Genomic DNA, 71,838 nt, shown 5'->3' on the forward strand with positions numbered 1-71,838 from the left:
TGGTTTCATGTATAATAGTTTATAAATTATTATTTTACTTATAAGTTTTTTATAAACTCATTATTCTGCATTAACATTAAATGTTACTGTAAATAATAGAGATTTAAAATGACAAAATACTAGTAAGATTAGTTTTCTACTATTTTTATTTATATTATCATTATTGAAGGTTTTAAAATTTTGGTTTCATGTATAATAGTTTATCAAAATATTATTTACTTATAAGTTTTTTTATAAACTCATTATTTTGTTGGATTATAAGAGTTTTATACTCTTATTAACGTGAAGCTCGCGTCTAGCATTTCACGCCTCAGTTTTCAGGGCCTAGTTGCCTTGGAGTGGCTAAAACTTTTTAAAAAAAAAATTAAAACCAAACTTTTATCTTGTTTGAACTTTTTATGAAAATAGAAGGATGTGTGTGACACCTCGAAATCATAGCATTTGAAAGTATAAAAATAAAGATTTGAGTTAAACAAGGTTTTATTTAATTAATTATGTTGGCTATTTATATTGGGCCAAGGCCCAAATAAGATTTAATGGTGAAAAGCCCATGATGTGAGATTATATAAAGAGCTTAGAGAGAGAACTCATATTCTTCTTATTTCATCCAAATCTAGAGAGAGAAAATAGAAAGAGAAAGAGAAAGAGAAAGAGAGAGTTTTAGAGAAAGAAAGTTGAAGAATCTACTTCGAGAAATATATGATTTGAATAAAGGTTGATAACAATTTCTTGAAGATTCAAGAAACATGTAAGAATCAAGCCTTGATTTGAGTATTTTAACTAAAAACTTAGATCTACTGGATTCTTACATCTTAGTCTAGCATGAGTTTCCTTCCTAAAAATCAGATTATTATCATTTGTTTATATAAACAATTTGCGTCATTCTTAGGAACAATGTTTGTTTTTTTTTTTTTTTTTTTTTTTTTTTGCTTTTGTCTTATAATGAGGTTTTTAAAGTTTTTATCTTTTTCGTCTTATAGTAAAGGTGGTTTACATCTTCGGTCACTTATGTTTCTACGTTTCACTTGGACTTTCAGGTTTTGCCTTTTGTTTTTTTGTCTTTAAGTTAAAGCTTTCTTGGTATAAGTTCGAGTTTATCTATGTTCTACGTCGCATGGTAGTATAAATTCGCGTTTTTGTTTTACAATTTTTTTTCCTGATTTTAGTCGTTTGCTTAATACTTACCACGGCTTTACGACCCTCGCACCCGCAACGCAGGAGTCACTAGTAAAAATTAAAATGCTAAACAATATTTGGCATAAACAAAGCTTACTAGAGCATATTTTGTAAACATTTTAATGCGCCCACAAGGAAAACCCCAAGAAAGTTGATTTATAAAAAGATAACTTTGTTCCGACCCACTTAATAACAAATTATAAGCTACCTTTTGGCCCCCAAATATTCGGCCCTCATAAGAAATGCCCGGGTGTGGACATCAGCAAGAGACACAGGGATATGTGGTACCCACCGCCAATTGTTGATGATCGGCTCCTACATGGTACATATCTATTTACTATTGACATAAAACCAATTTAGATGTACATATCGTCTCCTATCTTGGGAGAAGGGGTCATCGTCATTCTGCTCAGACGTTTGAGGATGAAACAAAGGCGTGTCAATACAAATCTGGAGGTATTACACTTCTGAGGGTTTTCATTGGGTTTTGAGAGTTCTTGAACGATTTTTTTCCTTTTCTTTTTCTGTTTTTACTAAATGCTTGGAACATTTTTATGATTCTTAAACATGAATGGGCTTTCACTGGTTTGAATTTTTTGAGAGATCTTGGAGTTTTTGTTTCTTTAGTCTCATTATTAAATGTTTTACTAAGTCTATGCAGTTTTGTGGGTTTTTAAAACACAAGTTTTTTTAATGTATTTAGGTTTTCAATATTGAATATGAATCATACTTGAAATGGCTGTTAAAGCGGACAATATCATGGCGCGGTTACGCTGGGCTGTTACAGATGGTATCAGAGTCAGGGTCGGACTGATGGTGCTCAAAGCCCGTATTTATTGCATCAACAGATTTTGACTTTTCAATCTTTCTTCCCTTATCACACAAGCACTAAGCAATTAAACTACCCATTTTCTTCAAAAAACATAGATCAACTGTGAACATCACCATCGTTTGTGCATAGAGGTGACTTTACTTTTTTGGGGGCTCAATACGAACTCACATGGCCATTTCCAAAGTCTTGATTATGAACAAAGATTGCAAGAGAATGGTGTTTGTATTCCTACAAGAAAAAAATGTTTGTATTACATGGAAATGCTTTCAAGTTTAAAGTGTGTGTTTAATGTTTTGCAAAGCTATGGTGGTTTGCAAATGAGGCTACCATCCTCTATTTATATTAGTTACAAGGTTTTAGACAAGTGTTAATCTAGAAACTTTTATCATAAAATTTCAAGGTTGATTTCTATAACATTCCATGAAATATCCCATTTTTGTTTTTAGTTTCTCGATCGTTTTGACTCTTAAAAGTCAAAAGTTGACTTCGACTTATAATACTCAAATCGACAACAACTGCCTAATTCTAAGAGAATCCGGTCCTCTCGAGACGGGGACTCTTCGAAACGGGGTGCCACCGCTGGCAGCAGACCCGACTCCTCAATGGAACCAACAGAAGCCCGATTAGCTCGTCATGTGTTGTCCAGTGGGGCCCGCATATCAACTACTCATAGAGTCCAACCACAACCTAGCTACGACACCAAACCATTGGGATTTTCACGTACTACGAAAGGTGGCCACGAAGACCAGCTTCACAGCTTCGAGTTCCTGTCGATTAGGAAGTGAACAAAATGACCATTTTATCCAAGTAATTTTAGCTCTTGCTAAAATGGAGAAACATGTTTTCTTATTGTATTTGGTTGTCGTTTCTGGCTGCCCGAACCCGAATTATAAGTTTCGTGTTACGCCAGTCATGACCCGTTGGGACATGACGAATAAGTTGTGAAACCCATTGTAAATTGCATTTTCGGTTTTGCGCTTTGTAGCAAAAGGTTTAAGATCATATCTGAAAAGATGGTTGATGATGGGGTAAAATACACAGATTTGTCCCATGTAAAGTGTATAATTATTGTATAGGTTTTATTTATTTTTATTTAGTTTTAGCATTATATTATATTATATTGTGTTTTGGCAGGTCCTGGTGCAAATGAAGCAAAAATGAGTAAAAAGGAAATAATCAGCCAGTTGAGCAGAGTGGAATGCCAGAGACCGAAGTAAATTTGCAGTTATTTTCTGTGAATAGGCCGAGCCCGCTATCTCTATATTATCTATTAAACGAAGCCAATATATATTAATATTAGTAGATGGGGCTGCCAAACAAAGTCTTAAGCCCATGTGATCGTGACTTTTGCCATAATAAAAGAAAGGCTACTATGTGAATGCTATTGGTGGACCACCATATGTGTTTGGGCTGCTGACATGTGAATGGGCTAGGAGGAATTGGGGAATTAGAAAATAAAATTAAGGCAGTTGAAGAGGGTTTCACGAAAAAAATGAGGAGGAGGCTGCCATAATAAAAAAAAGGGGGGACGCACGAGAGCATTAGGGACGAAAAATCAGTTAGACGCAAGACAGTGACATCAGACGCACAAGAAGATTATTTTTCAAGCTTTCGAGGTCAAGAATTATTAGAGGTCAAGGATTAAAACGGGTTCTAATTCTCCAGTGCTTCTTGTTTACTAGTTTTTCTTATTTTAATTCAATGAACTCGGTTATGAGACTTTGTTTATTGGTTTTTAAGACCATGATTCTTGGCTAAATTTCTTGAACTACCTAGGTTTATGATGAATATTTAATAAAGTTTGGATTTCTTTTCGTTTATTATTGTGTGTTTGGGTTTTTCTTAAAAAGTAAAGAACTTTGAATCTTTAACTTAGTGCATATGCATATCTAGTTTTGATTATTGATTGTTTATTCGTTTCACATGAACCTTGGTGAATGTCTTTCATAGGATAGGTTTGTGTTGATTGTTCGAGTCTTTGCGGGTTCGGGTAATCTTTGGGTGAATTGGCCAATAACCTTAGAAACGGTAAATAAAATATATTTAGAACTTGATATTCTGCTAATCTTGTCGCTGAGAGGCTCGAGGTTATTAATAGGTCTCGATTTGATATATAGCTAGGATTAGGTTTTGAGAGAAATCAGTCTTAGTTCCCTAATCTTATTCGTGTCTATTAAACTAAATTAAAATCCATAGTTGCCTTAGACTTTCGCGCTGAGAGGTAGATTGTCGGATTAAGGCACTTTTAAAGAAGTTAGAGGACTGAGAGGAAGTCTAACCAACCGGTAGTCATAACAGCCCTGTAGAGTCTCACAGGTTTCTTCCTGAGAAGGGTCGGGAGGTCTTAGTAGGGATTTCTTAGGGTTTAGCACACAAAGATCCCGGTTCCATACCACTTTAGTTTCGAATAGAAATCCATTCCTAGTTAAATAGGATTCTAACCTAGGTAGTTATTCGTCATCTCTGGTCTCAACCTTCGTTCCAAAGTCGCGTCTAGTTAGTTTAGTTATTATTTAATTTAATTGCAACTTTAGGATTGTTAGAAAACCCCCCGAAACAATAAAAACAGTTAAGTACAGTTAGGTCAGTTAAGTTAGTCAAGTCAAGTCAACGTAGTCAGTAGAGTCTCGTGGGTTCGATACTCGGACTTACTTAGGCTATACTACATTGACTGGTACACTTGCCGGTTGTGTGGTCTAGGGTTAGAGAGTCCCAGTTATAAATTTAAAACTTAAAGAGTCTAGTTTAGTGTTTAACTTAGTTAGTTTAATTAGACCACTTTTAGCACATCAAGTTTTTGGCGCCGTTGCCGGGGACTCTTGGTAATTGCGTTAATTTCTTTGACTGATCTTATCTGACATATCTGTGCTACTTGTATATTTTATATATTGAGTCGTAGGTGTCTAATTGTCCGTGTCTTTTCTTTTTCTTGAGTCTTAGTGTCAGTTATGTGTCAAAATTGTGGTATACCTCACATCTGTATATTTTGTCCATATTTCCCGAGGTACTCCATACGTTGTTATGCTAACCCCTATGTGCAGCCGCAGTCATATTTTTCACAGGGGTATTCCTCGTACCAGTATGAGGAACCGTATCACCAGCCCCAACAGCAAAATTCTGAAGTCTATGAGCAGGACCAGCTGGATAGGATAACGAGGTTGTTAGTTCAACTGGTAGCTACGAATGAGACTACTCAGAAAATGATTCAAGAACATGAAGTCCTGCTTCAAAATCACCAGTCTATACTCTCAGACATTCGATGCTCAATAGAAGAAGTGTCTAGGAAATTAGAAGAAGTAGAAGAAACGGAGAAGAAGGGCATCATTGATTTTGGCTGTGAAGAAGATGAGATTATGATGCAAATGGGTAATTGCGGGATATTGAGAGAGAGTGTGGAAGAAGTAGACGAGTGGCAAGTCTGCCAGGAATCATTGGTTAAGGGGGTAGATGTTGATGAGGAACTAGATTTAGGAGATTCCTTAGGTAGTCTGTTTGATAATGAGGTAGAGAAAAAAATGTTAAGTTGGGAAGATGAGTTTTTAGGGGAGTTAGAAGGTTTATCAGAATCTGAACAAGTAGGAGAATTTGATCCATTAGGTGATTTAGCAAATTTAGAAGCCCTACTAGAAGGTAAACCCGAGAAAATAAGTGAACCCACACCGCACGTAGAAATTAAGTGTGGGGATCTTCCCAAGGAAGTAGAGGGAATGGTGGAAGATGAAGAACACCATAGCTGGCCCGTGGTACTGATAACGAATGCGACTAAAAAATCGAAACCACGGGAGAAGGCAAAGAAAAGAAAAAGAAAAGATGGAAAACGGAAGAGGATTGAAGGCCGGTACAAGAAGGAGCCGTTGGCGCACGATCAATATTCGCTTTACATGGCGCGCATTTGGTTCCTTCCAGGTAAGTATAAATTTTGGTGGTCTGACCCGTTAAGAATTTTCAAAATATTTTATTATTCCACCAGTAAATTTTTAACTATTTTTGAGGATCGGGTGGAATTAAACGGGTTAGATAGGGTCCAGATCAAGGAGAAACCTCCTGATTAAGTTCAAGTGTGGGGAGGTTTCTTGTAGAGTTTGTAAAATTTATATATTTGGTGTATTTTCGGTAGTTAGTAGTTTTTGTATATTGAGTCTTATTTAGTAGTTTTTTAGTCGTTTTTTTTAGAGTCGGTATTGCTTTGGTTTTTGTTTGTTTTTGTTTATGCAGGTTTGAATTGTACCACCCGTACGCAATCTCCATTCGGGTGATTTTGGAGCTGCGTATCAAATTTCAGGCATTTACCAAGTATACCAGTCTGTGTCAAAAGCCGACCGCGAACGAAATGCTATACGATCGAGCTGGATTGGACAAGAGTTTTGGAGCTTATGCGAATTAAACCAGCTAAGTCCTTTCCAATTTTGCCCTTTGTTTTTTATTTCTTATTTATTTTTAGTCTATTGAGTCGGTTTCCATCCTACATTGAGGGCAATGTAGAGTTTAAGTGTGGGGATGGGGAACTATCGTTTAGTGTCTAGTTAGTAGAGTCTTGAGTCATAAAATATAAAAATACAAAAAAAATTAAAAAATTTCAAAAATCCAAAAAAAAAATTGAAAAAAATCAGAAAATGTCTTTTGAAATAAGAAGTTTGCAAAAATAAAAAGCGGAAAATGATAGAAAAGTCGGATTTTTGTTCGGGTTCAAATAATAATAATATGAGATTAATTAAGTCGAGCTTGTGTCTAGTTTGGGATATGTGAGTAGGCTCGATTCGGTTCTAGGTTCCTTTGATCTTAAAAAAATGTCGGTCTACTAGTGGGTTCTCATCTAGGGAAAGTGGGGGAAATTGAAACCGCCAATAATATTATAAGGGATGCCGTTATAAGTTAAGATCGTTAGAGTTTTTTGTCATATCTCGTTGAAAAAAAATGAAAAAAAATAAAAAAAAATAATAAACGAGCTAGAAACTAAATGAAAGTAGCCATTTCTATGTAGTCTGGGTTGGGGATAGCGACTCTACAGCCGGATTACCTCTAGGGTGTGTGAAATCGACCTTGCAAAGAAAATAAAAAGTACCGAAGCCTAAGTAATCCGAGTTGGGGATAGCGACTTTACAGCCGGAATGCCTCTAGGTTAGGGAAAGCAACGTCTACGCTCGAAAAAAAAAAAGATTTGATTTTAAACTCTCTTGATCTTGGTATAAAACGGTTAGGAAATAGCCCAGTGGTTGTTCCTTTTGTCCTATAAGCTTGAGGGGGGATTAGGTGGACTTGCGATTCTTAGCGTGAGACCCTAGGTGGATTGACCATAATTGAACTAAATAGCATGATAAGGGCTTGGAACCGGGTTTGGGTTTAAGAGGACACGAATACTTGCAATCGCGACTAATGCAAGTTTTTATTTTAACAAGTATAAATAAGTTTTTGACCCGAGTATTTATCCATCTCTGATTCCGTTTTGCATAATTCTTTTTCGGGGACGAAAAAATGTTAAGTGTGAGGATATTTGATGATGGGGTAAAATACACAGATTTGTTCCATGTAAAGTGTATAATTATTGTATAGGTTTTATTTATTTTTATTTAGTTTTAGCATTATATTATATTATATTGTGTTTTGGCAGGTCCTGGTGCAAATGAAGCAAAAATGAGTAAAAAGGAAATAATCAGCCAGTTGAGCAAAGTGGAATACCAGAGACCGAAGTAAATTTGCAGTTATTTTCTGTGAATAGGCCGAGCCCGCTATCTCTATATTATCTATTAAACGAAGCCAATATATATTAATATTAGTAGATGGGGCTGCCAAACAAAGTCTTAAGCCCATGTGATCGTGACTTTTGCCATAATAAAAGAAAGGCTACTATGTGAATGCTATTGGTGGACCACCATATGTGTTTGGGCTGCTGACATGTGAATGGGCTAGGAGGAATTGGGGAATTAGAAAATAAAATTAAGGCAGTTGAAGAGGGTTTCACGAAAAAATGAGGAGGCTGCCATAATAAAAAAAAAGGGGGACGCACGAGAGCATTAGGGACGAAAAATCAGTTAGACGCAAGACAGTGACATCAGACGCACAAGAAGATTATTTTTCAAGCTTTCGAGGTCAAGAATTATTAGAGGTCAAGGATTAAAACGGGTTCTAATTCTCCGGTGCTTCTTGTTTACTAGTTTTTCTTATTTTAATTCAATGAACTCGGTTATGAGACTTTGTTTATTGGTTTTTAAGACCATGATTCTTGGCTAAATTTCTTGAACTACCTAGGTTTATGATGAATATTTAATAAAGTTTGGATTTCTTTTCGTTTATTATTGTGTGTTTGGGTTTTTCTTAAAAAGTAAAGAACTTTGAATCTTTAACTTAGTGCATATGCATATCTAGTTTTGATTATTGATTGTTTATTCGTTTCACATGAACCTTGGTGAATGTCTTTCATAGGATAGGTTTGTGTTGATTGTTCGAGTCTTTGCGGGTTCGGGTAGTCTTTGGGTGAATTGGCCAATAACCTTAGAAACGGTAAATAAAATATATTTAGAACTTGATATTCTGCTAATCTTGTCGCTGAGAGGCTCGAGGTTATTAATAGGTCTCGATTTGATATATAGCTAGGATTAGGTTTTGAGAGAAATCAGTCTTAGTTCCCTAATCTTATTCGTGTCTATTAAACTAAATTAAAATCCATAGCTGCCTTAGACTTTCGCGCTGAGAGGTAGATTGTCGGATTAAGGCACTTTTAAAGAAGTTAGAGGACTGAGAGGAAGTCTAACCAACCGGTAGTCATAACAGCCCTGTAGAGTCTCACAGGTTTCTTCCTGAGAAGGGTCGGGAGGTCTTAGTAGGGATTTCTTAGGGTTTAGCACACAAAGATCCCGGTTCCATACCACTTTAGTTTCGAATAGAAATCCATTCCCAGTTAAATAGGATTCTAACCTAGGTAGTTATTCGTCATCTCTGGTCTCAACCTTCGTTCCAAAGTCGCGTCTAGTTAGTTTAGTTATTATTTAATTTAATTGCAATTTTAGGATTGTTAGAAAACCCCCCGAAACAATAAAAACAGTTAAGTACAGTTAGGTCAGTTAAGTTAGTCAAGTCTAGTCAACGTAGTCAGTAGAGTCTCGTGGGTTCGATACTCGGACTTACTTAGGCTATACTACATTGACTGGTACACTTGCCGGTTGTGTGGTCTAGGTTTAGAGAGTCATAGTTATAAATTTAAAACTTAAAGAGTCTAGTTTAGTGTTTAACTTAGTTAGTTTAGTTAGACCACTTTTAGCACATCAATGGTTTGTGTCCTTTATGTTGTGTTTTGTATTAACAAGAATCATATGAAAGAAATTTTTGTAATAACGTCGGGTTTTGATCTATTTATGGTTTCTCTAAACATGAGTTGGCTTTCATACGCGATCTCAAAAACTTCTGCTATTTATAAAAAGCATTGTTGTAAAAATTCTGACAATGTGTCGATTAATCCCCAATTAATTACTGGTTCCCACCTCATTGCCCGACTAGCGATTACTACAACATTGATAAAAAGTAGAAAATACAATATGAACACATTTAGGGCTGAGCAATTTACGGTTCTGAACCACCAGAACCGGGGAACCGAACCGGTATTTCGGGTCCGGTTCCGGTTCTGAAGTTTGGGAGAAAATGGTTCCTCGTTCGGTTCTGTTTATAACCGACGGTTCTGTTTAAAGGACCGCTAGAACCCGTTTGGGTTTAAACTTTAAATAATATGTTTAAAAACCCTATTAATTCATTTAAGCTTAAAATATTATATTTAAAAAAATGTATCTAGTATTAAAGAATTATGATGATTAGATAAAGTTTTTTAGTTAACTTTTGGTTTTCTAAATTGTATAATTTCGGTTTAAAACATTTTATTGTTGCTACTTTTACTCTGATTAATTTGAATTGTTGATGTTGCAACTCTTAGTTATATGTTTTAAACTGTTTATTGTTTTTATTTTGTTCTTAGTTTTAGGATTTAATTGACAACCGGTTCCGGCAAGAACCGTTTTAACCTGGTTCCAAACTGAACCGGAACCGTTAGAATACGGTTCGGTTCCGGTTCTTATATTTAGAATTAAACGGTTCTGTTTAGGTCCTGGTTCGGTTTGGTCCGGTTCAGAACCGTTACACAGCCCTAAACACATTGATAAAAAGTAGAAAATAAAATATGAACACATGATCTTAAAAACTTCTGCTATTTATAAAAAGTAGAAAATACGTAATACGAACGATCTAAGATTTAAAGTTTGTTTCTGGTAGTGTAGGTCCAGGCGTAGCATGGGCTACGGCTCAACTTTCTTCTGGTAGTGTAAATTTTTTATTTTTTTTTTCCGATTTTTATACTAAGGACACCCCTAAACAACTACGAGGACACCCCTAAACAACTATCTACGGTGAAGATAGGTGAAGATGAAATGAAATCAAAATTTTCCATTGACGGAAACGTTTCCGGTCGACATGCAAAAAATTGTTTAAGATGCAGAATATGAAGTATAATAAATAATAATAGTGAGGAGCATTGGGAACATACAACAAAGCAAAGTAACTTAAGTTATATTCAAGTCAATAGTCAAACTACTGCATTTAACCATTTACTCTATTTTTTTTAAAGGCCATTATTAATAAAACCACAAAATGTTGTAAGCAAATATTTACCAAGAAAAAAAACAAATTTACCAAGAAAAAAAACAATTTACTTTAATTAATATCTAACCATTTAGTATATTTAATTTGTTACTATATACATTATCTATTTGTCTTTTTTTTATTTCTTTGTTTATCCTTTTTATTAAGTATATTATGTATAGTGCATATGGATATGATTGGGTGATTCCGTTGGTGGCACGATGATACTCTAGTGGTCCATCAATGATCCATTTGCCGTTCAAAAAAAGTATTAGATTTACTTTTTTTATTTATTTTTGATTCTTTTTGTTGTTGAATATATTTTTATTACAAATTACATCTATAAAACTTCTTAATAACATTTAAAGTTTTATAAAAATAATTTATAACCTTCTAGTGTGTGTTTCATACACTCATTAGTAAAAAATGATAATCAACGTATATAGAAATAAAAATATATTCGGATCTAGGGTTGTTCACGAGCCAAGCCGAACCGAGCGGACCTTTGCTCATGCTTGGCTCGTTTACAAACCGAACCGAGCGGAGCGGCTCATTTAAAACCGAGCATCAAATCAAGTGAGCATTTTTCGAGCAGTAAAAATTCCGAGCAAAGTTCGAGCTATTTGGACAGTCGTGTCGCCCAATTTAAATTTGTTGAGAGAGATAGTGACAATGTTGGGTCTCAAGTTTTTATGTCTTTAAAAACATGCACATTTCATGGTATAATATTTTTCTTATGAATAATAATGTTATGGCTGACGAGGCGATGATCATATTGCACGAACAATTATGTTGAGAGCAGAAGACGATCGACTTAGGGTAACAACATGAAACATTGAGGCGATGAACAGACCGTCGTTTATCGGTCTAGAGTTTAACTTTTAGTTTTGATTTTAACTTTTTTTGGCGTGGTTAGGCTAGTACGTATAGATATAGTTGTAAATTTGTATATAGTTGACCAAAATCTAATAGATTGGTACATATAAAACTATAAATTTAATGTATATTTAAGTATATATGTATGTGTAAGTGTGTGTGTATATATATAGGTGTACGTGTGCATATATATATATAATTTATATTTGTGTATATACATGTTTATAGATGTATGTGTATATGTATATGTATATATACTAATTAAAATAATAATTCGAGCCGAACCGAGCCGACCGGACCTTTGCTCATGCTTGGCTCGTTTACAAACCGAACCGAGCAGAGCGGATCGTTTACAACCGAGCGTCAAATCGAACGAGTATTTTCCGAGCTATTTCCGAATGAGCGTCGAGCGAGCGACGAGCGGCGAGCGATTTGAACGGCCCTATTCGGATCTTACAAGTCAATAGTTTTTGTTCTCACATTTTTTTAGAGAGTAAGACTCTATTATAGAGTATGGATTATAAAGAATTAATTAACGATTTTGTTTTCAAAAATAGTTTCACTATAAATGTATCTATACCTAACAATACATAATTTCAACCCGTGTAATACACAGATGTGTAATTATATATAGGGTAAATTACACTTTTCGTCCTTTATGTTTGTATCGGATTGCAATGGATAACCTTTAACTTCAATAATTACAGTCACAATCCTTTATTTGGAAAACCTAGTACATCTTTCGTCCTTTAGCACTAACAAAGTTAAAATTTTCAGTTAAATTTACTCGCTTAAGGGTAGTTTAGTCTTTCTACTTAATTATTTATAGTATACATAAAATCAAACTAGTTGATGACCCCGCGCTTCGCGGCGGATCAAGCCTCTTTCATAAAAGGTTTATTGCATAATATAATTCATGACCTTGAACCGTTTAGAAAGTAAATCATGAGCTACAAAGAACAAAAGTTGACTAAATAAAGTCAAGTTGGAACTATCAACTATGCCATAGCATTAAAGTCTTCAAATGTCATCATAAACACATCGAGTTGATTTGTGGAAACACCATTACACACCATTGACTTCTTTTTTAACTTTTCTTTTGGCCTTGACTTCTAAAATTGGATGTAGATGTTCACCTGCATGGTAAGTAGAAGATCATGGGAGTGGATTTTGATATTCATCAACAAAACTTCTCATCATATGCTATATTGAATCTACAGAAATAACAATTGTGATCCCTAACCTGCCAGCCTGCAATTTATGAACTAAAAATATAACATAAGTTCATTAACATAAAAATTTGAATAAATTTCTATTTGCTACGTACGCTGGTAACACGAAGTAACACATTCACAATCACAGTCACTGATTCCTTCCTTTCAAAAATGGAATAAATTAACATAGATTTTATATAATAAATCACAAATTTAGAACATAAATTCAAACAAATATATGAATCTAAATGTACCTGCACTTGAATAAAATCAATTTTTTGCTTAGGCCGAACATACTGATATCCAGACAGAGCATGACAAACAACTTCTACGAAAATCATCGTTTTGAAGACAATTATCGTGCATTTTGTACAGATCAAAATGCTTCCCATCTATTTCCAGAACCACATGATTACCTCAATCCATCTTATTAGACTGATTATCAATATCGCAACTATTATATTTCAAAAGATCAACTTTCAACGAATCATTCCCCACTGAGTCACCCAAACTGTTATCTGACCCATTATTCTACATAGCTTCAAACATCCTTTTGACTTAATTGTGTCATCATAAAGGCACACTCGGGTATTCATCTAAATTACCACAAAAGAATCAAACAATACTTTAAACTTGTGACATCAACGGCAAGGTGCTCTGAAGAAAAGGACGCGTGTATCAAAACAACGATTCATCGACATCTTCCACGACTGCGCCCACAACAATTTCCCCACCTCCGTCATCTCGGTAACCCTAACAAATCGCTCATCATAGTTCATATTAAAAATACAAACAACACGTTTCATGCATCAGGTTCTATTCAACGAAATCGAAAAAAAAAAACGAAAAAACAACATAGATTCCCTACGTGGATGCTTCGACTATAAATTAGGGTTACGAATAAGATAATCATGGGAAATCATCGAAAAGAACATACAAACAAACCATCCTCACGATCGCCTTTGTCGTCTCCCTTCGCGACAGGTAACCCTAGCCGTCGCGCCTGAAGCTTCGTTTAGAACGTTGAAGCAAACTTCACACTTTGATCAATGTTCTTGATTTAGTGGATATGGATGATGTTCTTGATTTAGTGGATATGGATGATCCACGAGCCGGAGTAGTCACCGGAAGCTCTGCCAGTTTCTCTTTTTCTCTCCTCTTCCTAGCTACTTCCAGATCTGTTTCTCTATCTCGGTCCCCCCTTTATCTCACAACATACCATGTGAGTGAGTAAAAAAGCAAAAGTTAACACGTGTGCAGTGCCGAAAACATAATATCTCAAAACAACTGTGGTCATAGTGAAAACCCACAAAGTTCCCTGGCGCAATAGCATTTTATAATTTGATATATATAATAATATAAACTAGATGGAACTCCCCGCCGCGTTGCGGCCGGGGGCTTCCAAATTCAGGCGTAATGTATACAAACTCTAGAAAGAATCCCGGGGAAGGTTAATTAACACTAAACATTAGCCATGTAAAAACTTTGACAAGACAAATGCCATTGACCTTCTACATACTTTTATAAAGCTTGTTCGGATCATCATCCCTTGATAATAACAACCCTTCTTGAACTGAACATGTTCTTCTATCTACTTTGTACCCTCCAATGGTCCATCTTCAAACTGCACAAAACTTAGTTACAATAAGCACATATTGTTTTGGGTTTATATCTCTTCCATACAGGTAAAACCCTTGGTACTTTTGTTTGTCTTATTCAAACTTGGACATTTCAGAAATTTAGGTGATAAAACTTTAATATAAACCCATTTACTAAAACATAAATCAAAACATAGAAACTAAATGTACCTGTGTAGTAAGAGACTATAAGCTAATCGCTTCCTTGGTGACATGGAATCAAGTGGTGATCTTCTTACCAATAACTAAGCGGCTTGAGATTTGGGATGTGAAGAATGCACACCGAAACTATCAAAGAAAGAAATAAAGTTGGCTTATTTTCACTAAGTAGTTATGTTTCAAGAATAAAGAACATTAAAACAACCTGAAACAGTCTCCATTGCTACCGCTATGTTTTCTTCGGTTGAACTGTGAAGATTGCACATTGGTGTCGAAAACAAATGAATAACAATAGCAGAGAAGCATTCGAGAGTATGTGGGAATTGAAAGATATACTCAACGGACAATGGAAACAGTCAAGAGATATTAAAGTAAGCAATTCAACCTACAACAAAGTTGTAGGCTTCTTTTTGCGTCCTGATGTCAAATTCAATTTTACAGTAGATAAAACTATTAGACAATTGGCTATTGGGTTTTCTAAAGTAAGCTAGTGCATTGTTAAGGTAAGAATGAATAAATTGCTTCATATTTCATATGCTTTGAAGATCTTATAAGCATCCAAATACAACCCAAAGTGAAATCAATTTTTAAACCAATATGTAAGTTGATCAGCCTTTATGAAATATAAGTGGGGTGAAAGGCTAAAATTACACACTAAATGCATTCAATCACACAACCTTTAACAAATATAAGTGGGGTGAAAGGCTGAAAAACTACTTAATTACACACTAAATGCATTCAATCACACAACTTGAGCATTTTATTTTTAATACAAAAAAAACCAACAGAGAACATAAAAAAAATGATTAGCTTGGTAACACAGGCGGGTTAGGTCAGAATGGGTTTTTCCAAAAATGGGTACGGGTCGAAACGATCCGATTTGAAAATAGTCAATTTATGTAAACAACATGTCTAATATAGCAAACAAATTACTAAACCAGTGTATAACTGGCCCATCAATTTTTTAATGAATAGATATGAAACTTGTTAAGAGTTAAAAAATGGACCATCAATTCTTTTTATTTATTTTATGCTACTATTAAAGAATCTAAAGTTCAACCTTATGGAGTTGAGCAGGTAAGGATGTGATTTGAATTTCTCCGGTTGGTCGATAACCTCCTCTTGTTGTCTATAGATGAAATCAATCATCCTCCGTATCTACACATTTTGTCATAAATAAAAACTTAAAATCATGTACCTGATAACCATATTAGCTAAAGTAGAATTAACTTCTAAAACAGTTTATCAAAATATATTTTACTAATTTTATTAGAGCTTTGAATTAAATTTCAATATTGCAGTGGTCCAAATATGTGTAAGAATAGGAAGATCAACCTCGGATTTTTCAGTGAGCAATTGCCTCACCAGTTCTTTTTCTTTTCTGCAACAATCAATCTACACTGAAATCATCCGTCATAAATTAAACCTTTAATAATTAGTAACAATTTAATGCTTAATCCAAATTAAGAAGCACATTTAGACACAACACTCATATTCGGCCATCGGACTACTCATTCTTTCCACTTTAGCCATGCCATAACATGTAAATGTAATTGTTGTTTCTTCATTAATGATTTTGTCGTAAACTGAGTTTCCCCCTCAAAATTTCATGAAGATTATTTTAATATGAGTATACCAAAGCTTTTGAGCTAAGCTTAAGCATATCTTAGATTTGTGCCTGGTATTCATCCACGATCCGTGAAACATTGTTCAAATGGACCACTCGACTTGTTTATTATCAGCATCATCAATATCTATATCCAACTAATTTTGCCCTTCAACTTTACTCGATAAATGACTATTCTCCCCCAAATCAACAACTTTGTTAACAAATTATATTAAGTTCTTCCATGACTAACCATAAGAACATAAACAAATTAATTTAGGTAATTAGCACCTGTGGAAAACCCAAGAATCATAACAATTTGGTACCAAGTTGAACACTACCGATGACAAGCAAACAAAATTGCAAGAATCAAAATTGAAAATATTAAAAATTGGAGCCCTAATTGTTAAGGCCTGCCTGTTTAAATAAACCCTATCATACCAAAGATAAAGTAACTAGTTCTTACTTACAACATTGTCGATAACCTATACCTAGCGTCGCTGGACTGCCCGGAGACGACCCATGCGTCACCAATAGGTGGTTTCAACCTTGTCGGAGACCGATTTGCAACCTCCAGATCTCCGTGTTAAGGCTAATTGGAACTTGCTCAAACCTAAGATTCAAGCTTTACTAAAGAAAATTAGAAATCGATCCTTAATTCCATCCAAATCGAACAATCTCAAATTATAAAGAAGACATACCAGTAAGATTCTACAATGAAGATGATTCTGGGGTTGTAGGGGTGCGAGTCTATGAACACAGGGGAGAAGGATAATTCGCACATGCTTGGGTATAAATGGAGGGGTAGAAGGCGGCCAGGGGTAACTCGCCGGATATCTTAGTGACTGGCCGGAAGCGTGACAGGACATCCGTCTCTCTCTAACCCTCCGGTTCTCTCTATCTTAGGTTTTCTTTCTCTGTGAGTAAAAAGGGAATTGGTGAGAATACAGGTGTCAACTATAGGAATAGAAAAAAAAAATAAAGCACAACAAAGTCTTAAACCATTACATACAAGACAATATTGCATAAGCATTGATAGATGTGTGGACAGGTGTGTGAAGTAGAATCACACAATCCTTTTTATTTTGAAAAACCCCCAAAAGCTAGGGTACAACCAACCATTGTCCAAACTTGTTGCTTAATTATAGTTTTTAATAACTTTTTTCTCTTTCACACACTGTCTCACACACTTTGAACTCTCTCTCTCTCTCTAAACAAACGGCAGCCACCACCATCAAACCCACCACCACCCACCAACAACCACCATCACTAGATCTGTAGCCTGCCACCAACAACCCGCCACCACCTGCCACCCACCACCACCATAATGAACAAAGTACACGTATCTATGCACGATGTACAAGCACAGACATTTCTTGCTGAATGGTGAATCCCAATAACCCCCTCCATCAAATTGACAATTTCTGCTTTCTGTATGCATTCTTGAGTTTTGCTTCTGTGCATTCTTTTTTCAACCCCAAAATCTCATAAAAAATCCTTGTTTTTTTTACCCCAAAATCAAATAAACAAACCCAAATCTTGATGGAGTACTTCCAGATCTTACCGCTTACGAACCTCTCGAAACACCGCACCACCGACACCACGGCTATCGCCTCTTTTCTCTTCCTTCATCGGAGAAAACACTGACGACGCCGGAGACGATGACGGCGTAGTAGATTTCTCCGATAGCGTTGACTACTCACTAGTCCGTTTCGAAACCCTAGGTTTCATCCGATTCAGATATTTATTCACAACGTCCTTTGAAAACCGCTTCGAAGGCGTCTGATCCGTTTCCAGAAGCTTCTCCGTCATCAGTTTACACCTCAAGCTGTTATCTCTCTTCAACAATGTTCGAATAAACCTCATCTGGCGATGAAAACCTGAAACTCGCGTTCGATTCACGGCTACAAAAGCTAAAACCGTTGAAACTTGGAGATCCGACATAATTGTGCTCGTTCTCATCATCATCAGGATTAGTGAACTCTAGATCAAAGAAGGACTCTTCGTCGTCGATTGAGGAATCGAAGTCTCCGGAAGTTGTTATGTTAAACCTTATATTTTTCTCTATAATTTAGGTGTATGATGTTTGTTTTTTGCAAGAAGTGCTTCAGGACCTCTTATGTCTGCGCCGCGCAGACCACGCGTAGACGTTTAAGTCTGCAGTGTGTTTGTTTTCTCGAAGACCCTTCACTAAAAAAGGTCTGCAAGACCTCTGTATGGTGCAGACTTGAATCAATGTCTTCATACCTCTTCTTCCTTTTGTTCCCAGATATCAAAAACACACAAAACCCTAAACTCTTCTCCATCTTCTCCTTCTCCATCTCCTCCACCTCTCCACGCCGCCTCCCTCCTCCCTCGTCACTGAAACCCCCTCCTCACGCCGCCATCTCCATCTTCTCCAGCCCGCCGACACCTCCACCTCCTCCGCCATCTCACATCCGTCGCTTCACTTCCTCCGATCTGCTGTGATTATAATCATCGGGGCTAAATGGAGTCGTGGGATGTTGGTAATTGGCCTCCTTTCGACCCCCACAACTTCAGCCAACTTCGCCCCAACGATCCTTCTGCCCCTTCCGTAAGCTCATCACTATTTATTTAGGGTTTCCTTTCTACTTGTTAATTCAATGTAACCTGTGGGCGCTCAATTGTTCATTTCGAATGATTTTAGGGTTAAATAATGATCCATTGTACTGCAGAATTAGGATTATTTGAGTACTGAGATTAATCAGATTATAGAAATTACATTCCTTTTAGTTATGGTTGCTTTTATATTTGTTGGTATATATTTTTTTGATAATATTGAAAAAAGTTCAACTTCTTTCAAGATTGTATCAAAGATGAAAGTTTTTTTTATATTTCAGTAGCTTGCAGAAGTTAAAAAAACAAACAGTCTTTTTCTTGCAGACTGCAGAGGTTTGGTCCACCTCTTCAGCTGCAGATGTCTGCAGATGTGGTCCGCAGACTGCAGACATTTTTCCTCTAAAAAAACAAACAGCACCTAAGAGAAGTCACAGGGCTATGGAGGAGTTTAGAAAGAGAAAGAGAATGTCTAGAGAAACTTTAGGTTTATGTTTTGTATATATTGTTATTTTAATATAATATGTAAAATTACTAGCATACCCTTGTGTGTAAGACACTTGTCATACTTAACTGGAAATATTTAACTTGGTTAGTGTAAAAGGACGTAGAGTGTAATGGGTTTTACAAATAAAGGACTGTGAGTGTAATTATTAAAGTTAAAGGCTATCCATTGTAATTTGATATAAACTAGGATTGCGACCCGCCGCAATGCGGCGGGGATTCTTTAGTTATAACTAAGTCAATCTAGGACCCGCATGTTATGTTAAACCTGTCAAACGGGAAAAAATAGACGATGTAAAAACGTTCACCCACACACGCACGCTGGGTCGTGTTAACTTGCAAAATTTAGAACGAAACGTAAAAACGTTGAACCAAAGACGCACGTTGCGATGTGTTAAGTCACAAAATTTAGAACCAAGCATAAAGCGAAAAATTTGCGGAACATGAAAACTATAAAGGACCAAAGTTGAAAGTAAAAAAAGTTATGAGAATAGATTGCAAAAGATAAAAAGTTCTGGGTTAAAAATAAAAAAAAAACAAATAGTTTTGAGTTAAAAATAATTTATGAAATACTTTTGGGTGAAAAGTAAAAAAAAAATCTTTTTTTTTTTGGAAAACCCCCAAAGCCAACGTTACGACAACCATATGCATAACCATTTTTTCTTTGAAAACCCCACAAAGCACACCCCGCGTTGCGGCGGGGCGTAAAATGGTGTCAAATAGTACTAATGTCACACAACCGTAATCGACCACCAACACTGACTCGACCTATGATATGCGTGTTGCGACGAACCTGTCAGACATGGAAAAATATAGGTAAAAACGTTGAACCACACATGCACGTTGCGTCATATTAACTCGAAAAATTTAGAACTATACGTAAAACGAAAATTTGCGAAAGATGAAAACTATAAGTGACAAAAGTTGTGAAGTTAAATGCAAATAATGAAAAGTTTTGGGTTAAAGTTAAAAAAACAAATTATGTAAGGTTAAAATTGTAAAAAGTAAAAACCTTTGGGTTGAAAATAAAAAATCAACTTTTCTTTTTTGAAAAACACCCAAAGCATAATGTACAAGTTATAATGCATAAAAAAGTTGCAAAGTTATATATGGAATAATATAAAGGACGAAAAGTGTAATTTATCCTTATATATATTAAGACTCATTTTTACCGGCCGCCAAGGTCCCCTAAGGGCTCTTGAATTCTTAGGGGACAACCCTAGGTTAAAAAAAAAAAAACAAAACTAAGGTCCCACTTTTACTACCGGTACAGGTTTTTTAATTCTAAAGAACGACCACAGGTAAAAAAAAAATTAAGGATACCCCTCAATTTTTCTTCTTGTTCCGCCATTGTTGCATCATATAAACTTGTGCATACAACTTCATGCACACAATCTTATTCAATCAACACAATTTCACATGATTATCTACATGCAAACACACACTACTTAACCGTATCCCTACCAAACTACATAACTAATTGTATATCAAATCATAACAAAAAACGAATTATATTCATGTATATCATCTAGCACATGTGGACACATAACACTTGCCCACACCCTATCCTCAATCGAGTTACATTTAAGGCAACACAAATACCACTATCACTATAGTATCACATGCCATAAAGCACTATTTAACCGCTCATAACTAACGCAACTCTTGCACTTACCCCGTAAGATGTGATGGTTAATCATACTTTAAAATACCTTTTTAATTTATTTGTCTAAAACAACCCGAAAGGCTAAGAATTCAACTTTCGGGGTGTAGCCCATTAAATACACGTTAAATGTTATGTTGTTACCCATTCCAAACCATTTTACCACTTGTATATGCACCTTGGAAGGTTTGTAGCTGTCCACACACTTGTTTGGACCCGAATACTCTAAACCACCGATTATTGAAATGTCAATGTCGTCGATCATTTTTTATGATGTATTGTTAATACATTTACATAATAGTTAAAAAATATTTAATGTACATATGTGATGTTGATGCTATATATAAAGATTATAGTGAATTTCAAGGATTGTCCGTTATCTTTATACCCATTTTCAGGCGTTATCCTTTATGTTCAAAATTGATGAGTTTTGTCCTTTATGTTTTCATATCATACACGTTTTGTCCTTTAGGCCTAACCCAGTTAGTTTTTTCAGTTAAATTTGGTCATATGCTTTGAATTGACAAAAATGCCCTCATGTGCAAAGCATATGACCAAATTTAACTGAAAAAACTAACTGGCTTAGGCCTAAAGGACAAAACGTGTATGATATGAAAACATAAAGGACAAAACTCGTCAATTTTGAACATAAAGGACAACGCCTGAAAATGAGTATAAAGATAAAGGACAATCCTTGAAATTCACTCTAAAGATTATAATTACCAAATATATATAAATTGATTAAATAAATAGTAAATAACAAACGAGTCGAGCTTGAGTTTTGCTCCTAACACCCCTAGCCTAAAGTAAGGGGCGTAGCCAAGAATCATTTCCTACGGGTTCATAATTTTTTTTAGGGACGGCCAACCGATTTCTATCACGAAGTTCCGGTATTCTTTGTATCGTCCGGTTAAGTAGTTCGGGTTGGATCATATAATAAAAATAGCAAATATCAAATTAAAATGCAAATTAATACTTAACTAGGTTTAACCCCCCGCCGCGATGCGGCCGGGCTTACAAAGCAAGAACAATAGAAGAATGCTCGGCGTTCGATTTCACATAAGGTAGAAGCCAATTGTTTGTTACATTCCGCTTAGTACGATCAAGGTTGAATGATTCCGTCCTACGTGTGACTCAACTCTCGGGTCTTAGTTTTAAGGGCCCGCTTGAGGAGCGAGCAACCACACAGAAAAATGGTGCCATCACCACACATCATTCTATCTGAAAAACCCACAACTCGGGACCCGACTGCTTCACTTCAGCAAACAACCACAATATAAAAAACTGAAAATAATTCAAAAAATCCAACAAAATATCAACACAAACAGTGGAAAAATCAGGCACCAAACAATGACACCGCATAAATAGATAGCAAACAGAATTCACACATACGACCAACAACTGAATCAGCAATCGAAGACAATGGTGCAGACGAAATCAAACCAAATCGCAAGAACCTTGATAAAAAGAATCTTTAAAGACGAAACCACTACATCAAACCAAAAAAATTAGAGACTAACCCATATGCTATTGGTTGTGCAATCAAGGAAGAGAACCACCATCGATCATTAACCTAAAGCTTAGAAATCAACTTACGAATCTGATAGACGGTGGCAAGATCTGCATCATTATCGGCCTCATACCTTACCAACAACAACCTGAGATATTGAAGAAGAATGATTCAAAACTTGATTCATTTATCTTACAATATTTATTGTTTAAGCTCTAAATACCAACAGATCTCACAAATATATTATAAGCAAGTGCAAATTAATACGTAACGGGTATAAAGGAAAAACTGACACATGTAATGAAAAGAGATGAATTAGAGATTTTGAAAAAAAAAAAGGAAAAAGGAAACCACAATTTGACTTCACTCGGTTCAAAACAAATTATACGAAAACATATTATATATATGGTCTGGCTCGTTACCCAAAGAAGTTTACATTTAAACGTAGACTAACTCGAATTTATACCGAAACGTACTATGCACGTTAAAAATGATTTTTAACGAAAATGTATTATATTTGACCTAACTCGTTTCCTAAAAACGTTTACGTCGAAACGTGGAGCAAATTGAATTTATACTAAGGCGTCCGTAAAAATATGCTCGAAAAAAATAGTTTTGTAAGTAAATGAAGTATAGGGCTAAACTTGAAACAAACTATTAGTATAAAACTTAATAAAATTACCTAAAAGTGTGCCAAGTAGCACGAATGTTACACCACTGCCAGCGACCAGCAACATCGGAAAAGCTTGTAAAAACAAAATAAATAAAAAAGGAAAAAATAACACCGATCAAAAAGCAGACATAAATCATTGAACCGCACAACCTATTTTGGCGTGTCAATGCAAAGAAATTAGACCGAAGCGTAAGCGTAAAGTGTAGAAAAGAATAACAAAGTCGATTTAGAACCATCGGGTTACGATGAACCTGTCAAACAGGAAGAAAAAAAACGCGTTGCGACAGACCTGTAAAACAGGGAAAAATATACGAAAAAAACGTGGAATCTCACGCGCACATTACGGCATGTTAACTCACAAAATTTAGAACGAAACGTAAAACGAAAAAATTGTGAAGATTAAAAGTTTGGGGACCAAAGTTGAAAAAAAAAATTGATGGGTTAATTTTGAAAAGATGAAAAGTTTGGATTAAGAGTAAAAAAAATCTAAGGGGCTAATATGAAAAGGAAGAAAATCTTTGGGTTACCAATGAAAAATTAACTTTTTTTTTTTTGAAAAACTCCCTATGCATGTGGTATAACACCTTAATGCCAAAAGATGTTACTAATTTATAGTTGGTAAATACAAAATACGTTAATCGGTATTAAAAGTGAATAGTAGAAATTGAAGATCAAGTCCTTTAACTTTTCTGAAGGAAGGTTGTCCATATCAACAAATTCACGTGTCTGATAAACTGATAATTAAAGTCGATGAAGTTTTTTTTTTTTTTTTTTTTTTAATAATATCAATCTATATTCATGATTCAAATCCTAAAAATACACAAATTTCAAACATTTATTCTGTAAATAGAAGTCTATAACTATAAATAATATTTCAATTATAATAAAATAAGCCCAACTTTTATAGTTTATACACAACTAAACCTTCACATCATCGACCTTGTTGGACTTTGAGGTCTCCACCTCACCGGACGTCGTTGCCCACGCCAGAGCTTATCCTCACCGAAGCAGTTGCGTCGATTCTTCCCCTTTTCCCTTCAATAGTTTATTTGTGACTTCTTTTTGAATTTAATTTAAAAGGATTATGAGCTTATGTGGTGGGCTTAAGCCTTAATGAGTTATTTTTTAATTAAGTATAAGCTAAATTAGTTAGTGGGTTATATTTTTTTCCTTATTAGAACGTACGTCTAACAAGTTATTCTTTTTTAATTGAAATGTGGTTTAGGTTTGTTATCAAATTCTCGAAGGTTTGATGTCAAGTTTTCTGAGGGTTCGGTGTCAAGGTTTCTAAGGATTCGGTGTAAAGGTTTAAGTAAGTTTTATAATACGTATGTTACAACTATTTGCTAGCTATATATAAATTTGTGTATATAAAGATAGTAGCTTATAACCCCGTGTATTACACGTGTTAAATATCGAAAAAACTTATATTGAATAATATTTTAATTATAGGTGTTATAAACCCGTTTATTACACGGGTTAAATATCGGAAAAACTTATATTGAATAATATTTTAATTATAAGTGTTACAAACCCGTTTATCACACGGGTTAAATATCGAAAAAACTTATATTGAATGATATTTTAATTTATAGGTGTTACAAAACTGTATATTACATGCGTTAAATATTGAAAAAATATTGTAAATCATAAAGTTTATATAATCTGTATCACACAGTTAAAAATGTGTATTAATATTATAAAAAGTGTGAAAATACTATAATCCAATATAACAATATTCTAGTAGAAAAATCTAATTATTGTATTTTTGTATTTTACGATATATAACATAAAAACAATTAATGTATTTATCTAATAATACTAGATAAATAGTGAGTAAATAATATTAAATCAGGTTATTAACATATTTAAATTAAATTCATCATACTAATAAGGATTAGGATTAAAAAATATTTTAAAAATAAAAAAAATATATATAAATTATGAAGTTGAAGGAGAGAGTGTCATAGTGACATTATTTGGATTCTTTGATTATAAGTTAGATTAGATTAGATGATACTAGTCTAAGTACCCGTGTGTTACACGGGTGGCTAAACAGGAAAACTAAGTCCTTTAAAATTGTGAAGTAAAAATTATTAACAAAAATGTTAGAGAGTACACAAAATAATTGAAATACATGAATAGAACAAAAAAATCACAACTCATTGAAGATCTCTTTATAAATAACGTTAGTTGTTTTATTAGTAGGTTTACCGTCGTTGTCAAGTATTAGTAGATTTACTCCATCTCGTGTTTTAACCCTTGATAAAGAAATAAACAAATTTTTAACTGGCAATAATATCAAAACCATTTTCATATCGTTTTAAGAAAAGAATACCTTAAATCCCTCCGGTGTGTTTAGAATCCATTATATAATATACATAAGTGTGTGAAATTACATATTTTACATTAAATAAGGAAAAAAATTTAAAGTAAAATTATAACTCACAAACATATTTATATTCATAAATCTTAATGAACTTCTGATCTTCTACCTTCTTAATTGCATATTACATTAAAAAGAAATTGCGATATGCGTCAAAGACTTGACCCAAGCAATGTGCACCTAAGATGGCATCTTGATTTTCACCTTTACTGGACTTCTGGTCTTCTACCTTCTATAATATCTCATTTAGCATGATCCTATATGTAAAAAAATTGGTTATACATTTTTAATGGGTTATTGTTTGTTTGATGATGACCCTTTTGATGATTTCCTATTCAGAAGGTTGTAACGTTGGTGATCACCAACAAAACTGGTCGCAACCTCCACCACTCAACAACTGCTAGGTCTTCTGCCCATACATGAGTGCCTACGATGATATTAACTATAACAACCTGCATATTAATTTAACCAATCACATGTCAGATGTTTAGGGAGCATATAAAAACCTCTAGCTTTCATGTATTAGTTATCCAATTATCATAACAATATAACATGTAATTTATTTTAAGAGAATGAAATACATATGCTAAAATTAAATTAACATTCACTTGTTGCGTAATGTTCCAATATAAGCTAGGCAAATCCTTCTTTGGTTATATTTCATAAATATAACTTCCAGGACCAGATATGCTAGAACTGCAGTGATCCACATTGTATAAACGTGTAATTAAACGAAATCAATAATGTACTAAGTTATCGGGTTATGTGTTTATACCTTCAGATGGACCACTCTTGACTGTGATTGACCGTAGTCGAATGTTGTTGACAAAGTTTATCCATGATCCGACCCGAACCATCACTAAGCACCAAAACTTATAAATAAAACTATAAATCAACATATGTAAAAGAAACCATTTTGGTTAGTCTTTTCGTAACAATAATTAATAGACTGGTTGTGTTACAAACCACAAAGACAACGAAATAAAGGGTGTATTTAGCCTTGGGGTTTCACTTATTCCTGTAATAAATGAAGAGCATTCTGTTTCTTCAAACCAAAGCTATTAAAAATCCCTAAAAACCCTGCAATACATTAAAGATACACATAAGAATCATAAAATTTGACAAACAGATAGAAACATCCTAAATCAAAAGTACTGTCGTACCAGTATCGACATGCATTTTTATGGTTTTCAACTGATGGTCAGTTGCTATACTGAGTGTCGGCATCGTACCGATAAAGTAACGAACCGAACCGGTACTGACATAAAACACGCCTCGCAAAGCGCGGAGAAGATGAACATTAAAAGGAGCAAAGGTACCAACAATTTTCAAGGGTATATAGATTTTCATCTAATTTTCTAAGAAGGTGTGGCCATCTCCTTTGTTCCTTTCACCTACCAACCATGTGAAAAAACATCATACAGAGCATAAATTAATTAGAGTTTGTAAATTATAATTAAGTTAGAAGCTTCCCTAAGGGCTTCCTTCAAGTTAAAACCTTATGTTGGTTTCTATAAAGATTTGTCATGAAATCTAAGCATGTTTACACTTCAAATAAAAGTTTTTAATATTAAAGTTACCCATTTAACAGGTTAGAGCTCAAACATAACTGAAAGCAACCCGTTCATCTGTAAATGGGTCAAAGTTAACTGTCACAAGTTTGAAATACATACCGACTCCATGACATAGCAAGACGGGCAATGAAGCAACACGTCTAATAGCGTGATTAGCGTCAGGTGATCCTTCCATCGTGTTTCTTAAATTCCTACAAACAGGCAACTGAGGTTTGGACACGTTTGCCATTTTCGTCCAAAATGACCTTTTTGTACCATTTTGCCCCCCACGTTTGGCATTTTTTGCCGTTTTCATCCAAATGACTAACTTAGTTAAAAACACCGTTTAATGAGGGGTATGTTTGAAATTTTGCATTTATAAATGTAATCCAATATAGGTAGCACTTTCAACCCATTTACTCAGAAATGGGTTGTTTAAAATTATGTTTTATGTTTTCTCTCTTAGAAGCTAGAAAGGAAAAAAAAAGTCCAGAGTTTGCATAAAATTTAGTAAATTATTTTATTCAAAAAACTACATTATCATACAAATGAGAGGGTTTTTGTAATCATAGCTTATAATTTTAGACGCTACAAAGTTGTTTAGAAAAAACTAACAACCTCACATGTAAAAAAAAAGTTGACATTTAAACCCAACCAGTTCTCGCCCGATAACCAATTCGCCCCTGTAAATTCCACTGATATGAAAGTCTCGAAAAGTACCAGTTTGCTATATAGTTGCATAATGGTATATGCTTTTAAAGAGGAACATACATACCTCCACACCTCCATTAGAGTCTGCCTCGTTGTCATCCTCAATGCTGTATTAGGATCCTTCTGCAATAACATTAAAGCAAAGAAATAAATACGAGTAAAGAAACAAATCAATGATTGTTCACGATCTTCAAGAACACCTGAACCTCAATGCAAAACAAAAAAAAAATCGAACGTTGAGCGGAAACCGGTCGGAAACCTAGCAATCCACCTGAAAGCTTCTTAACGATGCCATTGTTTGACATTCAGTCGCGCTAACCACCGGATCTCTCCGATTATCATCCCTAGGTCTTAAAAGCATGGCCATTATGGGAGACGATTGAATGCTTACTTCTTAATAGGGGTGGGAATCCGGAAGGGTGAAGCCATGTCCAGGACTTATTACATTCTAAACCTGAAATTCAGTGGGTGAGATGGAAAAGCCCTTCATTTTACCTATTTACTTATGAATAATATGATTTGGGTTATGGCTTACTGTTAATGGGTCAAATAAAAAAATTTAAATGAAGTAATCCACATCCTCGTAATAGAAGTAGGACTATCTTGGAACTGATACTGAACATGCAGATGGATAAAATAAACTTCCATGTGGGCAGCTTATAACAGCAAAAACCCACCTGATCTGAGTAAGATCGCATACTGCAAATCCGATATTGGTCAACTTCTCGACATTAGTAGTTTAGTTCAGCAAAACCTAAACAAACACCAAGATTTCCCAATATCGAATGAAAGGGGTTGCACCAAAATCTACCAAAGAAGAATCAAACTGGGAACATAGAAACCAGAATCTTAAAAAATTTTAAAGTGAGAAACGAATGAATAACATACATGTTTAGATCGAACAAAGAACACTGTCAAATTTTAACCATAAAACATATTGTTTTCATTATCGAATAGAAGTTTCGACAACATTCAATTTCTTGGGTATGAAAGATTAAAAAAAAACTTTAATCAAACAAATTCATCAAGAACGTATTTCAATGACCAAAAACGCACACAAAAAAAACACTATAATCAAATATGGGATTACAGGTTAACATACCTTGATGTTAATCAAATAGTTAGACATTAAATCAAAAGACAATATCAGTTTCACAAACCCCATACCTTAGTGCATAAAAGTTTAGGCTCTTTAGACCAGAGCATAGAGCATTTAACGATTACATGCTCCAAGCCCCTATCCGTTATCTTGATGCACCTACATAATCGGAAAAGTAGATAACAGCCTGCATCGCCGATGATATTTTCAAGAAGTAAATAAAATATATATTGTCGTTCGGCTATCGAATTACAAAATTATATTCCTTGAAGCTAGTGATGCAAGCACGTGTAAAAGCCCTCGCTATGGTGGTACTGGTAATATCGCTAGGGCAAAAGTATCGAACCCACCTCGTATTGAAAACGAAAACCATAAAAACAAATACAGGTGTCACTACTCATGTTACTCAGACAGTATTACTCCGAACTGGCTTCTGGCATTCGATGGAAGATGCGTTTGCTATACCATTTGGAGTTTCAAAGCCATCTGATAATACACTGTTGCCTGTCAAAAACGAAGCTCAGATCTTGGATTGGTTCTTCAGTATTCATGTTCTTGATAAAGTCACAATTTAGAGCAAACACAAACCTTGAATGCCGAAACCTAGCTCAACCACCAACTACAACCGGGAAGTCGTCTCTATTGCCACCGATATGTTAAGAATTCCGCAAGAACCAGTTTACCAAACAGAAAGTAGTAACAGAACATGGCAAAAGCACAAAAAGCAAAACAAATTATAAAACATCCACAAACTATATAATTAAAATAAGTGCTTAACTAAGTTAATAGTTAGACATTAAATCAAAAGACAATATCAGTTTCACAAACCCCATACCTTAATGCATAAAAATTTAGGCTCTTTAGACCAGAGCATAGAGCATTTGACGATTACATGCTCCAAGCCCCTATCCGTTATCTTGATGCACCTACATAATCAAGCATTCAAAAATAAAATTAGAAACTTTAAATTAGATAAATTTTGAACATGTACACTACTGAATATGTTGAGATATTGGAATGTATAAGATAATAATACTTCAAAATAGCATATTGGAGCGATAGATTCCGAATGGCAGCCATCAATTCGTTCAGCTCTGCTTCCTCGGATTGACCCATTGGCTATATACTACACCCAAAATTAATAGTATTTGTGCCATCCACCACCTACTTCACACTATAGAACATAAAGGTACATGAAAAAAAGGATCAAGTAATGCATTCAATAATGGCAGTCGCCATTATCCATGTGACATTTAACCCTTCTTAGCCACCCCACACAAAAGTTAACATCATTTAACATTTTGGCAAAGCTTGTGCAATTAATCAAGACTAACAAAGACTTTTCCTTTGCAAGAGCAGAGCAAAATTTCTAAATTTCTAAGGTTTCGAAAGCTAATGGCAACTTGAACCACTGTAATGTAACTCAAATGCTCTTTAAAAACTCAACCAAAACATAACCAGAATACTTAAAAAATAACAAAAGGAATATTCTTCTCATACGAACATTACACAAATCACCATGGACTTTGTTCACATGAATCCACAATTGCATATGCCCGTCCACTATTAGATGCAATTAGATGCACCTAGCCCACCTAAACCACCGACTGGCGGTGACCCTAAACGAAAGTGGAATCCGCCGCGGGTGGAAGAACCTCATTCACGCTATTGCAAAACAACACAATTTAATCAAAATTCATATTGAAATTCAAGAAATCATAAAAATAAAAAGGTTTATATAATCGATTAAAAGAAACCCAATATTAGAACATAAATAAATGACAGGTCCATTGAAAGAAATCAAATACTCCATTGAAAGAAACCAAATACTGAATATATTGTAGTTGATATTAAGCTAAATTAGACTGTATGTAACACAATTAGTTTCAACTGCATGAAACCCTAATTGAACCAATAACTCTGCAAATTATGTTCATGTAAATGGAAACAAATGCAAAAAAGAGAGAATCAGATATAGGATGATGATAGATCGCATTAAGATACCTTAATTTAGTAGAATTTAATTCTAAAAAAAGAGTCACGATACGGTGGACATAAAGATCTGCGTTTCTTTGCTTAGAATTCGATGAAGAACTCTAGTTATGACTGACCGATTCCAAGAGGGTTTTAGCCATCTTCTCTAGCATCAAAGAAAACTACGATTTAGAAACAAAGAGAGATCTCCAATCTTCAACAAAGAACAATCAATTTTAGAAATCCAAACAGAACATGGAATTAAGATCGCATATTCAAAATAAATGATACAACGATTGTTACCTGGATGCCAAACAGCAGAATAGGAGAACAAATCGACACGAATTCAAGTAACGATCGTTGTTATGGAGGAACTGCTGGGAGGAAAAGAGCGGCGATTAATGAAAAACAAACTGGCAGAGGAAGAAACCTAGGGAGGAAAAGAGCGCCGATTGATGAATTAGGGTTTGTGAATCGTATTGTGGAAGGAAGAGGCGTGTGAGGAGTATATTGCCGCTCAAATCAATATTGAGAGGAGTATTAAATTGCCAGGTGGCAATTAGTGGATTAAAATTATGCCAAGTGGCACCAAAATGTATTGTTTTAATATACATAATAGATATGAGCTAACATCTAATTCAATAACTCATAAAACTAGCGTTTGGTTTTGATATCAAATGCTAACATCCCGAATCGTGATGGTGGTAACCGGTCGTGGAGTCATAAAAAATTGGGTTGACAAACGACATATTTCATTTTGTATATTTGAATCAAGTGGTGTTCAAAGTAGGTTTTAGACATATTTAGTGAAATCAAAATTCCTTCTTTTATTGGCCTAAGAGACATCTACGTGAATCATATATTTTGAGTACAGATTTGTTTGTCAAATTATGTTGATTAAGTTTGCAACTAACTCGAGTCGAGTGGAGCCGAGGAGAATAAAATAAGAAATAATAGATGTATAGGGTTCATCTTGATGCGTTTGACCTATCTCTTTTCACTTTTTCTCAACAGAGCCTTTTTTTTATACGACCAAATTTTTGTCACCAGTGGGATTTGAATCATCACCTTATGGAAAGACAAAGTCTTATCCAAGACCTTGATATCGGTACGCCAAAACCTTTGGTTCTCAATAGAGCTTCTAATGTATGTTTCTTTTAACTCTTGACTCGATCTATCTATAAGGGGGAACAGCGCGCTCGCGGGGAGGTGAGCGGGGAAGCCAAGTGCCGCACGATGAATGTGCCGCCTAAGGCTTTTGCCGCGCGGTGAAGGGGGGAGGGGAGGTTGAAATCGGTGAATGGTTGCCGCATGCGGGGAAGGGGAGGGAGAGGGTGTAAAGGTGGGCCCACTAGTACTCAACCAATCATGCTTTTTTCTTTCTTTTAAAAAAAATGGTTTAGAGGAAACCACCACTAACTCTTGATCTTCTAAAGTGGATTGATCTTCTAAAGTGGATCTCGACCTATACTATTAATACATAGAATGGGCATTTAAACCAAATCAATATCAAACCACACAAGAGCAAAGTTTAGGTAAGGGCATGCACGAGTTTTGGTTCCAAACATTTAAACCATAATTTTGCATCCCCCGTTTTTTGCGTATGCATACGAGCACTAAGAGCATAACACACGTAAGAACTCTACTAAAAGCATCTCCAACAATGAGGTGGGTTTAAAATCCATACCGATACCGTAACGAACTAAATTGATACTGACCAAAAAAACAACGGTACCGATATGTGTATTCATTTTTATGGGTTACAATCATTTCTATGGGTTACAATCTACTAGACCTGTAATGAACCTGGCTGATAACGGCTGAAAACCTGTAACAAAGCACGCAAGAATCCCACTAGATAACTTGATTTAAAAAAGGAGTTAAGTGCCATTTTAGTCCATGTGGTTTGGTTCATTTTGCCAGTTTAGTCAAAAGGTGGCCATATAAAATGACCGAATTGGCCTTTTCGTTAACAGAAAAAAATGGATGAAGTTAACCCAGTGGACTAAAATGGCAACGATGAAACCTTTTTGGACCAACAAATGAAAAATCAAACCTTTGAACTAAACTGGCAAAATAACCCAAACAACAGGGACTAAAATGACAATTAACTCTAAAAAATACAAAACAATTTTAGACAAGTATATAACTTTTTTGAAACGTAGACAAAAATATATAGAGTAAACTGCCATTTTAGTCCCTGTGGTTTGCTCACTTTTGCCACTTTAGTCCAAAACTCAAACCTTTTGCATCTGGGTCCATGTGGTTTCAGTTTTATTGCCATTTTGGTCCAAAAATGAAATCAGGTCATATTTATCTTATAAAATCCTGCAATTTTGTCCTTCTCCTCAGGGGCAAATCAGGTCGTATTTGTCTTATAAAATCTGGTATTTATTTATAAAAAAAATGATCATTTTGCCCCTGAGAAAAGGGGACAAAATAGCAGGATTTTATAAGACAGATATGACCTGATTTCATTTTTGGACCAAAATGGCAATAAAACTGAAACCACAGGGACCCAGATGCAAAAGATTTAAGTTTTGGATTAAAGTGGCAAAAGTGAGCAAACCATAGGGACCAAAATGACAGTTTACTCAAATATATAACTTGATTACTTAAGGCAAATACATTGAAAAAACTGGGTTAACAAATATAGACGGTCGGTCCAATGCAAGTTGGGCTGGGCCAGCGGGGATGGATGAAATATGGTAATAAGGTACCCACCCACCCACTCAGCCAAAGTTTGCTTGCCCTACCTCATCTTAGACGCCTTTCATCGTCCAATGTTATCCCTGAACGATCGATGGCACCCACCCGCAGCCAAAGTTTGCCCTACCTCAACGCAGGAACCGATGTTATTCCCTGAACGATCGAAATGTGTAGGATGCCGACAACGAGCTAATGGAGGTGGGCTGATAGCGTTAGAAATTAGCTCCATGATGTTTGGATCTGGAGGGATTACTGCTGTTCATAGGTATGTATCTCCTCATTCTTACATGTATTGTTGCATAATACACCTGTTCATTCTTAGTACATCAATATCATTAGCTGCTGCTTTTTTATGTACTATCAATTGCATACTTAGGCCATGTGTAGTCATAAAGCCCCCAAAGGGGCGTTATGCGCCATGTGGCATGCCACGTCACCCCGGGGCTTTATGGGGCTTGAGGCCGTAGTCATAAAGCCCTACCTCATCATAACCAAAGTGTAAAATGCAGGGACCAAAGTGTAAAATGCAGGGACCAAAGTGTTTTAATGCAGGGACCAAATTGTAAAATGCAGGGACCAAAGTGGAAAATGGAGAACAAATCCCTTCTTCCTCGCGCCGCGAAATTTTTCACGCCGGTTCTTTTTTTTTTGCTCATGGCGCTGGGGGGGGGGGCGGTGTAGGGGCTCCATACCGGCGCTATGTTGTTGGTCGCGCCCCATTACATGTGGGCTTATTATTAAATAATTTTACATATGAAAGTAGTTATTTTATTTATATGTTTATCAAAAGTTTGCTAGCCTGCCCAAGCCTTTAAGCTCGGCTTTAAAGTTTGAGTGCCCCACTCAGTGGCGGAGCTTACCATAAGTTCTGGGGAGGAGGGGGGCTTGGTTTTAAAAAGTGCCTTGCGCCTAAGCGCGAGGCGCAACAAGGCTCACACCCTAGGGTTTTATATTGTAAATGTACATGCGCCTCAGAGGGGCTGATGTGCTAAAAAGGCTGCGCCTCAGGGGTTTTTGATATTTGTTTTAACTAGTGTTTAACCCCCGCGATGCGGGGTGTAGGTCGTAAACCGTGCTATGAAGTAAGCAAACAGCGATCAAAACTGGAAAAATCATAAAACAAAAACTCGAATTTGTAGCACCATGTGACGTCAAACGTAGGTAAAAACAAACGCAAAATATTGTGAGCTAACGTAAAATGTAGACAAACTCATATATAGCGATGAAGTTGTAAACTAAGGCCAAACACTACATCAAAGCAATAAAAAAGATTAAAAAAAAACCACAGTCCACCAGTCAGAACCAAAGAGTGGCAATTTTGTAATTAAGTCCACAGTCCACCAGTCCTTGTTTTTTTTTTCATTTTTATAAGTTTTTCGGCTGGAAATTTTCTCGTGGAGCGCCTATGGTCAACCTCGGATGCCTCGCCCGAGGAGGACTAGGGACCCATGCAATGTGGGTGTGATCCTCTCGTCTGTTGGAGTCAATCGCCGTTCAAAAAAAAAAGTAAAAATGTAAACCAAGGCCACAAACTACATCAAAGTAATAAAAAAGGAATAAAAAAAAACATAGTCCACCATTCAGAACCAAAGAGTGCCAAACTGCCAATTTTGTAATTAAGTCTTAACTGAGGCCTAGTTTTTACACTGTAGCTAAGAGCTACCCAAATTGTAATATATAGTAAAGTAATGTTTTTGACTTTTTGTGTCAATTTCAAGCAATTTATTTCTTTTTACGTGTGTTTTTGATGAATTTAATTATTTTTAAAAGATAGATATTTTTTAATTCCGCCCCGGTTCGTCTCGAGGCTTAAACACCTCGAAAGTTGCTTCCGTTTTTTTAAACCTTGTTTATATTATTAGAATATGTCTTTTTTTTTAAATATACTATTTAGCTCATGTTGCTAATAACCGTGTTAATTCTTCGCAACTGAAGCGATAATGCAGTTATGTGGTCTCGGTCGGGTTTGGTTCATGACAAAGTCAAAGCAAAGCTTGGGGTGAGCAAGAGTCGGGGCGGTCCACGACCCGACACCCTTAATACAAACAATGTACAGACAGCTTTCCATGGGACTCATCCTCATATGGTCGGCTTCGGGTTTGACCCAACATTTGCCAAGCCTCCCTAGTCACACAACAGGTGGGTGAATATTCCTCCTATTTCAATGATTTGCAGTTGCATTAAATTTAAATAATCTGATTTTTAATGTTGTTCCCAGGTGAAAGTCATTCACTAATGTTGACTGAGGAAAGCACAGAAGTTATTAAGGTAATATAACAATCATCCTCATCTTCATAACGAACATGAAAACATGCATCATTTGTAATAACGAACATATTCTCATACAACTTAAAACAGAAATTCAATGGTATCTACCACCAATACCCTCCACTTTAAAAACTTTTAATTTTAACCCCTGTATTATTACTTTGTATTTACACTCTTGAAAATTACATCTTTATATTACTCTATTGGGGAAGGATTCACTAAAAAGTGAATTTTGCCTAAGTAGCCTAAGAAGGATTGTGATGATGACATGTGGCACTTCTAATGAGTAGGAATGAAGGGCATTTTGGTCCTTATAAATAGGAGTGAAAATGACCTGTGACACCCCTTTTGTTTTTTTAAAAATACAACAAAAAAAATATAGTACAAAAAAATCTAGCACAAAAAATCTAGTACAAAAAATATAGCACAAAAAATGTAGTACAAAAAAATCCAGCACGAAAAAATTGAGAAAAAAAAAATTAAGCCAAAAAAATGTAGCACAAAAAAATGTTGTACAACATAGAAATACAACACATTTTAGTGGGTTTTTTTAATCTTCATATTTTATATAGCAATATGGTACTCAAATTAAAGATAAAAAGACGCTCGATTTTACGGTGAAATTGTTATGAAAAAATAATGTCGTATAAAAAAGTTATGAACGTTTAAAAAATGGGGATGGAATATGCATGTGGAGAGAGAAAGTCCATAAATAGAATTTTCCCAAGATACCCTTGCACTCCTCCTTTCTTCTACACTTTCATCTTAACCATTGATTTGAAAAATGAATGGTTAAGATTCTTCTCATCCTACTTAGGCAAAATAAACTTTTTATTTGATCTTACCCCTTACTCTATTTACAATTTTTTAGGACAACTTGCCTTTTTAACCCACAAGTTTGAATTCCGTCACAACCCCCTCAACTTTTAAACTTTGCGTTTACCCATTGCACTTTACATTTTTACTTCTTCTACTATTATTTGAAAATTTCATACACTTAGGCTGGAGGGTGTGGTTGGAGCCCCCTAGGGGCTTTATCAGGCCACGTCAGCGCCACCTAGGATCCACCTCAGCCATGGAGCCCCCTTTAATTTGCATGGTGTGGATGGAGCCCCCTATTAAACAAAACTAAAAAAAAGGATTTCATTGGTTTAAATCAGGTGGGCCCCACCTGATAAAGACTTTCTCCCTCGTTACCATGATGGAGTCCCTCCTATAGCGCCCCCCTTTAAATCCGAGGGTGTCGAGGTATAGCGCCCCCACACCCTCCGGCCTTAACGTGGACTATTCCATTCGATGTTTGCAATGCAGACACTTCTAATTGCTAGTTAATATGATAGAAGAAGTTATTTTTAAGGTTGACTTTTGTGGATTAAAAACCTAGGAAGACTTTAAAGTGAGTTCAAATCTTTTTGGGATTAACGTATTATTTGGAAACAAATTTTTTACCTTATTATAATTATAATAATTATTATTATTATTATTATTATTATTATAATTATTATTGTTATTGTTATTGTTTAACTAACAATATTATGAAGTATTTAACATTTACGGAAGTTCATTTTAAACCTTTATATTATGAAGTATTTAACATTTACGAAGTTCATATTAAATTAAAGACAACATAGTACAATTAATATTTACAACATGTAATAATGAACGTTGGGTTTTAACTTAACATTTGAAAAATACATTTCTACGTAAAAAACACCTTTGTTACATGCATGTTATTGTTTAACTAAACCCAACTAAAAACTATTTACTATTAAAAAATGCCCTTTATCATTTTAATTACTTTTAGTATATTTTTTTTTATCATTTTAATTACTTTTAGTATATATCTTTATATTATGAAGTATTTAACATTTACGAAGTTCATTTTAAAGACAACATGGTACAATTAATATTTACAATATGTAATAATGAACGTTGGGTTTTAACTTAACATTTGAAAAATACATTTCTACGTAAAAAAGATAATTATTTTTAACTTAATAATATATTTGAAAGATTCTTGTAATAATGAGCGTTGGGTGTTTTAATACTTGCATGCTGTTCGAATTAAACCCTATTGTTACATGCATGTTATTTTTATAAATACTACTTTCAGTCACCTTTGTCTTCTAAAACAAACACCTTCTGTCAAATCTTTCAATAATCTTTCAAGAATCTTAGACATGGATGATAGGAGGCTGAATTCCCACATTTTTTCCTACTTGCAGAGAAGATCTTATTCGATGTCCGCTGACACATTTGGCATTGAAAGCAATGCAGTTAATGAAAGAGTTCCAGGTAAAGTTTAAGGGTTTTGCACTTTGAATCTTTTTCTTTTTCAAAGATTTACTCCTTTAGTCTTTGTAATTATGAAATTTTTTACATTATGGTTTTATAACAATAGGGTTTTATAGAATCTTGAAAATACTAATGTTGTTCTTGACATGAAACAGTAGGGTTTTATAGAATCTTGAAAATACTAATCTTGTTCTTGACATGAAACAGTAGGGTTTTATAGAATCTTGAAAATACTAATCTTGTTCTTGACATGAAACAGTAGGGTTTTGTAGAATCTTGAAAATACTAATCTTGTTCTTGACATGAAACAATAGGGTTGGCAGGTTGACCCGTTTAACTGATTTATGCTATACTATATTTTTTACGATATATTTTATGTCATAAATTAAATTGAGTGTGTATTTTATGCCAAAATTATAACTTAAAAAGAGAATTTTGACATAAAATTCTATATTTTAAATGCAATTGTATTACATACAGTTCTATTTTTTTAGCAACTTTTAATTTTAATATATTATTTGTGAAAAAATATTAAAAAATAAAAAATTTCGTGTTGACCTGCAAAAATTCGGTCATGTTCGGGTGTATATGTATGGTATGATTTTTGGGTTCGGGTTCGTCTAAAGTATTCAGGTTCGGATTGGGTTGGGTTGAACCCATCAACCTGTGTACATGACCCGTTTAGCACCGGTTTTATCTTATTATTGTTATTAAAAAAAGTGTTTACTTTTTGTTACAGATCATCCAGAGTTGCTAGAAGTCTGGTGGGCCGGGTGGGGTAACTACTGTTTACCAATCTTCTTGAGATGCTCGTGTTGGATGGCATCAGCAATCAGATTGATGGCCCAATCGAGCAGGGCGGTTTCCTTTGGCGACTGAAGACGGCAAAGGACAATGCGGCCATCCTCTGGTTGACACTGCATTACTTGCTAGGTGAAAGCGAATCCAAGATCCCACTTAGCAGTTGGCCGTTCTCTAAACCATGGCTATATTATCATCAACTTAATCATAAAATTAAAAAACTAAATGAAATATTAATACAACAATCATCATACACCTTGATAAGACCAGCCAAACAGTGTACATCAATACTATCTGGAACCACTCCACTGTTCAACTGGTTTCTCGGATGTTCTTCCTGGTTATTGTCTGCATTAATTGTAAAAAAACCTTCAGCCTGCACACAGTTAAAAGGTCAACAACCCATTCATCAATTATTGTTTTAACGCGAAAAAAAAGCAGAATGAAGAAAGATATATGACTTCAGCAAATACAACCCTACATACATGACATGGACGTAGTATGAGAAAATCTTCACCCCAAAAAAAGAGACTTCAGCAAACATGATATATAAATGTCTTTTGCTTTATCTGTTCTTAAGTGTTCTAAACTCATGAATGATTTTACTTTTAAAATCACAAACATGATATAAACCTTTAAACACTTATGTCTGTTTAATTAAAATAGATTAATTTATACTTGCAAAAAACAAAATTAGGTAACGATGGTAAATTAAAGACTTAAAAAAGTTAATTACACTTATGAAGTTACGACTTACTTCACCGGATATTTTCGGGATTTCACGAAGAATACAAAAAACAAACTCCTTTTAGTAAAAAAAGGTTATATAAACTGAATGTTGTATCAAGTAAAAAAAATAAGTTTAGTAAAAAAGAGGATTTTCTTAATTCAAATTCAAATATAAAGCCCATGTGATCCTAGTAAAAGCTCAATGATTTACCCAATAACCCATAACTCAAATCCCCAACAAATTACAAATTACGACAACTTCAAATACATGGGCTAAAATTGTTTAAAACCACTAAATCATATTGTTACTAATCAATCAATCACTTGGATTATATTGGATTTTGGTTGGATTGAAGATGAAAATTTGAAGTTAAATGATACGATGCTTGCTGTTGAACCAATCGAGTAGGTGGATCATAGTCTCTTATCATAAAAATGGTTGTTCCTTTTGTTAAACACAACTTTTATGAAGTTTATAAATCTCTCCCTACCCTGTTAGCTTAATTAAAATAAAAATATTATAATTTTTGATAGCTTACTTTAAGCTCACAGCTTGCAGGTTTAGTTAGTGAGATATAAGATGTCATTAAAGGGATTTGATTTATCATGTGAGAATAGCATGTATGAAGTATAAACTTAGGGAACATGACGTTTACCTGGTACAACGGTTCGCGTGCGTTTCAAACTTGGTAGTGATGTCGTCGCAGGTTGCCGAGAAGAAGGTTGGTTTCAGAGGTTAAAAACAATGGTGAGAGCGTAAGGCTGGTGAATGGTTTGGAACGAGTTGAAGCTGTACGTATATTTATAGAGACGATTAACAGGGGTCTTAAATCTTGATGTAGATCATGACTCAAATTCGAACCTGAACCGTAATTAAAACCAAAAGAAATGACGTTAACAATTGATAAATTAAAGACTTAAAAAAGTTAATTACACGTATGAAGTTACGACTTACTTCACCGGATATTTTCAGGATTTCACGAAGAATACAAGAAATAAAGCTCGATTTCCCGGACCCCACGCTGCCACAAACTCCTCGTGATATCCTCTTTGAAGCCATCACAAGATTTTGATCACTCTGTGCCTGCAGAAACAGTTTGTTATGAAAACTTTCTATTCAACATGATTGAATGAAGAGTATTATATATCTTGCCATCACATTACAAACAGTCGGTTTTATAAGTATTTCGAATTCAGTGCGTTTAAGACTGACTTGAATGACCAGTCAATCTGTTAACTCAACATGTCAACATATTGATCATGCCTATACAGAATGCTTGAATGCAAATTATTGCTCATAGTAAGCCAATCATGCTAAACATCCATCTCTAGTGGCCCCAACTAATAGCATTAATGGTGATTTCACACAACTTTTAGAGGCATATGGATTAAAATTAGCAATTCCCAGCAACCACAGATCAAATAAAAAAGCTAAATTACAAAAAAAAAAAAAAAAGAATGTCACCTATAATTTCACATGTTGATTTAGGTGAAACAACTCCGGTGTTGGGACGGACACAATACTTCTTCGGATTCGTAGTCTTAACCTCAATAATAATATGCATTATAAAAATAAAAATAAAAAACTGATCATATATCCATCACACTAAAGATTCAAAACCTAAAATCCAAATCCACAATCAGTTCGTAACCTAATTATACATTATTAAAGAAAAAACTGCAAAATTGTACCTTAACCTAAATAATAATTTGCACTAAAAACTGCAAAATTGTACCTTAACCTAAACGAATGTTTCATATAAATTCAAACAAAACCCAACAAAACGACCATAAAATCTTGAAATTAAACCTCAAAAATCATGCTAAATAAAAAACTAAAGAAGCTTTACCTATGGTATCTTGACTAAAAATCGAGAATCATGAACTTTTTGGACGGCGACGGAGTAGATTATAAGATCTTGCGAAGATGATTAGGCATGAATAAATGATGGATGGATCAGGAACGTATGAAGGCGTAAAAGTGAATAGGGTTTGGAAAGAACTGTGGAAAATCTCAAAGGTTATGAAAGACACGTGTCAGATGTAAACTTTATAAACAATGAAAGAAGAAAAAGCCACTTGTCAAAATAATGGGTGGTTTTATGTATAGATGACACATAAGTCAAAACTACTTTATTATATTAGAATAGATAGATAGATTGTCCTCCCAACAATATTGGCACCAGTGGCGGACCCAGAAATTTTTTTTTTCATGGTTGGCGAAATTTTTTTGGAGTTGTTTGTCTATCGTCGTCGACTTGGTTCGAGTCGGATCAGGTCATATAAAAAAAGATAATCAAAATAATTTTTATATGATCAACGAAAGTACGCCAAACGCAAATGCATAATGAAAAAAAAATCCTAAAGTTCTTCTCTATAGGTATTCATTGTTTTAAAATCTTGCCATAGACAATGTTTTTAACACTGGACCGGACATTAAACCAAACACGTTATTGGTCCATTAGTCGGACAGTTTGGCCAGTTGTTTCGGATCAAAAAATATAAAAGGAAGCATATAACAAAATTACATCGAACTACAAGTGTACATAAGCTTTTTTAGTCGAAGTATATTATAAAGATATTTGATTATATAAAGAACTAGGTTAGTTCCCCGTGTTTTACACGGGTTGAACAATCTAAACTATATAATAAATATTTCTTGTAAATGCAAACCAAAGATGGAGACGTTTATATACCAAATTGACATAAATGAGTTAATATAAAATGATGTATGTTACTATTATAAAATTCATCAAAGAAACATGTAATCTTTGAAAATGATACAAAAATAAATATATTATATTATATAATACTTATTATTATATTTACGTATTACATTATATTTAATGAGAAATAAAAAGTTACAATCATAATTCGCACATTACCGAAAATAATTTGAATCCAAAAAATATTTACATAATTGTTAGATTTTTAGCTTGATTTTAGCGATGTATTGCAACATTTTGTTATATATATATATTTAAAGTTTGATAATAAATTATGAAAATAATATGTTGAGTAAAGTATATGGATATCCCTGTGATTTATCAAAATTTTGAATTTAATCTCTAGTTTTTCAAAAATAAACGAACACTATAGGTGGTTAGTAATAACAATCAAGTTATATATTTAGTTATAATAATATGACAAACAAATTAAGGACCTAAGTACGAACAATCAAGTTATATATTTAATTTAATAATAATAATATGACAAAACAAATATTGAACCTAACCATGTATAAATTTCTTAAGATAAACTAATAGACAATAAGAGTTAATTACATAGTCAGTCCCTTTGGTTTGCACAAATTAACATACTTAGGTAGTAATAGTTTAAAATCACATTCTAGGGTATTAACTTTTCATTTTGTAACGTTTGGAGGTATTAACGTCATTTTGTAACTTTTCATTTGTGCAAACCATAGGGACTAACTATGTTAATACCCTAGAAGTTAATACCTCCAAGCGTTTACAAAATGAAAAGTTAATACCCTAGAAGGTGATTTTAAACTATTAGTACCTAAGTATGTTATTTTGTGCAAACCACAGGGACTAAGTATGTAATTAACTCTAGACAATAATTAAAATCCTCATAATAAATAAATAAGATATTTGAGTGCCCTTTTTATCAAACGAATTTTAAAATTTATGGTTAGATAATTTATTAAAAAAATATGTTTCGTTAATAAATAATTATGAATTTTTTTCTAAAAGAGATTAAATTAAAATTAAACTAAATAATAATTATCTATAAGAGATTAAACTAAATAATAATTATCTATAAGAGATTAAACTAAATAATATTTAATAGGAGGGTTATCTATAATTAATTAGAAAAGATTAATTAAACTAAATAATAATTATCCATAAGATACATGGCCTAATATGATGACAAGTGTCCCAAACTTGGTTTCTTTTATTATATAGTATATATCCCCATAATAAATAAATAAGATATTTGAGTGCCCTTTTCATCAAACGAATTTTAAAATTTATGGTTAGATAATTTATTAAAAAAATATGTTTCGTTAATAAATAATTATGAATTTTTTTCTAAAAGAGATTAAATTAAAATTAAACTAAATAATAATTATCTATAAGAGATTAAACTGAATAATAATTATCTATAAGAGATTAAACTAAATAATATTTAATAGGAGGGTTATCTATAATTAATTAGAAAAGATTAATTAAACTAAATAATAATTATCAATAAGATACATGGCCTAATATGATGACAAGTGTCCCAAACTTGGTTTCTTTTATTATATAGTATAGATTATAAAAAAATAGTATAGATTAACCCATCACCAACAAAAAAATAATAACTCAATAAAACGTTTATATTTACTTGGGCTTTTGTACGCAGTCTTTACACATAGCCCTAGCCCAAGTTACAGTACCTAATTACTTATATTACGGCCGACCATCTAGTCTCATTTCCTTCTTCACATAAAACTACCGGACAACTTTGCACTCTGCATTTGGAGCACTCCCATCCAAGTTTTTTTTTTTTTTTTTTTGGGTAAACACTCCCATCAAGTTTGACCGGAATAAAACTTCCAATCAAGTTGTTTCTGTCTTTTCTTCTCATTTCACTCTCCAGTTTTTAGTTCAAGGGGTGTGGTTCCAAAATTTCATGGGGTGCGTTCAGAAATTTCAATAACCTATTATACTAAAAAAGAAAATTTTAAGGGGGGGCGCACACCCTCATTAAGCAGTAGGTCCGCCCCTGATAGGCACATGTATCAATTTAGGCCCCTTTAAAACTCTTTTTGTTGTCTACAACCTCCACCTTTGAAAAACGCTACACTTTATAACTTTTTGTTAGTTGACTGTCACGTTGTTATATAACACTTTACACATACTGCATATTATATAACCCAAAATTGTAACTTATATATAACACTTCGGTTTAATCTTGATACATCTTCTCCATCTATAATCAACATCTTAAAAACCTCAAGGGGTGAGAGTGTGCAAAATGTCAGTTGGAGAGATAAGTTGGATCCCACTACCGTCAATAGGTCATTTGGTTCCACCATAAATTTTTACATTTTTAGCACTTTACGTTGGTGGGAAATCTCGAGGCTTGAATGGACATGGAGTGGTAATTTGAAGCTTGCTGGATCAAATACATGCTTAAGTAACAAAACAAATGGACTGATTTTGTTAGCCACAGGTGGTTGGGCCGTTTTCTTAATTGGAACAAAGCTCAAAGATCATTTGAGTAATTGAGTCGAGTGCACAAAAAACCTGAGAAAAAAATCCGAAACCTGTTATTTTTGTACCTGGGCTTTCTATACCCATAACCGAAACCGATTCAACCCGTAGGGTATAGATAGAACAAACATTTTGAGATCAATACCCACTCTGCCCAATTTGTACCCGAAAATACCCGAAGCCGATCATTTCCTATACCCAAACCCGGTTATACCCTATACCTGATATCATTTTTTAATACCCGACATAATACCCGAATTTTTAAAGTATGCTTTATGTTTATTTTGCAACTTTCATGTTTAAGTTTTAAAAAATGCATATTATAAAGCAAATAATATTTGTTTGTGTGTGACGAGGTATGGTACTGGACCCGACCCGAACGGTCGGACTTTTATGTTATTTATCACTTTTATATTAATTATATATTATTATTATTGTGTACTAACCCGCGAAGCCCAGCGCATTGTAGTTTATACTACACTAGGCTGTGGGCTCGTAGAGACAACCCCTAACTGGGCCTGGCCCATTGAGGTTAGGGTTTTCCCATATCTCCTATATAAGGAGGTCTTCACCTCCTCGTTAAGGTAGGAGATATAGGAAAACCCTAACCTCAATGGGTCAGGCCCAGTTAGGGGTTGTCTCTACGAGCCCACAGCCTAGTGTAGTATAAACTACAATGTGCTGGGCTTCGCGGGTTAGTACACAATAATAATAATATATAATTAATATAAAAGTGATAAATAGCATAAAAGTCCGACCGTTCGGGTCGGGTCCAGTACCATACCTCGTCAGTGTGAATTTATGTTATTATTACAAACCTACTTTAATTTTTAAGCGAATTCATTTTTGTGTAAAATAATAAAAAAATACTTATATTTTTTAAACTTGGTATTAATACCCAAACCCATATCCGGTGAACCCAAGCATGGATATGATAAGAGGTGAGCCAGCTTATGAGAACATCAAACGGATAATATTAGAGTTAATTACTGTTTTCGTCCCTGTGGTTTGTCAAAAATCATTATTTCAGCCCATTAATTTAAAAATTGTGATTTCACTTTCGTAACCATTTCAGTCATTGTGGTTTCACTTTTGTAACCATTTCAATCCATTTATTCTGTTAGTACAGGGACTGAAATGGTTACAAGGTGGATTGAAATGGTTACGAAAGTGAAACCATAGAGATTGAAATCGCAAATTTTAAACTAATAGACAGAAATAGTGATTTTTGACAAAACACAGGGACGAAAACAGTAATTAACTCATAATATTATTATGGAATGAAGCCCATGGACCATAGTACAAGTGGAAATCTACAACGAAGAATAATGGGCTGAATTGGAATGAAATAATCAAAATTTCATGTGTTTGAACGAGAGGATTGATAAACTAACAAAAATTGAGTAGGACGTTGTAAATTGTCGATGCTACCGCATCGTGTTGGTTTCTTGCTAGTCTTCACATGTACTACATTACAAGTTTAGGGTAAAGTTCTTGTACAAATAATCTTAACATACTAAACATACAAATTGAAGGAAAACTCAAAAAAGACAAGGTGGCATTTTTGTAATTATTAATAACTATCAAAGTTACTCTACAAATATACCTAAAAAAACCTAACCACTCCCCCCACCCCCAAAAAAAACCTAAACCCCTCACCCCCCCCCACCCCCCAAAAACCTAAAAAAAACCTACCCCCCCACCCCCTAAAAACCTAAAAAAACCTAACCCCCCCCCCACCCCCACCCCCAAAAACCTAAAAAAAACCTAACCCCCCCCCACCCCCAAAAACCTAAAAAAACCTAACCCCCCCCCCCCCCCAAAAAAAAACCTAAAATGCTAAAAACTAAACCCCCAAAAAACCTAAAAAAATTAAAAAAAAACACACAAATTATTTTATTTTATTTTTTAACATTTTTTATTAAAAAATCGCTACTTTTAGTAGCAGCAAAAAAAATAAAATATATATATATATATATATATTTTTAGCTAACGAAATGTAGCGATTTTTTTAATAAAAAATGTTAAAAAAAATTTGTGTTTTTTAGGTATTTTTGGTTGTAACTTTGATAGTTGGTGGTAATTACAAAAATGCCACCTTGTCTTTTTGGGTTTTCCTTCAATTTGTATGTTTAGTATGTTAAGATTATTTGTATTTGATTTTTTGCCTACAAGTTTATATCCAAACTTGTTGACTTGACATAAATCGTAATAATATGGCTAGATCATGACGTATTTGAAACACTGACATGTCATTATTAAATAATAACTTTTACCAACGAAACATAATTTTAAAATTGAATGAGGCGTTACAATAGTGATCCCAAAATAAACTCAAAATCGTTTCAAAAATTAATGAGGTCTTACGATCTTATTAGCTAACAAACTTATGTGTGTTTCTACAAACTCAGCACCTTCAATTTACGCATGCTTTCCTCCTATCTTATATTATGCATAGTTTTAATAAAGATTTGGTACATGACGACCATCTACTTTTCAACTACGCGTCGGGAATTCGGTCGATATCGGTTTGGTTCGTTACGGTACCAACACTTGTATAGAAATTGAAAGATAAAATAACAAAAATAAAATTGTGATATTTCCAAAAGGATAACAACACGTGATTTACCGGCACTTGGCATAGAGTCAAAGGACCTAAGGTGTAATAGATTTTGCAAATAAAGGACTGTAACTGTAATTATTAAGGTTAAAAATCATCCATTGCAAACCGCTACAAACATAAATGACGAAAAATGTAATTTACCCTCTTATTTAAAACAATATACACACACACAACTCCCTCACCACCACCACCGTCACCACAAACCCCTCTCAGCTGTCAAAATTCACTCTCTCTCACTCAAAACTCACTCTCCCCCTTCTTTCTCTCTCTATAAGCTGGTGCTACCACCGCCATAACACTATCACTATGATCGCATCATCACCGCCATAGCAACACCACCACCGACATTACACTTCCGCCATCGCAACACCTAGAAATGGGTCACCGAAATCATATTTGTAAAATCCCTTTCAAAGCATCCTTTTTTTTATCTCACCACTGCAACATCGACCTACGTGGATCCAGATCTAAAAAAAAGAAGCTTTGGAGGTTTTTTTTTTTTATTTTAGATTTGAAATTTTGGTGCTGGTATTGGGTTTAGTGAAATATGAAGATGGAGTTTGCTGGATTTTGTATTTTGGTCCGATTTATTTAAACACAAATCGACATGGAGATGAAGTTGGTTGGATTTTGTAGTTTTGGTGATGGAGTTATTGAAATCTTACCCATTTGAAATCTTTTAGTGGTTTTTGTAGTTTTGGTCAGTGACGAAGCTTGAGATTTCCGACCGAGGGGTCGAAAACGTATATACCAAAATATTTCTATAAAACCAGGGGGTCAAAAACGTATATACCCAAAAAATTCTATACAAAAACTATATACTCTCCACTACTGAACAAAAAGTTCGGGGGGTCGGCCGCCCCCTCCCACCCCTATTATCCTACGCCATGGTTTTGGTGTTGGGTTTAGAAGATTTTGTAGTTTCGGTGTCAGCTTGTGCTGGTGGTGGTGGTGATGGTAGGATGGTGGTGGTGGCTGGTAGGGGTAGGTGGTGCAAGGGTGGTGGCTGGATATGTATTAATAAATGTTTTTAAATAAATATGTTAAAAGATTAATTTAACCTCATGTGAGGTCTAGTTAGTTAGATTTAATTGTAAAAATAAACATGGTTTAGAGTAAAGAACGGACCGTGCAAAGGTTTCAAACATAAAGTACGTTAACTGTAATTTCATCTTACGTTTTTATGTTTTCCTTGTTCTCGTTGCTAAATTTGCCCATCTTTCATTTTTTAGTGTTTTCCTGGTGTCGTATTGGTACCTGTGACGAATCAAATTTATACTGATCAAAAGCCTTTCGTAAATATGTTTATTTTTTTCTCAACTCTACAGTTTGTAATATGATAAAAAGACTTTAACCTTTAGATAGTGTTTGGTATGGTGTCGTATTGGTACCTGTGACGAATCAAATTCATTCCATCAACCCCCTTGTTTTTTTTCATTCCATACCCTATCTCACTCTTCCTCACCAATAGCGCCCACCACCACCACCCACCGCCGACCACTCATCGCCATCCTCTGCTATCGACCACCACCGCCGCAACCGACACCACTCACTATCGCTACCCATCGCCGATTTTATTCCTTCTTTTTTTTTCTGCATACCAAACAATATAAGGTAATGATACATTCCATTCTTACATGGTAACCAAACAAGACTATAGAATGATAATAAACCATTTCATTTCTTTATCCATTCCATTACCTCGTCTATTATATTACCCCGTATCAAACATACCCTTGAAAATGTTTGGTGTTTTGAATAATGCCTCTTTTAATTACTTAAAAAAACATTGCATTGCCCCAACGTTTAGCGGAAAAATTCTTAGAGTATTCACAATGAAAACCTTAAAAATATGTGAGGGAGTTTAGTTATATTATAAGGAAACACGAACTATTATTTCTGTTAACGAGAAGAACAATTCGTTCATTTTATATGGCTGAATTTCCCTTCTAGCTAATTGAATTAGATATAAAATGACCGAATTGCCCTTCTCGTTAACAGAAAAAAAATGAATAAAGTTAACACAGTGAACTAAAATGACAACGATGAAACTTTTGGACCCACAAACAAAAAATGAAATATTTAGACCAAACTGTTAAAATGGAACAAACAAAAGGAATAAAATCACATTTAACTCTTCTTTATATTATAAAGATTAAAATATATTTATTGAGACGAATACTAACATATATCAAATTAGTGCAGCGAAAGTAAATCTATAAATCACATTTACTTACAGGATACCTAGAAAAAGGCGTGAACTTCATTACCATCTGCCGTCGTCATCATCATCCGGTGAGCTATTTTTTGTAACCATTTTAATTTGATTTCTTAAATGTTCGTTTTCACTGTTTAAGTATTATCAATAGCCCTAGTTTGCATACTCTTCGATCGATGTGTTAGAAATCCGATGGGTTTGTTTGGAAAGAAACCCCTGAAAAAAAACATCTTTTTCATCTGATTTGGTTATATTCAAGTTTTTCTTAAGCAATCGATGTGTTAGAATTTCTAACTTCTCAAAAATAATTTTTTCACACACAAAAACAACTTAAATAAGTTAAACCAAACGCTATAAAAACAACTTATATTAACTTTTATAATAAGTTGCTTCAAAATAAGCTAACCCAAACACACTGGGTCATAACATAACTATTCATGACCCGTTGTTCTCGACTAGCCTCAAGTGCAAGGAAACCAAAAGTATCAAATGCAAATGAATTCAATGCAAATGAATTCAAGATACGTTTTTGGTTTTAGTGATGTTATTTATTTAGGTTTAAATTGCAGCAGAATCACATATATAATGTCGTCGTATGATCTATGCGAAGAGCTGATTGTTGAAATCTTGTCAAGGCTACCAACGAAATCCCTCCTCCGATTTAGATCTGTTTCCAAATCATTATGTGCTTGTATTGGGAGCCCCGATTTCATCCGACTCCACGCTCTTCGATCTCCGAACAAAGTCATGATTATACACCAAGTTTATTTCTATGGAGCAACAATCTTTACAGATATGTATACATTACACTCTGGAGGTCAATTGTCAAATGATCCCTATGTCGGCGTAACAGCAGTCGAATATCCTTTTACAAGTAACCGCATTGTCGGTTCATGTAATGGGGTTCTCTGTCTTCATGAATATGGAAAGGGTATCATTCTATGGAACCCTTCAATTAGGCGCAAAGTAACCGTACATGACCGCCCTTTGTTGAGCGATTGGGGAGGCCAACTGCATCCGTTCGGGTTTGCTTTCGACCCAATCATTAAAGATTACAAGATTGTGATGACAACCAAATGCGATACTAAAAAAGGACTTGTACTAAGGACATTTGTTTACCGCACGAAGAAGGACGCTTGGCATCAGATTGCTTCCCCTACTCGGGATCTCTTATCTTGTCGAGAGTCATATCAGTGTCTTTTCAATGGAACATTGCATTGGGTAATAAAACGGTTTTTAACGGGTTCACATGATGATTGCCATTCTCCTTATATATTGGCATTCAATCCGAGCTCAGAGATTTTCTCTACGATTGAGCTGCCAGAACCAAGTTGGGAAACCGAGGAGGTGACGATCATCAATGGTTCTCTAGCTGTGATTTCTTCAAAACACGATGATAGTTGGATTTGGGTGAGGAATAACACTACTGCTTCTTGGTCCGTTGCTTTTAAACTGAAGGCACATGAATTTGAAGGAACACACAGAGTTTTTCAGCTTACCGCCAATAGTGATTTACTATTCAACCCCTGCGGGATCATAGTTTATAATCCAGAGACTAGGGAACGGTTGAGCCTTGTGCGCTTGAGTGCTTCTTCACTTGTGGGCGTGACCGGTTCTACACGCGGTCTTCTCATATATCCTTGCATTGAAAGCCTCGGATTGTTAGATATGGGGACTTCATGTGATCAAGGGAGGAGGAACAAAAAGAGAAGCAGAGCATATTGGCTTTTATGACAGTATTTAATTGATTATTATTGAGCATTCCACTTTGAATTGTTAACTATGGTTAAAATGTTTGAATCTGAGATGGTTATAGACTCACTCAAGTACTAACCAACTGATAAGTTATATGCTATAAAGTTTATTTATCATGCTCTAGGTTTACACATGGTTGGGGTCTGGATCATCTTATTGTTGTTGATTTCATGTGAACATAGCGAGTGGTGATGTCTCCCACAATTTATACTTGCACATTTAAGTGACTAGTTAACTATTTTGAGTTTATTTTGCCGTATCTACCCTCCCCGGACCCTACTCTACGATTGCGTTGTTAGTTGATACGTTTGTTTGTTTACTGTAAAGCTTCATTTGATTTATGAAATTATGTTTATTTATAATTTCTCTTATAGCGACAACACACTAGCCCTTCAGAGTCGCCATGGTCAGTGGCGAAGGATAATGGGTGCCCGGGGGTGCACCCGCCCAACCCAATGTTTCGGTTAGAAGTGTATATGGTCCGATTTTTCGTTCGAAAAATTCTAAAATTATATAGGATCGCCCCCCGATTATTTTTTCTTAAATAATTGGTAGTTTGGTAAATATATTTTAACTCTTATTTTATTTGTTTAACCCTAGATTACCGACCACACAATAAAATTAATATCTCACAAATAGCTTGATGATTTACATAGAAAAAGACATTGCTGATAAGTTTGATTCGAAAGACATAATTGATGAATTCAAAAATCTTAAAGGTCGTCGGGCTGAGTTGTAATTCTTCGTCCAGGTTCCATTTATCTCGTATCATTATATATATATAGGTCTTTTGTTTGTTATACAATATTTAGTTTTTTCTATGTGCAAGAACAGCTCATTTGAATAAATGATTTTTTTTAGTTTTATTTGAAACTATTATTATTTGACCTGACCTGAATCGAATAGCCGACTCGACCCGAAACATAACGATAGGAAATTTTTTTTTTTGGGTCGCATCACTTTACGCCCCCTCGAAACTTTTGGTCAAGCTCCGCCACTGGCCATGGTCTAGTAATAGTGAGTAAATTAATTTTTGAATCCTTGTGTTTTAGTGATTTTAACCATTTGAGTCTAAAATTAAAATGTTTAACGCTCTGAGTCCCTGGACGGCTTTTTCTATAACCTTTTGAGTCCTATTGAGTGAATCTTTTAACTTTTTGAGTCCAAATTTTTTAACGAAATTGGACTCAAAATGTTATAAAATGAACAAATTGGACTCTAGAACATTATAATATTAGCGGTTAGGGACACAAGGCGTTAAACTTGTTGATTTTGGACTTAAGTGGTTAAAACCATTAAAACACAAAGATTCAATAGGTAATTTACTCTTGAAGTTATTATCATATCAACAGGTTTGCATATGCTCAAGCAACAAAGTAAATATGAAGATGCACGATAAACAAACACAACTTATGCCAACTGCTCTTAGACCTTAGTCTAGTCATGATAAACTAAATCGAAGTTTGTACCAGATACACAAACCAGAAAATGCGAAACAGAATGAAAAAATGTTATTGCATGGAATCTTGGTTCAAATCACAAATATTTCATAAGTGAATTTCAACCTAAGCATGATGTTCAAATCACAAAAATGTTATTCCGGCCAAAAACGTTTTTTTTCCGGCGACCGAAGACTAACGGGGTTAGGGTTCCGTTAGTTAGGGTCAGTTAGAGGCTAATATGTTAATAGTTGGGACTGCCAGTGGTTATTTTTGAAGTAGAGACTGTTGACGTCTAACGACGAATAGTTAGGATTATTAACATCCAATAGAACGTATGGAAAATCGCATATTAAAATGGCAGCCAGGAGTGTAAATAGTGAGGTGTGAGGGAGCATTCTCAAAGTATTTGTGTTTTTAAACCCACCATGCACTTGTTGTTTATTAAGGAACATTGTAATCTATTATTATGTTTGTCAAAAGTTTTTATTAAGAAATTTCTTTTCTAATACTACAAAAATATTTTTTTATGGTTTGGTTCGGTTTTTTATGGTTATTGAAAATGGTTATTCGAAAACCGAACTAAAAGTGTCAATTATTAAAAATCCAAAAAACCGAACCATCGATTTTTGTTTCAGTTCTTGTTTCGATTTTTCCGGTTCAGTTTCCTATTCAATCACTTTGATCGGTACAAATTCTTCCTTTCTTACTGCTCCTGTTAGTTCTTGTTCTAAGTTATGAAATTGGTACCAACGAAATTGACCCTGTTTGCGAAGTGAATGATCCAATTACGCAGGGCTGCTTTGTATGCCCTTCAATCAAACCACTGTAATATAATCAAGTTAGGAACCATCGGGGATACTTACACTGCCAACATTCTATTAACAGGTTATGTAAAAAACCCACAACTACAACTTGCCCACAAGTTGTTCGATGAAATGCCTCAGAGAGACGCTGTTTCATGGAACTCGTTAATCTCGGGATACGTCAACCACGGGGTTCTTGAGAGCACATGGGCAGTTATAACGCGTATGAAACATTGTGGGTTTTGGTTTGATGAGTACACATTTGGTAGCATACTCAAGGGTGTTGGTTCTAATGAGTGTCTCTTTGCCGGGCAGCAATTGCACGCGTGCATCGTTAAAACAGGGTATGAACAGAATGTGTACTCGGGGAGTGCTCTTTTGGACATGTATGCGAAATGTGGTAGAGTGAACGATGCACGCAAGTGTTTTGATTGCATGCCTGAGCGTAATACTGTGTCGTGGAATGCTTTGATTTCGGGATATGTTGAAACGGGTGACCGTTTTAACTGTTTCTCGTTATTCGAATCTATGCATAGGGAAGGCGTGAGGCTTGACGATGGCACGTTTTCTCCCCTTTTGACGTTATTCGATAGCCCTGATTTATATAAACAAACAGTGCAAGTCCACTGTGCGATTATAAAACACGGCATGTTATCTGATTGCTCTGTACTTAACGCCACAATCAGTGCTTACTCGGGATGTGGGTCAGTCGAAGATGCAAAGAAAGTCTTCGACAGCGCAAGTGATGAGCGGGATATTGTCAGTTGGAACGCCATGCTGGCGGCTTATCTGGAACATGATAAACGGGTCCTTGCGTTTAACCTTTTCTCTATGATGCAAATTTTGGGATTCGAACCGGATATTTATACGTACACTAGCATGATAAGTTCTTGCTTTGAAGAAGAAATTACAAACCAAGGACAACCTTTACACGCATTGGTAATCAAAAGAGGCGTTGAGCATTTGATACCGGTTTCTAATTCATTGATGGCTATGTATAGTGGATCAAATGGCGTTTATATGGATAACGCGATAAGAATATTTAACGAAATGGAGGTTAAAGACCATGTTTCTTGGAACTCAATGTTAACAGGACTCTCGCAACACGGGTTTAGTGAGAACGCGTTGAAGCTTTTTCAAATAATGCAATCTGGGAATGTGGGGATGGATTATTACGCGTTTTCTACGGTCCTTAGATCTTGTGCTGATGTGGCAGCCTTACAGTTAGGTCAACAGATTCACACTTTGGCGTTAAAATCGGGTTATGAATCTAATGAATTTGTAACCAGTAATTTAATAGTTATGTACTCTAAGTGTGGGACTATTGAGGATGCTAGAAGATCGTTCGAGACTTCATATAAGCAGAACGCGGTTACTTGGAACTCAATGATGTTTGCATACGCTCAACACGGTCAAGGGCATGTTGCGTTGGATCTTTTCTCTCGGATGAAAATAAGTAAAGTGAAAATGGATCATATAACTTTTGTTGCGGTTCTAACAGCATGCAGTCACAACGGTTTAGTCGAAAAAGGATACGCCTTTTTAAAAACTATGGAATCTGGTTACGGAATTTCACCGCGAATGGAGCATTACGCTTGTGTGATCGACTTATATGGACGGGCGGGTCGTCTCAAAGAGGCAGAAAACATTGTTAAAGAAATGCCGTTTCAACCTGATGCAATGGTTTGGAAAACGTTATTAGGGGCGTGTAGATTATGTGGTGATGTTGTGTTAGCTACACGCGTGGGGAAGTTGTTATTGGAATCGCAGCCTTACGATGATTGTACTTACGTTCTTTTGTGTGAGTTATATGGTCATCTTAAGTGGTGGGATGAAATTGCGGTTTTAAAGAGAACAATGAAAGAAAAGGGGGTCAAAAAGATGCCCGGTTGGAGCTGGATAGAGGTTGGGAACCAGATGCATGCATTTCATGCTGCTAGCCGTTCACATACTCGAAACGAGGATATACGTCAAATGCTGAGAACACTAACAAACGATATTGCGTATTTAGATAATTATTTATGAATAACTGGAACATTGGATCAAAAATATCAAATCTTGATCACTACAAGACCTTTCAAGATCTTAAGTCTGATCGCAATTAGCAATCTTTTTTCCTTTAACTTTGACTTTGACTTGTACTTTGACTTTCGAAACACGGGGTGTTACATAACATAATAGATTGGGGTCTGGACGCCTTTTCATTTCAATCCAGTTGCAGCATCGATGCATATCTTGAGGCGTTTCATCCACGTAAGACTAGGATTGTCCAAATGTTTATCGAGACTTCCATTACAGGCATGCTCGCGTGCATGCAGATCCACATGTGAATATTATGCATTAATATGTGAATTCAAACGTAAACATGGATAGTCAGAATGGAAATATGGATTTATTTAGGATCCAAAACAGATCAGAAACCCATGGTCATTCACTCATTCACCTATCAGCCTTCTACAGAAGCTAAATAGGCGGTAAACATCCGCATTAGGGAATTTTCATATCGTTTAGTTTTTGTTCTAACACATGAAGAGTTTTACTTATTAGGATTTTTTTCTTAGTTTTATTCTTCGGGTGATCTAAAACTGCACCCATGGTTTTAAAAAACGCTTGAGGTGTGCCTTGAGGCGAAACGACCAAACAACGAGTATGAGGCACGCCTCATGCGGTTTTTATTGTATATGTGCCTTAGACGGGCTGAGGCGCTAAGAAAGGCTGCGCCTCCGGGGATTTCGTTAGTTGTTTATGACTTTTTGTGTCAATTTCAAGCATTTCATGTTTTTTATGTGTTTTTTGATGATTTTGACGAATCTGATGATGAAATTAGTTAGTATTATTATTTTTATAATATACTTAATTTTATATTTATTTATTAATAGCGCCTTGGCCTTACGCGTTGTTTTGCCTCGAGGATTACGCCTCGTGAGGCGAAGGTAAAACGCCTCGAAACTCGTTTCCGTTCTTTTAAACCTGGAATGCACCCTATAGAGATACATTTGCAGTCACAAACACCCTGGTAACAATTTGTTTCTTTTTAAGGCTGTGATTATTGTCGCTTAAGATGGTGCTGGAAACCCGAACACAATATTCAACTATGATGTTTTTAACAATGTACCGAGTGTCGTCATAATGGCTTTGGTATTGAACCGTGGTCAAGGTATGTCGAGCACTTGCTTTTCGAAGTGCTAATCCTATTCCCTACAAACTTTTGATTTTTCTGAACTTTTTAAATCATTTTCTGCAATTCTTACTGAAATAAACCTTAACTTTTTGTTGATAAGAGTGACTACTTATTTATTCTGCAGCTGTTCTAAGCATGGTACTGAAATGGAAAGCAACCGGTTAGTTATTTATTAGGTACAGATATATTGAAAAAGTATAAACAAGTAAACAAAACAAAAGAATAAACAAAAAAATTAATATTAATAATACTATATAAAAAATTCAATAAAAGGAAATGCTAATCATAAATCAAATATAGTAATATACACGAGTGTGTGTAGAGAAAAGACAATGAAACACATGGTGATAAACGAAGTTCGCGACTAAGACAAGAAATGAGTTGGTAGTTACTTTAAAGTGCCCTCAACCACCTGTCTTCACAGCATGCTATCTCAATCAACCATCAGGAACACGACAGGCCATATAGTCTCGAGTTCTAGCGACCAAGTAACACCCCCAGCTACTTCATTCATTGGTCAACAGCCACCAAAATTGAAAACGTGAACCAATCAGGTAATGATACATTGACCAGTCACGTAATGACACCTGGACCAATCAGGTGAAAACATTGTCCACTCGAAATGGTAATTGTTATATAATAAATAAATGTAAAATTGATTAGTACGAAATACCAATGGGGTGGTGGTCCATTGACAAAGACAAAATCTTTACATACCTTGGGAGAGGAAGGTCTTGGGTTCAACATTCTAGTTATGTTGAAATTCATTTATGGTCATTCGCAAGGCCGGCCCTGGGGGTGGGCGGGGAGTACCACCGGCCAGGGCTCAATATTTCGGAGGGCACGCTATTTTTAGAAAAAAAAAACCCGATATGTATACGAAAAAAATTTCTTTTTTAATAGGGTACTCAATTTCGTTAAGGCCTAAGGGCACGTTTTTTGGAGCTCGAACAGGGTACACGAATTCTCAGGGCCGGCCCTGGTCATTCGTGAGTTGAACTTTGCTTTTTAATGATTAGACTAAGACGCTAGAGCAGCTGGCATGTGTTATATTTGTTGATACCCCCCCCCCCTCGATGCTTACCATACGAGGACTCAAGAAGCCACAAAAGGATTTTGGGGACTCGAACTGGCTGTGGCCAAATTGATCAGGGACTCAAATTGCATTTAACTCAAAGATTTGAGGGTTTTTCAAGTTCTTATACGGAAGTAAAAAGAGTACTATTGCACTTTTGTGCAGACTTTTCTACATTGTACGATGTGTATTGTACATCGTACAATGACAAAATAATAATAGAGATTTAAAATGACAAAATAATAGTAAGATTAGTTTTCTATTATTTTTATTTATATTATATCATTGTTGAAGGTTTTAAAATTTTGGTTTCATGTATAATAGTTTATAAATTATTATTTTACTTATAAGTTTTTTATAAACTCATTATTCTGCATTAACATTAAATGTTACTGTAAATAATAGAGATTTAAAATGACAAAATACTAGTAAGATTAGTTTTCTACTATTTTTATTTATATTATCATTATTGAAGGTTTTAAAATTTTGGTTTCATGTTTTATAAACTCATTATTTTGTTGGATTATAAGAGTTTTATACTCTTATTAATGTGAAGCTCGCGTCTAGCATTTCACGCCTCAGTTTTCAGGGCCTAGTTGCCTCGGAGTGTCTAAAACTTTTTTAAAAAAATTTAAAACCAAATTTTTATCTTGTTTGATTTTTTTATGGAAATAGAAGGATGTGTGTGATATCTCGAAATCATAGCATTTGAAAGTATAAAAATAAAGATTTGAGTTAAACAAGGTTTTATTTAATTAACTATGTTGGCTATTTATATTGGGCCAAGGCCCAAATAAGATTTAATGGTGAAAAGCCCATGATGTGAGATTATATAAAGAGCTTAGAAACCCAAATTCTTATATTCTTCTTATTTCATCCAAATCTAGAGAAAAATATTGTTAGAAAAAAAAAAAGCAAACCTTTCACCTTTAGTCCGATAGTTAGTTTAAACTTTAAACCCAAACCATTGGGCCAAAAACAAATAATTAGAAATAACAGTATAATAACAAACCATTGGGCCAATAGTTAAAACAAGCCCAAACCTTTCTGTATCAGAGTAAATTACGATTTTAGCCCTATGAATATATCACTTTTATCATTTTAGCTCAAAAAAAAGTTTTTAACATCTGAACTTCCAACGTCTTTTTTTTTCTAACCCTTTTGGCCTCTAATGTCTTTTTTTAACCCTTTTGGCCCCTAACATTTAATGGATGAGATTAACGTTAGGGTCCAAAAAGTTAGAAAAAAATACGTCAAGGGCTCAAATATTAAAATATTTTTTTTTGAACAAAAAGGGTAATAGGCCAAAATCGCAATTTACTCTGTATATAATTCCTAATAATCGTAAACCCTAACTTCCATCATCTTCATCGTTACCGCCACATTCTTCATCGGCGATCTCCAAAATGGTAAAATTCAACCCTAATTACACTCTCTATACGCGTATATTTGTGTTATTTTATTTGTGTTCTTAAAGTTTTTTCGTATGACTTGAATTTTAGCCGTTCAAGAGGTACGTTGAGATCGGAAGAATCGCACTGGTCAACTACGGCAAGGATTATGGAAAACTTGTGGTCATTGTCGATGTTATTGATCAAAATAGGGTATGATTGTTCTTCTATAAGCTCAATTTTACACTTGTTTAATAATTGGGTGTATTTTTAGGTTCTATGTTAGTGATTGACCACACTTTCGATGTGTTTTGTTTTCTGTTTAATAAAATGGGGCACAATTACATGTTTTTTTAATCAACCTATGGTTTTTTGTTTATCTAGTGGTGTAAACGAGCTCGTGAGCTACTTGAGATTGGATCGTTAAAATGCTTGATTCAAGCCGAGCTTAAACGAGCTCCATTCTTAGCCCGGGCCTAAATTTAAGCTTGTTTAATATACGGGCCCGAGCCTGAGCTTCACTTATTGTGCTCAAGCTGGCTCGCTAGTAGAGCAACGAACCGAACGTTCAGCGAACAGTTCGTGAACCGTTTGGTATCGTGTTTGTGAAATTGTGTTTGTGAACGTTCGGTATCGTGTTTGTGAACATTTCATGTTCGTTTATTTATGTTGGTTATTAAAAATTTTTGTACATTTATTTACTTTATCTGAACTTTTCATATATTCTTATTTTTTTTATTACCCTATTAAAAATAGAATAGGAAATCCCATTCCCACCTTGTTTATGCACAGTTCCCTTTTTATTCTCATTATTCGCCTCGATGAATACTCTCGACCCCCGTTCAACGATTTGGACTTCAAGTTCCAGCACTTCTCCATCCGTCACCTACCTTTATCCTTCGCCGTTTATTTGTGTTTGTGTTCGTGAACCGTTCATGAACACATTTTTTCCTTAGCGAATGAACACGAACAAGGCCTTGTTCGTGTTTGTTCGGTTCGTTTACAGCCCTACTCGCTAGCATAATATTTGTATCATTTTTGTTTAATATTCAAATATATATATATATTTTTATTAATTTATATTATGTATAAAGTTATTTTTACAAAAATAACTAACATGTTTTATGTTGTATATAATTTTATAGTTAAAATACATACAACAAATAATTATAAATTTGTATAAATTAATTAATAAAGGAGCCGAAATCCAGCTCGCTCTATAGAAATAGAGCTGGAAACGAGCCGAGCTCTAGCGTAGTTGAGCTCGGGCTCAGCTCGGCTTGCTTACAATTCTAGGTTCATCGAACGTTAATTTGTTTGCATCTATAGGATGTTCTCTGCAACTTGAATTCATTTAGCTTTATTAATTTGTCTGTTGATCATATTTAGACTCAAAACATTAACATTTATGGACTGTTAATTATCCATATTTTGATTGATAGGCACTTGTTGATGCTCCTGACATGGTAAGAGGCCAAATAAACTTCAAAAGACTGACACTCACGGACATCAAGATCGACATTAAAAGAGTTCCAAATAAGAAAACCCTTGTTGCTGCATTGGAAGCCGCTGGTATGTATTGAGTATTAGTATAGCCGTATAGGTTTCTGGTATGTTCTGTTAACGTTAATTACCGAATCCTTATGCTACACAGATGTTAAGAACAAGTGGGAAAGCAGTTCCTGGGGAAGGAAGCTTATCGTTCAAAAGAAGAGGGCTTCGCTAAATGATTTTGATAGGTTCAAGATTATGTTGGCCAAGATAAAGGTTCGCATCAATCCGATATATATATACATATTTACTGTTTTATTCTTGTTTGATATATGGTCAGCTAAGAGTTAAAATGGGTTGTTTTAAAATAATATTAAGTTGGTTACGGTCAAAGCAATTGCTGCCCAAATTGGGTTTGGGTTAAAAGTTAAACGAGTCTATTTAGAAAAAAGATTATCAAGACGGGTTTGTTTTTGTTTTCACGAACTGTTTATGAACACTGACCGAAAGAGATTTTATGTTCGTGTTTGTTTGCTAAGGAAACGAACTTGTTCGTGTTCGTTTGTTAATTTTAGGCAACGAACGTTGATGAACACAAATGAGCACAAACTAATGTTCTTGAACACAAATGGAAGCAAACAAACACAAACAAGCGTTCATGAACAAAATTTATAATACACTACAGTGAGACTTGTTAAATATTTTAGAGTAAATTGCGTTTTTGGCCCCTGTGGTTATATCACATTTACTATATTAGCCCAAAATAAGAAATTTTAACATATCTGCCCCCACGGTCTCTATAACTAACCATTTTGACCCCCATGATCTCTGGACTTAGGGGCCAAAATGGTTAGTTATAGAAACCATAGGGGCAGATATGTTAAAAATTCTTATTTGGGGCTAATATAGTAAAAGTGATATAACCACAGGGGCCTAAACGTAATTTACTCAATAATTTATTTGTCGGAGTTTTGAATTATTTAATTAAAATATAAAAACTAAAAACACAAATAAACTATCGAACACATCAAACACAAACAAACGCGTTAGCGAACGTTCACTAACCTAAATGAACGAAGTGGCCTCTATTCATGTCCATTTATTTAACTAAACGAACGAAATTTCTTGTTTGTGTTCGTTTGTTTAATAAAACGAACTTCCCGCTGAGCGGTTCACGAATTGATTTGCAGTCGTGGCGGGGGCGATTATGATTCATTTGAAACTTCCAAGTTATCAAGTTTTATCCGTGTGACTTTTAATCTATTGTTTCATTTTAAGTGACACGATAGAACCTGTTTGGCAAATAAAAGTTATACCCAAATCAATCATTTTATTGAAAAGATGGGTCATGATTGTCAAGAGTAATCTAGATTAATCTCCGGTTCGTGTCTGTTTTTGTTTGTTCTCATTGTTTGATTTCTATTGAATTTGTGATATTGCAGAAGGCTGGAGTTGTAAGGCAAGAACTAGCAAAGCTTAAGAAGGAGACCACAGCATGATATGGTCTAAATATCAAGATTTTGTTGTAGCTTATTTGAATTTGATGAGTTATTATGATTTTGTGTCGGGACTGAATGAAATATATGTTTCACTTTTGGATTTCTATTTTTGTTGCTTTAATGTTTGTATATTATAGATTGATTATTGATACTTTTTCTATGCATCAGGGCTATAATTCTAAGATTATCAGTTTTTTTTTATTTATTTTTTATTATTAAACAACGGAAACATAGTGAAGTATAATATCAATGTAAGATGAATGTTAGACACTGGCATTTCTAACCGAGAGATTGACGACCATTGGCTTTACACTCGTTGAAACGTCAAAGAGCGGTTCCAAAAAAAAAAAAAAAAACAGCGCTAAGGGGTTGGTGGGCATGAAGATGTAACACCTTAGTTACTATTTAACGGTTTTACATGTAATTACCAACAATTAGATGTGTAGTTAAGATTACACATACTATATAAATATGGATTTATTTAAACTTTTACAAATCATAAGTTATTCAACATAACGTGATTGAATTCGTCGTTTAAAATAACGATTAACAATGTGCGGAAGCATGAATCTTTATCGTGTTCGGTTCTTCGCTGAGCTTGATCGTCTTCCGGTATCCAAAAAGTACCTACATTTCATAAACATGAAATGCTTTAGTCATAGGGGGTTTAAAACGTAACTAAACGAATCCAGGAAACGAAAACTGATTAAAATGAGTTTTGTGCAGGCTCCACCGTAAATTACGGTGGACACCGTAATTTACGGTGGCCCCTGTATGAAAGTTCTCCCACCGTAACTCAGGAGATAACCGCCGTAACATTTTCAGCCCCACCGTAACTTACGGTGGGCACCGTAAGTTACGGTGGCCCCTGTATCAGACTCTTCATTTTGCCGTTTGTGACACGAAAACTTTCGTATCTTTCAATCTGCTTGTCCGTTTTACGCGATTCTTTCTCCTAAGCGCTCGTAATTTAATTGTCCATCACATGGAGTTAAAATCTGACATTCAAACTAATAAAATTCTGGATTTCTAAGTATTCGGCTTATTGTTCAAAATTAACATTTTGACCCGTTTGTGTTTAAAACCACTAACTCGATCCTTAAACATTCAAAATACATACACTAATGTATTTAACACCCAACCTTAGCCTAGGTTCATACTTTCTTATGAATTATGTATGCACATAAAACCATTTTGACCCATTTAGAGAGTATTAAGCACTTTAGTCTAAATCTTGTTCTTTTTCCTTTCACACCTCATAATTCTACATTCAAGGCATATACTTATATCTCCTAATCGTAATGCAAGTTTCCAAACAACCCATATGGGTCGTTTGCCTAATATACCCATCAAGGGGTTTTTGGTCAATTTTAGTCCCTCCATTTACGACGAAGGACTTCTACTAAATAATTGACCACAATACCACTCTTAATTAAAATTCTAACTGCAGGTACCTGGCTCGGGTCATAGCATTAACCCGATTACATACCTCTTGCTTTAAATTTTCTAATTAGAGCAACGCAACATATGTTATTTAATCACAAAACTCAACAAGTAGTCGTCAGTTATTATTGTCAAATGGTATTAACATCCCATTTGACCCATTTAGTCAATATGACCATTTATCAACATATGATGGTATATTAATATATTATGTCTTTTTGAACTTATTCCTGTTCGCACCGTGAGTTTTTTTTTACTACTAAAAAGGCATTTTCTCAAATTGTTCGAACCATTATAATCTTTACTAAATGGTGTCTTTATTTTGATCACTATTATTTTTAATTATCAATTTGACCCATTTGGTTGTCGAGTGAATCCTCTCACCTCAATGACATACCATCACAACCATTTTCTCTATATCAATATTACACACATTTTACTATCTATTTTGACCCGTTTGGTTGCCGAGTGAATTCCATCACCTCATTGACATACCAACTCAACCATTTTTGCTATATCGACCGTAAACTTATTTAAACTAAGCTTGTCTACATAAATGTAACGAGACGACAAGTCGCGTACCTTTCAAAGCATATCCTTCAAGTGCGGGTCCGCTCCGACTTAACCGCTTGAAGATTCAACCACCGTGCCTGTAGAGTTCAACTAACATCGTATTTAGAACTCTTATTATTTCCCTATAAAGCATAATTCACCATATGATTCGAACATGCGTTTTTACTCTACATCTTACAATTTGTTCTCGTTTAGACATTACATCGAACACCTAGTGAGCATGATTTTATACTAATAACAATCAAGTTCATGACTAACTATTTAGCCAAATTTAAACAATTTTTTTGTAAGTTCCTTATATCTAGTATGCCTAATAACATCTAGATTCACTTCAAGTCACTCAATAACACTTGTTTTACAATCAGATTCCTAGTGTTCTTATCATTCCACAAAACCCATTCTACACTTAGATGGGTGATTATGAATTTCACAATTATAAGCATCAATTCATCAAACTAATGACTAGGGTTTACTCCTAGACATATATTCATTCCTAATTTCGTTCAAACTTTGATCATGCAAGCCCTAATTTCGATTTCATGGTTTCACCTAGAACTCATGGTGAAACTAAATAGCAAAATTAGACATACCTTATGATCCTTTCCCGAAGGTGATCACTATTCTGAGTTTGGATTTCGATCTGGAGCCGATTTACCCTATCAATTTGGTGAAATTGCAAAGCTAGGGTTCATGAGGCAGCTTTGGTCACCCCCCTTGTTTCTACGACCAGACAAACACACCAAATGTGTGTTTTGTCTATTAAATTTTATTTAGTAAAACCATTTTAAACTTTAACACTTTTGACCCCTCTATTATTCTTATATTTCATTTTGGGGTATTTTAATCAACTTTCACATTATTCCCAGAATTATAACTAGCTAGGTTAATACTCCTAGTTACTTGATGGGTCCCGGGAATCATAACCCGTTTTACTTTAAGTCCTGTTAACTCGGGCTCTTATAAGCTCAATTCCTTAAAACTTTGATTCGCTTGTATTTAATATTAGGATTTCTTATCTAAATCCAAATATTCACCGGGTTATTTTTACTACTAACGGTACTTTACCCGTCTCTAGGTATAAACGGAGTTTGATTACCAAACCCGTTTTCGGGGTGTTACAGAAGATACAGGGATGGTGACGGTGAGCGAGTGTTGTGGGTGAGAGAGAGTGAGAGTTTGTTTTTTTTAAACGAATCATGTCACGTCAACACCTTTTCTAATTGACCCGCAACACGTTTGTTAAAAGATGAGTAAGTTAAAACTAAGTTTTGACGTTGCCGCAACGTGAGACAGATCAAAATACTAGTAAATATATGAGATTAAAAGAGTTGGGCTTATTCACGACCAGGATTGAAAAAAAATTGCAGGTAAAATAAAAGAGTTGGGCTTACCAGAGAAATATGATATTGGGCTAACAAAACTAGAATTTATATAATGTAAACACATGATGCACGTAACCATCGTGCTCTAGTGGTGATCACGGGTATTTAAGTTCCACCTATGATGGGTCTGAGTGAGTTTTTCCTTCCAGGTCTCAAGTTCGAGTCTGGGTGATAGGGGTTTCTCATTGAGATATTTAAATTGGGGATCTATTGTGCGAGAGGGCTCTCTATCGCAGATCGGTTAAGACAACCTATGCTAGACCTCCCGACGCAGAATAATTCACACCATTCAAAGAAAAAAAACAAAACAAAATGTATGTACAGGATACCTAGAAAAAGTCGTGAACTTTCTACCCTTGGTCTTCTTCTTCTTCTCCGTCAGCATAATCATCCAGCTTTCACTTCCGGTAAGCTACTTTTATTAATAATCTCAATTTTCTTAATTGTCTGATATAATTATTCACTTTCAATGTTTACATTTACTTTATCATTCATTAATTAACCATCTAATAAGGTTTGTTTTTTGATTGAGACTTATATTAATGTTTTTGTTAATCCTTGAATATAATTGGCATTTCAATTTGGTTTTAAAGATGTGATTTATTTAGGTTTAGTTTTCAGAATAACATAATGTTGAATGATCTATGTGAAGAGCTGAATGTTGAAATCTTGTCAAGGCTACCAACCAAATCTCTCCTCCGATTTAGATCAGTTTCTAAATCATTATGTGCTCGTATCGGTAGCCCCAGTTTCATCCGAATCCATACTCTTCGATCTCCGAAGAAAGTCATGCTCAGACACCAATTTCCTTTCAAGGATATGTATGCATTACATTCGGAAGGCCAACTGTCATGTACCAGCATACCACAAGTTGAGTATCCTTTCAGAAGTTCCAGCATTATTGTTGGTTCATGTAACGGAATTCTGTGTGTTTATGAAAATGTTAATGGTGGTATTCATCTATGGAACCCTTCAATTAGGCGTAAAGTAACCATACAGAATCGTCCTTCTTGGAGTGATTATAAAATCCGGCATGATCCACTAGGGTTTGGTTTCGACCCAATCCTTGACGATTACAAGATTTTGATGAGACCTGAAAAGAGAGATGTATTTTAATGGAGTATTGCATTGGGCGATAAAAAGGTATTTAACCGATTTAGGTGATGATTGCAGTAGTTATATATTAACATTCGATTTGAGCTCCGAGGTTTTTTCTAGAATCGAGCTTCCAGAATCAAGTTGGGAAACCAATCTAGTGACAATCGTCAATGGTTCTCTGACTTCTCTAGCTGTGTTATCTTCAAAACATGATGACATATGGATTTGGGTGAGGAGTAACACCACTGCTTCTTGGTCGGTAGCTTATAAACTAAATCCGCATATATTTGGACGTGTATACATTGTATTTCAACATACCTTCAATGATGTTTTACTGATCAAACAAAACCTTCCTTGGATCACAGACACAAAGGAAATATGTGGGATTGAGTGCTTCCTGTAACACGTATGTTCTGACTCTGTGCGTCGAAAGCCTCGGATTATTAGATATGGGGACTTCATGTGATGATTACAAAGTACTTTTTTCACACAATTAAACATTCAAAAATGATAAATGTAGATGGACACTAAAAAAAGTTCCTTTGTTTAGATTGCAACCCTTCAGCAACATTTGATCAAAGTACACAAGCCAGATAGGCTCATCGAATAAGTTGGGTAATAGTTTAAAACAAATTCGTGTAAAATTGGATAATTTCTATGCAAGTTACACTGGGTCAAATTAATCCAAAACGCTTTTGTCTAAATGTTCTGATTGTTCTATAAATAATTAGCTTCAGATGTTATTACAAAAAAAAATATTATTTCATCGACAATCTCATGAGTTAAATCGATTGAAATCATGATGATTAAGAAAATCATTCCAGCTATCTCTATGGCCTCTTAAGCTTTGACAATGTGAACTCTACCATGGATACCACTCTTAAACAGGGGCGACGTATAGAAGGGTGCAGGGGGTGGACCCTCCGAACTTTTCGCTCAGTAGTGTTATATATACAGTTTTTGTATAGAAATTTTTGGGTATACACGTTTTCGACCTCCCGGTTCTAAGAATTTTTTGGGTATATATGTTTTCGACCCCCCGTCATTCGGGTCAAGCTTCGCCACTGCTCTTAAACTTCCCTACACGGCTATGCCCCTTCCACCAACAAGAATTTGGTTCGTCACCACCAACTGGATTAAAGAAAATCAACACCAGTTAAATCAAACTTCAATTAGAATTTAGTATTCCATTACAAATGAGCACTGAATGACAATATATAAAGATCATAAGTTCGATATTTTAGCCTTGTGACCAGATATCGATGTTTAAAAGTTTCAAAATCAAACACCCACCACAACCAAATGCTAACATGTATGGCAAGTTACCTCCTCATATCGAAAATGTTGTTTGCTTAGCTTTTCTGAATTCTTAACAGAAGAAACATCAACACCTTTTGGAACATTGTCATTGATTCAACTCCTTAATTTCAAAAGGGGATTTTTACTAAATGTACACCTCCTCCTTGTCACATTAGTTGTTTCGCTTGTATGTAGCGTATAGCCCTTGGGGACTCCTTGTATACGGACACGTAACTTTGAAGGGTTGTGACTCTTTATTTATATATTATATATAGAGATGAAAAGAGGGTTTTGGCTTTAGTAATTTTGAGCTTAGGACACCAACCTTTTTTCTATAGAGATGAAATGGAGTTTAGTAATTCAAAGTAGAATACTCAACAATAATCAAGTATTGTGTAAAATAGCTAAATTTGCATGTAGATCCATAATATCTCATGTTCACTGTTGGTTTGCTTCATTGATTATTTGAAGCTCCCATATTTGAACAATCCAAGTAGAATAATTCAAATTCAAAGTATTATGATAAAAGTTAATCTGAAAATGCCAAAAGTATAATTCAAATTATCTAAACTCCCATAACTAAAAAAATTCAAAGCAGAATACTCAACAATCAACTGTTGTAATAGAACCTAAATTTGCATAATTTGCAATAACCCTCACATGAAGTCCCCATATCTAATAATCCAACGCTATCCAAACACATATCCATGCCATCTAAGCTAGTTGGATAATCACTCAAGTCCTCCGGACTAGATATCGCCATTGTCACAATATTATAAACTAGGATCTTGTTAGGATAAACAATGTATAGTAGATCATCTTTGGGGGTCATTTGCAAAACTCTATGTTCTACTTCAAGTGGATTTGTAATATATCTAAAAGCAATATGCCAAGTAGCAGGGTATATGTTATTGTACTCTCTTCTAATCCAAAGACAATGGTCATGATGGTCCGAAGTAAACACAGCTAGACAACCTTTGATGACTGTTAAACTTACATCACTGGTTTCCGAACTTGGTTGGGGCAACTCGATCGTAGAAAAAACCTCAAAGCTCAAATCGAATCTCATTATATAATACCATAAACCATGTGCATTGGTTGCATACCTTTTTATGACCCAATGCAATGTTCCTTGGAAAAGACACTGGTAATACTTGACAAAAGTAAAAGGAGTAGTAGTAGTAGGGGTAGGGGAAGCAATCTCACGCCAAGTGTGTGTGTTCATGGTGTAAATATATGAAGTTGGTGTTGTGGTTATCCTCAAAATCTTGTAATCGTCGATGACAGGGTCGAAACCAACTGCGAATACATCCGTGTAGATACTGTCATTGGAACTACGGCCCCAATAAAGTCGGTGTGTGATCATGGCTTTCTCCGGAGATCGAAAAGTATGGAGTCGGATGAAGACACTCGGTGTACGGATACGAACACATAATGATTTGGAAACTGATCTGAAGCGGAGAAGGGATTTGGTTGGTAGTTTTGAGAAGATGTTAAGAATCAAATCTTCACACAGATCATTAGACATTGTGTATAGCTCTGCAATTGAAATTGAAAACCTAAACGAATAATATATACGATGGTGAAGAAACGTCTCTATTTTTTCTAGGTATTATCAATTATGGGATTTATAGTGTCTTCCTGTGGGCTTAACATACGTAGCCCAATACTTTCACCCTTGTATATTATTTTCCTTGTTACTTTTCACATTTTAATTGAAAATAATCCTCACAAAGATTTAACGTATTAGGTTTAAGAGAAAAATTCTCGGATGGTCCTTATGGTTTGTCCATTTTTCACCTTTAGTCATTAACTTTATAAAATTCCACCTATAGTACCCAAGTTTTTGAATTTCGTTTTCTGGTCCCTGGTGTGGATGGGGGTTAGTTTTTGGTGTTAGATGCGTGTGAAATGACAAAAATACCCTTACGGTCAAATTAATAACTAAAAAGTTAAAAGAAACATAATTAATATTTTAAAATTTATGCGGGACCATCCATCCTACCTACTTCATCTTCCCCACTTCATATCACCACTACCATCTCCACCTTCATCCACCACCACCATCTACCCCCCCCCCCACACTTCACCGTCAGTGCCACAACCACCACCGCCGCCATCATCACCGCTTGTTCCCTCAACTTGTGGATCTTCACACCGACCACTCCAGCCCCGTTTGCAGATTCCTTGCAGAGTCAATGCGCCTCCTTCATTCATATGAATTTTCATTTATTATATTTCTTTCACAAGTTTCTGCTATATGTATATATATATATATATATTAGATTCTTCTAGGTTTTACATTAGAATGCCTTTTGCTCTGCATTTTAGGGCTAGGAAATCCAGGTCTGGTCTACCTGTTGCTAATTCATTGATTGATTCTCGTATGTATGTAGGATCGCTGGCGATGTTGGGTTCAATAACATGGATTTATTACCTCTGTTGTTAACTCTCTTAAGAGATGCTACACCTGCCATTGCTAGACAGGCCATCACATGTGGAATCACTTTATTCCGATGCTCTCTTATCAAAACTGCAATTCAGGTATTATATTACTTGAGATGGTATGCTATGCTCAAATCATCTTCAACGGTGATGGGCTGTGGTGGCTGTGGCGGGGATGGTTGTTGCCATGGGCGAAGGATAGTGGGGGCGGGAAGGGGGCAACCGACCCCCCAAACTTTTCGCTCAACAGTGGAGAGTATGTAGTTTTCATATAATTTTTTTTGGGTATATACGTTTTCGAACCGCCCCGTTTTATTGAAATTTTTTGGGATATACGTTTCCAATCCCTCGATCAGAAATCTCAAGCTTCGTCACTAGTTGTTGCAGTGGTGGTTACGGTGAAGTAGGGGGGGGGGTAGATGGTGGTGGTGGTTGAAGGTGGAGATGGTGGTGGTGGTGGTGTGGAGTGGGGAAGATGAAGTGGGTAAGGTGCGTGGTGTGTCCTACATAAATTGTAAAATATTAATTATGTTTCTTTTAACTTTTTAGTTATTAATTTGACAGTAAGGGTATTTTTGTCATTTCACACGCACCTAACATGAAAAAACTAACCCCCATCCAGGTCAAGGACTATCTGGGTTGGGGACTATAGGTGTACTTTTAGAAAGTTAGAGACTAAAGGTGAAAAATGGGCAAACCACAAGGACTATCCGAGCATTTTTCTCTAGGTTTAAATGTATGTTAAAAAATATAACGGTTCTTACTATTGCCCGGGTATAATTACTATGGATAATTATATGTTTTTTTTGAACGACTAATTTCTTTAATCCCTTGTCGTCTGTGGGACTTGAACCCAAGACCTTCCCTTCCCAACCTAGGTGTTTTTAATGGCTTTGCCTTTACCAATGAACCATCACCACATTGATACTATGGATAATTATATACAACTACAAAAACCAACTTGGATTATGTCTCTTAAACGAAAGGCATGGGCGGCTCTTTAGGTGTGCGGGGAGGACTTCCGCACAAGGCCTGTTTTTTTGAGGGGCATAGCAATTTTTAAAAAAATTCGATATATATATATATATATATATATGTTATTTTAAAAAAAAAAGTGTACACGTAACAAATCCAATATAGAGGCCCATTATCGAATGATTTGTATTTTTTATAATTTACCCAACTTAACAATAGGTTTACTGGGCCCAATCCACTACCAAATTTTTGTCATTTTCGTAATTATGTTGTTTATCGTTAAAGCATATGGGCCTATTTTTCAAGCTTGAACAGGGTACGTGAATTCTCAGAGACGCCACTGACGAAA

At 35.0% G+C, this 71,838-nt stretch overlaps 5 protein-coding genes and 4 long non-coding RNA genes across 40 annotated transcripts; 4 read left to right on the top strand and 5 right to left on the bottom strand.

Annotated features, from left to right (window-relative positions):
• Nucleotides 1-13,577: 13,577 nt before the first annotated feature.
• On the bottom strand, nucleotides 13,578-17,182 carry LOC110910364. 8 transcript variants are annotated; one of them, XR_004881523.1, is made up of 8 exons: nucleotides 17,132-17,182; nucleotides 16,821-17,036; nucleotides 16,586-16,744; nucleotides 15,849-15,913; nucleotides 15,574-15,671; nucleotides 14,719-14,762; nucleotides 14,526-14,642; nucleotides 13,578-14,341 (listed from the first exon to the last, which is right to left on the bottom strand). It is a non-coding gene; the product is annotated as an uncharacterized LOC110910364 (long non-coding RNA). The 8 variants fall into 8 exon arrangements; XR_002576068.2 differs by lacking the exon at nucleotides 17,132-17,182 and having other exon boundaries at nucleotides 14,719-14,930; nucleotides 16,821-17,095; XR_002576073.2 differs by lacking the exon at nucleotides 17,132-17,182 and having other exon boundaries at nucleotides 15,849-15,908; nucleotides 16,611-16,744; nucleotides 16,821-17,094.
• Nucleotides 17,183-25,401: 8,219 nt separating this feature from the next.
• On the bottom strand, nucleotides 25,402-31,306 carry LOC110910362. 22 transcript variants are annotated; one of them, XR_004881521.1, is made up of 11 exons: nucleotides 31,073-31,305; nucleotides 29,832-30,935; nucleotides 29,631-29,721; nucleotides 29,384-29,434; nucleotides 28,864-29,299; nucleotides 27,968-28,450; nucleotides 27,761-27,819; nucleotides 27,106-27,197; nucleotides 26,596-26,826; nucleotides 26,208-26,512; nucleotides 25,402-25,884 (listed from the first exon to the last, which is right to left on the bottom strand). It is a non-coding gene; the product is annotated as an uncharacterized LOC110910362 (long non-coding RNA). The 22 variants fall into 22 exon arrangements; XR_004881520.1 differs by having other exon boundaries at nucleotides 27,903-28,450; XR_004881519.1 differs by having other exon boundaries at nucleotides 27,897-28,450.
• A 2,181-nt stretch (nucleotides 31,307-33,487) lies between these two features.
• On the top strand, nucleotides 33,488-39,484 carry LOC110910360. Its single transcript, XM_022155032.2, has 5 exons — nucleotides 33,488-33,743; nucleotides 35,414-35,617; nucleotides 35,697-35,746; nucleotides 37,972-38,041; nucleotides 38,781-39,484. The coding sequence occupies exons 2-5, from the start codon at nucleotides 35,527-35,529 to the stop codon at nucleotides 38,918-38,920; spliced, it is 351 nt and encodes a 116-aa protein (XP_022010724.1). The 5' UTR covers nucleotides 33,488-33,743; nucleotides 35,414-35,526; the 3' UTR covers nucleotides 38,921-39,484.
• Nucleotides 39,053-41,602, bottom strand: LOC110910361. Its single transcript, XR_002576039.2, has 4 exons — nucleotides 41,422-41,602; nucleotides 40,527-40,655; nucleotides 40,228-40,433; nucleotides 39,053-39,218 (listed from the first exon to the last, which is right to left on the bottom strand). It is a non-coding gene; the product is annotated as an uncharacterized LOC110910361 (long non-coding RNA).
• Nucleotides 41,603-49,600: 7,998 nt separating this feature from the next.
• Nucleotides 49,601-51,511, top strand: LOC110910359 (F-box/kelch-repeat protein At3g06240). 4 transcript variants are annotated; one of them, XM_022155028.2, is made up of 2 exons: nucleotides 49,601-49,714; nucleotides 50,207-51,511. In XM_022155028.2, exon 2 carries the CDS (start codon nucleotides 50,223-50,225, stop codon nucleotides 51,369-51,371), a length of 1,149 nt encoding a protein of 382 aa, XP_022010720.1. In that variant the 5' UTR covers nucleotides 49,601-49,714; nucleotides 50,207-50,222; the 3' UTR covers nucleotides 51,372-51,511. The 4 variants fall into 4 exon arrangements, with proteins under 4 accessions (XP_022010720.1, XP_022010721.1, XP_022010722.1 ...); XM_022155029.2 differs by having other exon boundaries at nucleotides 49,607-49,714; nucleotides 50,194-51,511; XM_022155030.2 differs by having other exon boundaries at nucleotides 49,607-49,714; nucleotides 50,210-51,511.
• A 1,718-nt stretch (nucleotides 51,512-53,229) lies between these two features.
• LOC110910358 (putative pentatricopeptide repeat-containing protein At3g25970) lies at nucleotides 53,230-55,847 on the top strand. The gene has a single exon (XM_022155026.2). It carries the CDS (start codon nucleotides 53,611-53,613, stop codon nucleotides 55,660-55,662), a length of 2,052 nt encoding a protein of 683 aa, XP_022010718.1. The 5' UTR covers nucleotides 53,230-53,610; the 3' UTR covers nucleotides 55,663-55,847.
• Nucleotides 55,848-59,204: 3,357 nt separating this feature from the next.
• Nucleotides 59,205-62,461, top strand: LOC110910357 (60S ribosomal protein L14-2). The gene is made up of 5 exons (XM_022155025.2): nucleotides 59,205-59,302; nucleotides 59,396-59,497; nucleotides 60,727-60,856; nucleotides 60,939-61,051; nucleotides 62,218-62,461. The coding sequence occupies exons 1-5, from the start codon at nucleotides 59,300-59,302 to the stop codon at nucleotides 62,272-62,274; spliced, it is 405 nt and encodes a 134-aa protein (XP_022010717.1). The 5' UTR covers nucleotides 59,205-59,299; the 3' UTR covers nucleotides 62,275-62,461.
• Nucleotides 62,462-62,647: 186 nt separating this feature from the next.
• On the bottom strand, nucleotides 62,648-65,032 carry LOC110910356. The gene is made up of 3 exons (XR_002576038.2): nucleotides 64,881-65,032; nucleotides 64,300-64,367; nucleotides 62,648-62,901 (listed from the first exon to the last, which is right to left on the bottom strand). It is a non-coding gene; the product is annotated as an uncharacterized LOC110910356 (long non-coding RNA).
• Nucleotides 65,033-68,679: 3,647 nt separating this feature from the next.
• LOC110913209 (F-box/kelch-repeat protein At3g06240-like) lies at nucleotides 68,680-69,597 on the bottom strand. The gene has a single exon (XM_022158054.1). The coding sequence runs from the start codon at nucleotides 69,595-69,597 to the stop codon at nucleotides 68,680-68,682; it is 918 nt and encodes a 305-aa protein (XP_022013746.1).
• Nucleotides 69,598-71,838: the final 2,241 nt, after the last annotated feature.

This window comes from Helianthus annuus, chromosome 15 (assembly GCF_002127325.2).
Source record: "Helianthus annuus cultivar XRQ/B chromosome 15, HanXRQr2.0-SUNRISE, whole genome shotgun sequence".
Lineage (NCBI taxonomy): Eukaryota > Viridiplantae > Streptophyta > Magnoliopsida > Asterales > Asteraceae > Helianthus > Helianthus annuus.

Excerpts from the sequence above, each read along its gene's own strand:
- LOC110910360 (XM_022155032.2), top strand. The coding sequence starts at position 35,527 with ATGTACAGACAGCTTTCCATGGGACTCATCCTCATATGGTCGGCTTCG. Across the intron at positions 35,747-37,971 it reads AAAGCACAGAAGTTATTAAG|AGAAGATCTTATTCGATGTC; the intron begins GTAATATAACAA and ends TCCTACTTGCAG. Across the intron at positions 38,042-38,780 it reads AGTTAATGAAAGAGTTCCAG|ATCATCCAGAGTTGCTAGAA; the intron begins GTAAAGTTTAAG and ends TTTTTGTTACAG.
- LOC110910359 (XM_022155028.2), top strand. The coding sequence starts at position 50,223 with ATGTCGTCGTATGATCTATGCGAAGAGCTGATTGTTGAAATCTTGTCA.
- LOC110910358 (XM_022155026.2), top strand. The coding sequence starts at position 53,611 with ATGATCCAATTACGCAGGGCTGCTTTGTATGCCCTTCAATCAAACCAC.
- LOC110910357 (XM_022155025.2), top strand. Across the intron at positions 60,857-60,938 it reads TGCTGCATTGGAAGCCGCTG|ATGTTAAGAACAAGTGGGAA; the intron begins GTATGTATTGAG and ends TATGCTACACAG. Across the intron at positions 61,052-62,217 it reads TTATGTTGGCCAAGATAAAG|AAGGCTGGAGTTGTAAGGCA; the intron begins GTTCGCATCAAT and ends GTGATATTGCAG.
- LOC110913209 (XM_022158054.1), bottom strand. The coding sequence starts at position 69,597 with ATGTCTAATGATCTGTGTGAAGATTTGATTCTTAACATCTTCTCAAAA.